The sequence below is a fragment of the Terrapene carolina genome, unplaced genomic scaffold (genome assembly GCF_002925995.2).
Source record: "Terrapene carolina triunguis isolate 2854851 unplaced genomic scaffold, T_m_triunguis-2.0 Scaffold629, whole genome shotgun sequence".
NCBI classification, from domain to species: Eukaryota; Metazoa; Chordata; order Testudines; family Emydidae; genus Terrapene; species Terrapene triunguis.
In genome coordinates this window covers 5,161,147-5,233,235 of record NW_020664980.1, presented here as the reverse complement: position 1 = coordinate 5,233,235, position 72,089 = coordinate 5,161,147, and the positions used below count along the sequence as shown (strand labels likewise).

General features: G+C 42.9%; 2 protein-coding genes across 2 annotated transcripts; one reads left to right on the top strand and one right to left on the bottom strand.

Moving 5' to 3' along the window:
- Positions 1-14,437: 14,437 nt before the first annotated feature.
- On the bottom strand, positions 14,438-50,212 carry KIF3A (kinesin family member 3A). The gene is made up of 18 exons (XM_026659424.1): positions 50,095-50,212; positions 46,433-46,715; positions 44,854-44,998; positions 44,475-44,559; positions 43,046-43,151; positions 41,760-41,899; positions 40,894-41,091; positions 38,471-38,645; positions 35,949-36,050; positions 31,729-31,737; positions 27,851-28,007; positions 26,668-26,848; positions 24,802-24,912; positions 23,553-23,678; positions 21,585-21,638; positions 20,345-20,413; positions 19,362-19,486; positions 14,438-18,023 (listed from the first exon to the last, which is right to left on the bottom strand). Exons 1-18 carry the CDS (start codon positions 50,098-50,100, stop codon positions 17,975-17,977), a joined length of 2,121 nt encoding a protein of 706 aa, XP_026515209.1. The 5' UTR covers positions 50,101-50,212; the 3' UTR covers positions 14,438-17,974.
- Positions 50,213-56,342: 6,130 nt separating this feature from the next.
- On the top strand, positions 56,343-68,183 carry CCNI2 (cyclin I family member 2). Its single transcript, XM_024213342.3, has 7 exons — positions 56,343-56,641; positions 59,755-59,911; positions 61,066-61,200; positions 62,132-62,206; positions 63,426-63,566; positions 64,615-64,845; positions 65,743-68,183. The coding sequence occupies exons 2-7, from the start codon at positions 59,798-59,800 to the stop codon at positions 66,145-66,147; spliced, it is 1,101 nt and encodes a 366-aa protein (XP_024069110.2). The 5' UTR covers positions 56,343-56,641; positions 59,755-59,797; the 3' UTR covers positions 66,148-68,183.
- Positions 68,184-72,089: the final 3,906 nt, after the last annotated feature.

The window sequence follows — 72,089 nt, the reverse complement described above, 5'->3', positions numbered from 1 at the left end:
CAGACCTACATGATTCGATGATCACAGAGTGGCTAGATTGTTTAGCTAAAATAATTAGCACTGATCAAGTTAACATTGGTGATATTTAAACTACCGTCATTAGTCTTGGCAATTAACACCACATTGAGATGCACAGAGCAACCAGCACCTCTCTTCAACCTATCCTTCAGAGATGTAGCCGTGATTCATAGTCAGGAGGTTTTCTTTGCAGTTATAGAACTACCTGTAACAATAGTTTTTTATAGCCTGATATTGCTTTTTTTTTTTTTTTGAGTCGGTGACTGAATATTTAAGATGTCTGTAGGGGCCTGATTTAGAGCCCTCCTCGTCTTTCCCTGGATTATATTTTATTATATCACATTCACTTTTTTGTTCTGATCATTTACCCCATAGAAGTAAGCAATAAAAGCATTATAAATGTGGCAGCAATTTTCATGGTACCTAGGCTGCTTCTTTCCCCATCAGAGTACCTTTAATTGACCATATCAAGATAAAAATGTAATAGTAAATGTCCTTCCTTTTCTATGTTGCCTTTTTCTATAGTGACCATTCAAGGGTCTTTTCTGCACCAGTTTAAGACACTGTAGATAGATAATGTTATGCAATGACCATTTTAAAACAAAAATGTGCTTTATAGGAATATTTGTAAATATTCACATTAAAGAGAGGGAGCAAAAGCAATGAAAGAGTAGCCAAGGTAATTAGACATCACTGCAAACCACAAAATTGGGACGAAGGCCCAGTGTTTCCGGGTGTTCAGATATGGGATGTTGGTTTGGGCTTATCTAGACTGTAACTTTGCTTAACATCAAATTATCCATCGCCTGGTGTAATGAAATTAGAAAAACTGCAATTTAGTTATTTGTATGCAATTACAGCATACAAATACCATGAAGTGACTCCTATCAGTTGTTATCGGCAGGACGGAAATTTCCTATGATCAATTCAATTGCAAGATTAGAAACAAAAGTCTAATTTTTCCCTTTTATCTATATCCTGGAAGCAGATATAAGCACATGAACAGTAATGACTTAGCCAATTGTGCACAAAATCTATTTATATTTTCAGTATTTTTCCGGCAGCTTCAGCAACTTCACGTCTATAAGTAGTGACACTTTTTCCAGAATCACACAGCAAGGTATTGTAAATAAATCCTCCTGATTCACAATTGCTACATATTTGAATAATATATAATCAGACATGGGTGTAAGGTTTCCATTTATTCTAACTTGCTTCTGCTTGTTAGCCTGCAACAATCATGTAGTCCTGGGAAGGCACAGAATCTGCTGGGTCACCTATTTAAGAGAGATCATCAAGATACTGGACAACATTACAAAGCAGAAGGTATGTGAATTCTCAAGAGTGATCCTTTCACTATTTGAAGGGAGGGACAGAAGACTTTATTCAGGTTCTGTAACTGCTGAAGTAAAGATAAGAGCTGAGCTGACAGTGGCAGCCAAAAAAATTTGTTAAGCAAACTAGACTGAAATCATCCTCCAGTGGTTCCTTGAGGAGAGCAGATAACCCCAGGATAAACCAGGGTAGCGTGTGGGTTATCGGCTTGTCTAGCCTGATGTCTCCTCTCTCTTTTTTTGCCTTGATCAAGGTTTCCTGTGGTGAGATGAACGTGACGAATATTTTTGCAAACACAGAGGTAAGAGAAAAATAAATCATCCTAAATCAGGCATAGCATATGGTCGTTATGGGCTTCACCAAGAAACCCTGTTCAAAGAATGGTAGGCAATTTGCGTAGCAGTAACAGTGCAGGTGGCACTGAAGAGTTTCCTCTCTTACCTAGGGAACTGGACAAAAATACACCCCAACATACTGATGATGAACAATTCTGTTTCTCAGTCTGCTAGAGATAAAACTGAAGAGAACTCCTGAGTTAGAGTCGAGGCCACTAGTCAGATAATAAAGGGTAGAATCCTGCAGGCCTTCTTGAGGCAAAACCCTTCCGCCTGGAGGTTTTCAGAATTTAGCAGAAAGTTTGTGAGCGTTCTGTTCAGCTGCTTTCAGCGAAGAGCAATCCCACAGAGCAGTGGTACTGACAGGATTGCTGGGGCTACAACAACTGAAAGGATTTACAGGCTCTTTACCTTTGCCGGCACAAGAGAACACACTGCAAAACTAAAAAAGAATTGAATCTTCCTTTTTCTTGGAGCTGTCTCTGTGTGTGTCTGTCTCTCATACACACATCATTCTATAGTGCTATTTCTGGTTAGGCAGAACATCCCTCTAGTCCCACTTATCTGGAGGAAGCTTGTTTAGTTAGCACATAACGATTTAATAGCAGATAATGAAGTCTCAGATGCCTTTTTTTTCCCTCTGAAAACTGCTGCCTACGTCAAGTATCTCTAGCTCTCCAGTTCCTGCATTCATAGAAGGGTGATGTTCTGTACTGCTGTGGCAATGCAGCTCATGATCCTACCTGATCTTATGGGCAATCCCCTCCACGTTGCTGAACCCCTCTTCCACTTCTGACAAGCCAGGCACTGCACACCTTGTGCCCCACTGCGCGTGGCTCTGAACTGCCTCCAGCTGGACTGGCACATAAGGGAATGTTGGGACTGAGCTGGGGGAAGAGTCGCTGGATGCTGGGAACACCAGAATAGGGGTGTGCCGTGGTGGCAGGAGGATCTGCTGTGGACAGGCTGCCATGTCACCTGCTGTCTCCCTGCAGGTTGCAGTTTGTATTGGGGAGGGGGAGGTAATGCAGGTATCAGCCTCGCAGCCCGTTTGTAAAAAGGCAGGAATGGTAATGGAGAGGCAGAAATTTCACCCAGAGCCTGTCCCCTCCCCGAGCGGCTTCACTTTTGACACACACTGTTTTATAACAGACCTTGTAAAGTTTTCATGATCGGTCAGTGGCATTGTACATTGGCCCCTTCATGGGGGATGATCACTGAAAAACCAGTGGCCTGGTGAAATTAGTCTTCAGCGGGAAACCACCGTTCACTCAATTGCTATGGAGTTTATTGATGTTGTCAATATGTTTTTCTCATAGTCATATTTATTCAGGATGATCTAACAACCAACATTCCTTTCTTTCTAATCCAGTTTATGGCATCTACAAGTTTAGTGAACATACCCCAAGGTCCAACCTGTGCACCCCTCGTCCTGGTAAGTCACATCCAAAGAGTACATTACCATGGAAGCTTTGGCATCAAAGACTAAGTTTGCTCTGGGCTATGGAAAGCAGAGTCCAACAGGACAGCCTTACAGACCAGGGTAGCAAGTGAGATCCTCAAGCGCATCAGGCTCTGGGTAGAGATGTTGCATCAACACACCTGTAATGTAAATCATCTCTTTTAAGGTGTTTCTAGCTTTGTCTGAATCTGTTCAGATGCAGCTAGCGTCGATTGGTTTTCAGCCGTGGGAGAGGATGGCTTCTAAAATTGTTTAGAAAAGTCAAGAGGACTAATAGCTGCGGACACTTCAATTACTTCTAAACTGCATCCTCCCTCCTCCCCCCCCCCCCCAAAAAAAATCTTATAGTTAACACTTAGGTAGCACTTTTCCTATTCAAAGCATTTGAGGAATGTTAACTGACTATGCACAGCCCTCCCTCTGAGTTGGGCAGTATTATGCCAATTTAACAGATGGGAAAACGGAGGGAGTGAGGTTAAAAAGTATATGCTGTCCCCATGCTTGCCTATTTTCCCCTTGGAGTCCTCAGTTCTCAATCTCACAATCAGATCTATGCATCAGTTGACATTGGGAAGTGCTCCTTGCTTATTCTTCCCTTGGAGTTGGTGCAAGACAGGAGCCCCTGAATCAGGGCTTTTACTTCAACATTCTTCATTAGAGAAAGGCAAATCTCTAACTATGTAGCGACTGATCGGCGGCATTTTATTGAGTCTGGAGTGTTGAGAACTGCCTTTTTTTCCTGAAAAGTTGGCACTTCCTTCTCTGCTGCTAGCTGAAACCAGAACTTGTAGGTACATATATACACACACAGTGGGAGTAGGAACAAGAGCAGGAAGTAACCATAACTTTTTCACATCTCATGGGTTTAGTTCAGGGTGCAGTTTTCTTCCCCCCGTCCCTTAGAATCAGAAGTGGATTGCATCTTCCTAGTGATCATCAGTCTGCTATCGCTGTGCAGTGATGTTTATCATCCAGTGGGAGTTTCTAGAAGAGGAATACACTTTTTTCTTTTTCTTTTAGAAAAAGGAGACATTTGATATTTTATGCAAAGCTGCAACGGTTGTTGAAAAGGGTCGTTGCGGCCATCCCTACAAGTTTCCCTTGGAAGCCATTTATGTTAATTTAATACAGCTAATTCAGAAGGTGAGTAATGTCCTTGCATCAGAGTCAGCCTTTTTGGCTGGAGTATATACACAGTGGCAGATTAACCACTGGGCCAAGAAGGCCTGTGCCCCGGCCAATTGGGGGGCCCCAGAAAAATGGGTGCTCCTGTGCCCTGACCCACTCCACCCAGTGCTCCTGTCAGGGAGCGGGGTCAGGGCACAGGGGCTCGCCCCATTCTGCCTGCCTGGCGCTCCTGCCAGGGAGCGGGGCAAGCGCTCGTGCCCCGACCCCACTCGCCAGGAGGGGGGGATGCAGGTAGAAGGGGTGGGAAGGGGCCTCCACTTGCTCTGGCTCAAGCCTAACTGCTTCTGTACATACCGCACCTGGCACAATTGGATTCTGGTCCATGACTAGGACTCCGAGGCACTACCCTACTAGAAATAATATGGTCCTGTGTTTTCAAATAGGATACATTTTAAAAGTACATTCATCATTTTTCACTTTTGAGGGAACCTCACACAGAGCTCAACCAAGTGTTTTTCTATTGACTGGCTGCTTGCATGACTTTTTTCACCACGTCATGGATGGTACAAGCAAATCCTGCTGAGTAATTCATACATTCACATACATTTCATAATTTTGCATCATTCAAGCCACATTTGGCTACAAACTATGTGAGAAAAGCCTTCTCAAAGCAGGTCTAACCACAAGAAAGGTGTTCGTTCTTGCCACCAGTTAGCAGCTAAAACCACCACCATAAACTAAGTACCTCAGCAATTGTACTAACGTCTCTGATGTAACATTTCCTTTATAGGTACCCTGTCCAGTGAAGGCAGACAACAATATTAAGTTGAAACATTTTCTAGAGAACCTGAAAGATTTCTCCCAAAGGATAATGAAAGAAAAGTACAGTAGAATTAGAGGATAAAATTTCCCGTTCACAAATGTACAGTGGCATTGTATTATTATTATTATTATTAAAGATTATTTATAATTAACCTTAAAATAAAGTGGTTTTGGATCAATGTTGCTGACATGTTATAGGAGACATTTGTTGGTAACCATTGGTAGAGCATCAGCAATGTACTTGGTTCTATCAGAAGACACAGATATAAAGACAGTCTCTGCCTCATGCATCGTACAATGTAAGGCAGGAATGTGAGAGCCAAAACGCGCTGGGAGAAAGACGAAGCATTTTTTCTTCTGTCCTCTTCTCTGCTCCCCATCCACACACAACATTGGAGCACAAAAGACAAGCACATGTGTGCATGTGTGTGTGTGTGTGTGTATAGGGCTTTATTAGGGATCTGAGGGAGGAGTGTGTTTCTTTCACACTGGAATTGCAAAATTATTACATGCACACTGAAGGAACGGAAGATATGAACTTGGAAGAGGGAGAAGGAAAGTAGGACAAGGTGAGGAGCAGATGTTTAATTTGGATATGGTGGACAAGGGCAAGTCTGCGAAGGGTTTGAAGGAAGGTGCGGTGTAGGAGGAGCAATGGGTGAAGATAATTTAGCGGCTGCGTTTTGTTAGGACAGGAAGGGAGTGCTGAATACCACAACGAAGGTGGTTTCAGTAATCAAGGAGCGAGGGAACCAAGGCACAGTGACTGACAAGTTGTACTGTTACACCAGAAAAGGAGGATCAGATTTTGACGATCAGTGAGAATTGGCGCTAGCCCAGATGCTTCAAAAGGAGCTATAACTCCAACGACAAGATGCGGGTGTTAGCGATAGCAAAGGAGAAAGGAGGAATTGACCTGGGAGGAAAGATAAGGAGCCTTGTTTGGTTTCAGCTGGCAAAGGGCAAGAAAGAATCCAAAGCGTGTGAGAGTCAAATGGATGGTAGGAAGCAGTCGTTAAAGCCACGAATAGAATATTCATAGAGTCTATTTTGCAAATCCAGTGTTCAGAAACGTGATCTTATGCAAGCAAGCTACAGGGATGGCATAAACCTAAGGCCAGCAATAGCAAGCCAGTGGCTCAGAAGTACATAGAAGTTGGCTACGTGCTTTAAAGGGCAATATCAATTCTAGAGCCATGAGGTGGTCACAGGTGATTTTGCAGAGTCCTTCATACAGCAGACCTCAGATTTCCTCTTTGAGTGCTCAGCTCAGTGCAGCGCCACCACCACCCCACTTTACTACGATCAACAATTCAAAGAGGAGTTTGTGACAGCAGCAGCAAAGGGCAAGAAAGGAGAAAGCCCAGAGGGCCAGAAGGGGCAAGAACAAGAAGTCTGAGCTGAACACCCCCAGACTCCTGTGGCATTCAGAGCAGGGGTTTCGTTTCAAGTCTTTCTATCAACAAAATGCCTGACGCAGCAGGTTACACTTAACTTCGGCAAAAGTGTGGGAGATTTCTGATGAAACACAGCATGCAGTAGCTTTGGAAAGTCCCTGTACTCCAGTAAGGTTCAACTGGTACATCAGCTGAGTCAGTCTTTTCTCAATGGAACTGCTCAGTTATCTATCGAAACCCTTTATCTATTGCCTGCACATAGCCCATGAAAGATGTTCTTCTGCGAAAGGAAAGCACTCTAATACACAGTATTGTGTGTGTGTGTCAATAAGTCATTCCTTACAGCAGAGGAAATGGAACTTAACTTCTAAAAACCTCAGCTAATTTTGCAGCAGCCTCGCAACACTGTTTAGAGTATGTAAGTAGGGTTATTAACACCAAGAGCACATTTTTAAAAACATGAAATCAAGAGCGGTTTCAAAATGCTCCCCAATCTATCATCTCATCTTCTACATGCAGGGACTATTTGTTGTTGTTGTGTGTACACAATGCATAGGCCAATGGCCCCCTAATCCAACCACAACACAAATGAATACTACAAACTGGGATGACCAACTCTAGCCGCTCCCCTACCCCATTCCCAGGAGAGCAGGATGGGTTGAAGGAAGAAAGGAATAATTTTCTGAGGCGAGAACACTATTCCAGAAGATGGCTGCTGGCAGTGAGGCCACTAGCAAGGGTGGGTTACCATACCAGTCAGAGAGTGGTCTCCAAGGGAGACAGCTGAATCCATTTAGAGCTTTAGGGATAGCTTTTCAGCAGTACTCAGCACCCAGCTGCTTCCCCAAAAGATTGGTGGGTAAGGATCAATTTGGAAAATCTGGTCCCTATACAGAAAATGTTGCCTTTAATCGATAAATCAAGAAACGAATGGGCAGCCAATGCAGCTGACAGAGCAGAGGTAACGTGTGCCCAGCAAGAATCACCACTTAAAAGGTGGGGGCAACTCTATTCTGCGTAAGCTAAAATCTCTAAATGGTCAAATTACTCTTTCTGCAGTCAACACAGGTGGAAGATTGCATCTGAAAACACTAGGTATTGCATTCGTGGTATGGTCAGATCTCAAAGCAAAGCAGCATGAAGCCAGCCTAGTGGTGAAATAGAAGCCTTCCCAAGAACACCAAGGGTATGTCTACACTACGAGGGTAATTCGATTTTACTTAAATCGAATATGTGGAATCGATATTGCAAAGTCGAACGTGTGTGTCCACACTAAGGACACACTAAGGACAGTAATTCGACTTTGTGAGTCCACACTAACGGGGCGAGCGTCGATATTGGAAGCGGTGCACTGTGGGCAGCTATCCCACAGTTCCCGCAGTCCCCGCTGCCCATCGGAATTCTGGGTCGAGCCGCCAATGCCTTCTGGGTAAAAAAAATTTGTCGTCATCCGTCCGTCACTAACGCCCTCCCTCCCTCCATGAAAGCGCCGGCGGGAAATCAGTTCGCGCACTTTTCTGGTCAGTGACAGCGCGGACGCCACAGCACTGCGATCATGGATCACGCTGCGACCATCGCTGCACTTGTGGCCGTTCTCAACACCTCGCAGCTTATCATACACCTTTCCCTGAGGCAGATGCAGAGAAATCGGGCGAGGAGGCTACGGCACCGCCGTGAGAGCCTGAAGTCGGAGAGTGGCACAGAGCTGTCAGAAACCACGAGCCCCAGCGCCCAGGACATGACGTTGGCAATGGGGCATGTGGATTTAGTTGAACGGCGATTCTGGGCCCGGGAAACAAGCACGGACTGGTGGGACCGTATAGTGCTTCAGGTCTGGGATGAATCCCAGTGGCTGCGAAACTTTCGCATGCGGAAGGGGACTTTCCTCGAACTTTGTGAGTTGCTGTCCCCTGCCCTGAAGCGCAAGGACACCCGCATGCGAGCAGCCCTCACTGTCCAGAAGCGAGTGGCCATAGCCCTCTGGAAGCTTGCAACGCCGGACAGCTACCGGTCAGTCGCGAACCACTTTGGTGTGGGCAAATCTACCGTGGGGGTTGTTGTCATGCAAGTAGCCAAGGCAATCGTGAAGGTACTGCTCCCAAAGGTAGTGACCCTGGGAAACGCGCAGGTCATCATAGATGGCTTTGCCGCGATGGGATTCCCAAACTGCGGTGGGGCTATCGATGGGACTCACATCCCTATCCTGGGACCGGACCACCAGGCCAGCCAGTACATCAATAGAAAGGGCTACTTTTCAATGGTGCTGCAAGCACTGGTGGACCATCGGGGACGGTTTACAAACATCTACGTCGGATGGCCGGGCAAGGTTCATGACGCTCGCGTGTTCAGGAACTCTGGTCTGTTTAGACGGCTGCAGGAAGGTATTTACTTCCCAGACCACAAAATAACTCTTGGGGATGTGGAGATGCCTACAGTCATCCTCAGGGACCCAGCCTACCCGCTAATGCCCTGGCTCATGAAGCCCTATACTGGCGCCCTGGACACAGAAAAAGAACTGTTCAACTACCGGCTGAGCAAGTGCAGAATGGTGGTGGAGTGTGCTTTTGGCCGTCTCAAAGGGAGATGGAGAAGCTTACTCACTCGCTGTGATCTCAGTGAAACCAATATCCCCATCGTTATTGCAGCTTGCTGTGTGCTCCACAACCTGTGTGAGAGCAAGGGGGAGACCTTTATGGCGGGGTGGGAGCTAGAGGCAAATAGCCTGGCTGCTGATTACGTCCAGCCAGACAGCCGGGCCATTAGAAGATCCCAGCGGGACGCCCTGTGCATCCGGGAGGCTTTGAAAGCTAGGTTCCTGAGTGAGCAGGGCAACCAGTGACTTTTCAGTTTGTGGACAGAAAAGCTGAACCTGCCCCCGTTTCTTTACCCAGTCCATTTTGACTATCCTCTCCAGTTACATACAACCTTCACCCCCTTCCCCTTCCCAAAAAATAAAATCATTTCGATTTTTTAATGAACACCGTTGTCTGTATTGCTGTTTTCGCGGGAATATTTTAAACCGGGGACGCAGACTGTGGCGGGGGGCGGGTTTAGTGTTCTGATGCAAATGATACTTCTAAACTCCCGGAATGACAGGCTCCGCACTGGTGGACTGGTTATTTCAATGGAGCCTGCCAGCACTCCTGGGGGGGACTGTGTGTATGTGTCGGCTATGTGACTTTCTGGCAGGGGGGGTAGGGTTACAGATCCCCTGCTGCGTGGATCTGTGAGCCAGGATAAGGACCGCTGCATAAGATCTGTAACTGCCCTCCCCCGCCACAAAGTCACAGAGCAACCCCCCCCCCAAAACATGAAAAGCACCTCCCAGACTGACCAGGGTAACCAGTGACTGCACTGTGTATGTGTCCTGATGCTGGACCTGACACCGCCTCTGTACCCTGCTAAAGGTGACTGTCCTGTCCAATTACCAAGCCCCTTCCCCCCCTCCAGACAGACTCTCCCTCAAAAGAACCTGACTGAAACAGTAATGAACAGAAACAAACATTTTATTGCGAACCAGACATGAAACGTGGGGGGTGAAACTTGGACGGGGGCTTGTGTGAGGTGGGTAGGAAAGGACTTATGAAATTTTGGGGAATGTCAGCCTTCTACTGCTAGAGCAGTCTGCAGGGGTTGATTGAAAGTTTTAACGGCCCTTGCCGCCCCTCCTTCTTTGGACTTTGGGTGAGGGTGGTGTGGGACTTGGTGGCGGGTGAGGGCGGTTACAGATAGACTGCAGCGGGGCTCTGTCCTCCTGCCTCCGGTCTTGCAGAACATCCACAAGGCGCCGGAGCGTGTCCGTTTGCTCCCTCATTAGTCCAAGCAGCTTTTCAGTAGCCTGTTGGTCCTCCTGACGCCACCTCTCCTCCCGTTCCATGACTGCTCGGTGCATTTGTGACAAGTTCTCCCTCCACTGTGTCTGCTGGGCTGCCTGGGCTCGGGAGCAGCCCATTAGTTCTGTGAACATGTCTTCACGCGTCTTCTTCTTCCTCCGCCTAATCTGCGCTAGCCTCTGGGAGTGTGCTGACAGGCTGGGTTGGGAGACAGTCGCAGATGTGTCTGTGTGAATTTTAAAAAGGGAGTGAATTCCTGAGACAGATAAATGAAATTGTATACAAAGAACCTAGTCTTTCTCTGTGAACAAGACCATGCACTGAACCTCTCACATGCGCACTCAGGACAAGGTCGAATTTTCGGCCGTCGCCTTCAGTGCCTGTGGACTTGCGGAGGTCTTGGAGTGTTCAGAGAACTGTGGCTGGAGACCTGAACTTCTGGAGCGGGCAATAATGGTAAGCCGCAGACTTGTGGCTGCTTAAAACTCCAGCAGTAGCACTGGCCTCCTTTCACATTGAAAGCAATGCCAGTCTCTGCTGCCAGCAATCAGGACAGCATCAACTCTGCCCCTGTCCCACCCCCTCGCGGCTGTCCCAGGGAAAGATCCCTGTATGCTGCCCCTCTCCCTCCACCGCGTGGCTGTAAAGCAGTCCCAATACTAACAGTCCCCTCCCTAATTCAAAGCAGGGCGTCATGAGCGACATCACCCTCCTGAGGATCCCGGACACCCAGAGAGAACGCATGCTGCGGGAAAGCATGCAGAAACCGGGGCCGTATGCCGCCATGCTATGTCGGGCCATGATCCCCGAGTACCTGATTGTGGCATGGAGGGGACATGTCTGCTACCACGGAGGGCCCACTAAGATCGCCCTACCCCGGAACCTGATCAACAGGCTTGAGCTCTACCTCCACGAGACCTACGAGGAGTTCTCCTACGAGGATTTCTCGTCGATCCCCGGCCACATTGACCGGATTTTCGCGTAGGTGCACTGGGACTTTGGAGTGGAGCGTCTTGGGCCTGGGAATCATGTAGTAACGGACATTGTGAAATTTTTTTAAAATACTTGGGACTAAATTGAGAAGAGCCTAAGACAGAGAAATCATGCAAAACCCATTTGTTACCTTTGTAAATATTCCTGTTTTGTACCTGATTATTTTTTTACTAGTTTACAGCACTTTTATAAATATACATTGTTAATAGTATAAATATTACCGTTCTGTTTTAAATAAATGTTTACATGTTTACAGCACTTACTGCTTGATCCGTCCCCTGATTCTGTGTCCGGGGTAAGGGATGGGGACGGTTGGTAGGGGATCTCGGTAAGGGTGATGAAGAGCTCCTGGCTGTCGGGGAAATCAGCGGTGCCAGCGCTGTCGACTGCCTCGTCCTCCTCATCTCCTTCTTCATCTTCCCCGTCCGCTGTCATGTCCGACATGATCCCATCCTCGGAGTCCACGGTCAGGGGTGGGGTAGTGGTGGCGGCCGCTCCCAGGATGGAATGCAGTGCCTCGTAGAAACGGGATGTGTGGGGCTGGGATCCGGAGCGTCCGTTAGCCTCTTTGGTTTTTTGGTAGCCTTGTCTCAGCTCCTTGATTTTCACGCGGCACTGCGTTGCATCCCGGCTGTAGCCTCTCTCTGCCATGGCTTTGGAGATCTTCTCGTAGATCTTAGCATTCCTTCTTTTGGAGCGCAGCTCTGAAAGCACGGACTCATCGCCCCACACTGCGATGAGATCCAAGACTTCCCGATCAGTCCATGCTGGGGCCCTCTTTCTATTGGATTGCACGGCCATCTCTGCTGGAGAGCTCTGCATAGTTGCCACTGCTGCTGAGCTCCCCTCGATGTCCAAAGAGGAACTGAGATTCAAACTGCCCAGACAGGAAAATGAAAATGAATTCAAATTTTCCCGGGGGTGTGGCTGGTCAGAGCATCCGAGCTCGGACTGCTGTCCAGAGCGTCAACAGAGTGGTGCACTGTGGGATAGCTCCCGGAGCTATTACCGTCGATTTCCATCCACACCTAGCCTAATTCGATATGGCCATGTCGAATTTAGCGCTACTCCTCTCGTTGGGGAGGATTACAGAAATCGATTTAAAGAGAGCTTTATGTCGAACTAAATGGCTTCCTGGTGTGGACGGGTGCAGGGTTAATTCGATATAACGGCGCTAAAGTCGACATAAAAGCCTAGTGTAGACCAGGCCCAAGATGGTGCATGAAGTTGTGGCGGGAATTCAGTAGGTAGCACTTGGCTCTGAGTCACCCCAGGGTGGAAGTAGGGGCCCTACACTGCTGCAGGAGACATCTTTTGGGCTAAAGCCTAGATAGTCTGACCACATGTTATTAAAGATTCCATGACACTTTCGCTAAAAGTAGAGGTGTTAAATGTTAGTTTCTGGACTAATTCTAGGGCAGGTAATTCTATTCTTCCTAGTTAAAAGTCCCCTGGAATTTGAATTGGACACAATCTTCACTTCTGCTCCTCAACTGCATACAACATTACACAATTTAAGAGTATCTAGGTTCCTCGCGAGAGCATGCCACATTTCAGTAGTGGGTGAGATGTCTTTAAAAAAAAAAAAAAAAAAAAAGCAGGAGTTTTAGGCTTGAAGCAAGAATAACTGGGTGAAATTTTATGTTGATCAGACCAGTGCTCATGATGATCCCTTCTGACCTTAAAAACCTATGATCCTTATTGCTCACTTCCCTCACAGGGTGACTGATTTAGTTAACACTGGGTAAAACATTTGAGATCCTTGGATGAAAGATGCTCCAGAAGTGCGATTAAATGCTATCATATTTCAAAGCTCTATTGGTGACCTTAGCTACTATCCTTCAAATGACCATTGGGAGGATCAGTCAAGGCAGAAGTTGTGTACACAGCAGAACAGCCATACCGAGTCAGACTAATGGTCCATCTAGCTCAGCATTTTGTCTTCTGATAGTGGCCAGCGTCAGATGCTTTAGAGCAGGGGTAGTCAATTATTTTTTGTCAAGGTCCAAATTTCTTCGTCAAGGTATAGTCAAGGTCCACATTCCTGAGAACGTTAAAAAAAACCTAACAATAATGATGATAAATAAAAAGATTTCAGGGTCCATTCAAAAGCATCTGGCGGTCAGGATTTGGCCGGCGGTCAGGATTTGGCCTGCGGTCCACCTATTGACTAACCCTGCTTTAGAGGAAATGAACGGAACAGGGCAATTTCCAGAGATCCACCCCATCGCCCAGTTCCAGCCAGGGCTGGCTCCAGGCACCAGCATAGGAAGCAGGTGCTTGGGGCGGCCAATACAAAGGGGCGGCACTCCGTCCGGTATCGGGGTGGCACATCCGGGTCTTCTGCCGCAGGTCCCTCATTTCCTCTCTTCCGCAGAATAGGAAGAGAGGGAGTGAAGGACCTGCCGCCGAATTGCCACCAAAGAAGTGGCGCGATTGAGCTGCCGCCGAAGTGCCGCCGCTCGTCTTTTTTTTTTTTTTTTTTTGCGCCGCTTGGGGCAGCAGAAAAGCTGGAGCCAGCCCTGGTTCCAGGGTCTACCAATTGGAGGTTTAGGGACACCTGGTGCATGGGGTTGCACCTGTGAACATCTTGACTAATAGCCATTGTTGGGCCTATCCTGCATGACCTTATCTAAATTATTTTTTGAACCCAGTTATACTTTTGGCCTTCACAACATTCCATGGCAACAATTTTTACAGGCTGACTGTGTGTTGTGTGAAGTAGTACTTCCTTATGTTTGTTTTAAACCTGATGCCTACTAATTTAATCAGGTGACTCCTGGTTCTTGTGTTATGTGAAAAAAGCCACACTGTGATAAAGAGATGAAACATTAGGAGTTCAAATTTTTATTCCTTGGCAAGAACATGCACCATGTAGACACAATACTGGTATGTACAATGTAACAAATAAAATTTATACATAAAATACAATGAATAATCAGAAACAACACTTCCAACAAAAAGTTAGCAAAACAATAAATAGGGAGTAATTGTACAACTAGAATTTCTTGCCTATATACAAATGGGTGAAACAGAACTAAAGAGAAATAGCTATAATTTAAAGTGTGCAGACTACAGTATAAGTTAGTGAAAGGCACTACGGAAGATCCCCCCCCACCCCCTCTTCTAGCAATCCCAGGACCAGGAAAAAATTAAATGCAAAATATGCTCTATTAAAAGCAGTGTTAAGAATGTAACAAACTGACAAAAGACCCAGGAAATGTCCGTGTTAAGGCCAACACTCCTGAACACAGGAAATTGGGAGGAAAACAGACAGACACGCCCACACAAAAGAGCATGAGTTAAGGGAAGACTGAACTGAGACCAGAATAGCTGTATTGGCTAAAGCATAAATAAAAAAAAAGATTTTAAAATGAGTTATGGACAGAATAAACCTGCAGATAATCCCAGAGCTGCAGGGTAAATCTGTAGTCCAGATGCATATTTAGCAACTTTAAAAATAATGCCCATACTCAGACAAACATTCAAACCTCTCAAAGATCAGTCAAGCTTGATAAATATAAACTGAACCTACTTAAAAGTATTTCATTTCAAAGTTTGTCCTTTTAAATAGCAAGGGATTTTGTTCTCCAAAGCCAAAGCTGTGACAGCAAATCACAGCCAGCAAGTCTATCATGGAGCATGCTGGTTTTATGTGCAAATTGGTATAAAAGATAGAAATGACACAAGAAGCTTCCTTTTTTAAAAACAGACAGAAAAGCTGTACAACAGTAGTTAAAGAGGACAAGTAACATTTGTTTACCAGGGACTTGTCTTTTACAGATCTGTTCCACTACAGCAAATCCACTTTTAGCGTTAATCATTTAATGTTTTGGTATGGGTAGAATGGCTCACAATGGCACCTTCAAGGTGCCATAAATGGTGTGTCAGATAGACAATTTGGTAACATCATTTTTTAAAAGCACTGATTAAGGAGGAATTGTTTATTCGCCTAGTTGCTGGATCCTACTGCAGCAAGGTCATAATGGTATTAACTTTTAACATCAAAACCGAGGAACCCCAGATCTTGTATTACTGACATTGGCCCCAGTTCTACACTGAGCACATGGCTCCAGAAGCCCACATGAAGCTTGGGCTTCCTGTGGCTGCAGAGGTTCTCTTGCATGGCCCCTGGAGCAGGCCTGGGTCCATAGCAATGACTTCTGAGCCATTATGGTCTCTCGTCAGTCTTTTTAGCGTGTATGACAGCATACAAGTAAAATAGGATGTTTAATCAAGTTTACTGCACATTCACAGTAAGATACATTTATGTACCAATACTTTAATTTTTCTTCAAGATGAGACACAAATACACCTCATTTTGGGGAAGAGCTTGATAAATTCCCTCTTATTTAAATACTGTGCTATAAAAAAAAGAAATCTGCTAGAAGTTTTACTTAAATCTTGTATAAACTTAAAAACGATAGTTCCAATTGTTTTTTAAAAAAAACCACGCAGCACAGTAAGTTTTGCTCCTGGGTGAAGACATTGAGTATGCCTACCCTGCAAATAAACACCCACAGCTAGCCCAGGTCAGCTGACTTGGTCGCACAGGGTTTGGGCTGCAGTGCTGTCAAACTGTGGAGCAGATTTTCAGGCTAGGGCTGGAGCATTCCCCCTCGCAGGGTCCCACAGCCTGGATTCCAACCCAAGCCCAAACATCTACACTGCAATTTTACAGTCCCCGAGCCGGAGTTAGCTGACACGGGCCAACCACGTGTGTTTAATCACAGTGTAGACATTTGGGCAGATTGAAAGAAATGGATTTTTAAAAAAGAAAGGACAACAGAGCTTAGCCAGAATGCTACTGAAATTCTCAGAGTTAAATATGTCCTCGTGAGACCAAATTTTAACTGCCAAACTGTGCATCTTACACTTGCATATAGATCCACAAGACACAGCTATTGGTCACAGTGCTAAGAAGGGGACATGAACACATGGTATTTTGATGCATTTTTAAATATTTTGCACACTACAGAAAGAATATTTCAACTAACTGTAAGTCTTGTTACCAGAACGAATGCATTACACCTGCAGTGGAACAGTGCTATGCTTTTGTTTAGGGATTCCATCTTTTCACATCAGCAGTCACAGCTTTTCACACTCCATGCAACATTGTAAGGTTATACTGAAGTTATAGACATTAATAATCAACGGGTTTATGAAGATTTATGACATCTGTAACTGATGTGTTCCAGCACTAGTTACATAATATGCACAAGACAAAGGAATAATAATTTCTCCTGTATCACAAAAGCAATATATTAAAATGTTAAATGATTAGTAGCAGCACAGTTTTCAGGGGGATCAACTGAACTAGTAAATCAGCAGCCACTCAATGCAAAAAAATAATGAATGATTTTAGAAGAAATTAAGCTACTGTCTCTAAGTGTAATGGAAAACAAAAGACTACTTGGGTGTAGACAGGACCGACTTTTGTGCAGATGTTACTATTACCTGGGGATGGGAAGTAAAGGAAGCACCTCTCTATTTTAAAATATAAAGGGTCCAAATCCATCACTAGTCAATAGAGCATTGCCCCCAAAATATTGGGGCCAAGGGTGAGAAAGCTAGCCACAAGCTCTGAAAACACCTAGCCTGAGCTATATTATGGGTTTGTGACACTCTCTTTAACATAGTAGGATTTTATCTTCTCCATCCATATTGAGAGTAGAGCAATTCATACAAAAAATGCAAGGCTCAGTTACAATCAGAGAGATCAGTTACACATCCTCCACCCAGTGCGAGCGCAGTGAAGGCAACCGTGCAAAGCAGCCTTTAAAAAAGTAAAATATATTCTCTTGCATTTTCTTCAGCGATGGCCACCCTCAAAAAAGTAGTCAAAGAGTTGTTGCCTAGAGACTGTGTGCATTTAAACAGTAAATAAAAGGACAACAGCACTTCAAATAAAATGAAACTAAACAGTTTTGTTTTCATTTGCACTGAAACTAAACAAAACATTGTCCCTTGCCCAGTGTTCTTGAATTTGTACAGTTTAGGTTTTCAAAACAGTCACTCTTTATGCAACAATATATAGTAAGTCTACATATGTCAGTTACTAAAGGAACAGAAAGACAATCAGTCATTTAATGTATGAAATTCAAACAACAGCTACAATTAGGGAGTATTTAAATAGCCAAGGAAGGGGGCTCAGTATTCAGATTGAGTTATATCATGGATTTATACCCACCACATGAAAACATAACAGTGCAACACAGGACAACAGTGTAAGCTGCTACTTTATGTACAAAGCAGGACATAAAACAGAGTTATCAGGATTTAAAGTTCAGGGTCTATCTACCACACTGGGCTAATATTTTTAAAATTTAAACACATCTAAAGTTCTTGCTTTCTATACATTTCATTTCGACAAAGGTTACTGCCAATGGTTTCCCTGCACAACACAAAGAGTGGTGTAATACATTGACAATTTCGCAACAACACATATATTGGTTTAACATATGTTAATATAACATACAGTATAAGGGTAATTAGAGAAACAAGTTCATTTTTGTTTACTGATGAGGCATTGTTTTGTAGCCCCTTCTGGTCAAATTGTGCCAGTTCCTCAATATTTTCTAATGAACTATGAATTTCAGCAAAGCATTACAACACACATTAATCTTTACTCTGACGCTGAATGCATAACACCTACTGAAGCAGAGAGTCGATTACAGCTCCTGGCTTTGCTGAACGTTTTCTGTTTGGAGAGGAGGGGTGGAAAAAAAGACAAAAACACATTAGTAGTCTACCAAAGAAAAGGAAGGGGTGACATTTTCCAAATCTAAATATACTATTAACACTTATACAAGTTTGGTTTCTAGCCTCTAAAAATAATATGCTAAAATCTCAACAACAGCATATTTAATATTTTAGAAGGATAACTCAAAATACAATCTATCTAGGTTTATATTTGGTCATCCATCAGCACTATCCTCATTTGGACAGGTAACTTATGTGTATTCTCGCATGTCACTTGTGAATTTGGCCCCCAAAGTGTATGCTAGAATAAAACACATCAAGTAGCCAGAGGAGAGGAATGTAGCAAGAACAACACACACACGTTTAAGAAGGCGTTAAAGTAGGCCATTTCCTAAGTCACTTAGGCTTGATTATGTGTCATTAAGAGTCAAATTTACACCGGTTTATGTCTCTTAACTTGGCCCCAAAAGTTAATGTTTCTTGCCAAAGCCAACTCTCCCATGATAAAACACTACACAGTGTGTGCAGTATGTTTTCTCTGTTGATTATAAATCTTCATGCAGTACAGTCAGTTAAACAGTATACCTTAAAATCTGCAGTATGTGTAACTTGACTGAGTAACCATAATGTATTCCATCTGCTGACGTGGTGTTACTTTCCCAATCTTAATGTTGGTGGGCTTTTTGTACAATTAACCCAAACTGGAACCAGAATTAAACTTAGCAACTCCCAAACCTTGACCCAGACTGAGTCTCTACCTCATATCACCTAAGGAATGTTCTATTCCTCTGTGTAGGCTTCACTGATTTTAGCATTGTTGAGGCATGTACTGATGTGTGTCTTCCATTTAATTCCATTCTCCATTTTATTTAAATACCACCTCAGTACCCCCACTATTTATACTATGACAAATCTTATACCCCTTTTTATAGCTCTCTGAAGATATAAGACTATTTAGTTTGAAAAGTTAGTTTTTTAAATTTCAAAATTATTTTAAAAAGGGGGGAAAAAAGAAACTCAATTTTTGAAAAAATCACAACCAGCTCTAATAATTTGATATCTTGGCAACAGAAAATTGTCCTTAAATCAATAGAGCATGCTTTCCAAGTATTATGGATTTTGATCAGCATTCACTATAGTTCAATTACTTTCTATGTGGAATGCATTACAGCACTGCTGAAAGGGCCTGGGGTCCTGCTGTAATGCATTCAAATTAAAGGGATGCCCAAATGCAGCCTACAGGACCGACCCCCAAAATAAATCTTTAGTTAGGACTTAAAACACTTCACATGGAAGTTCCCAATCACATACAAAACCATTTCACAAGAACTCTCACCTTCTATTAGTTTTAGGCCTTGATCTTCCTTTTGAAGTCCTCGGCCTCTCTAACTTCATCAAAGACTGCCTCAGGCTTTCTTCTGTGTAAGCTAGATAAACATGGGAAAGGTCCACCTCGAAGGGCTAGTGAAAGAATACACAGAATCCATTTTACAACTGTGAGTATATGTTCTTCTATAACACTTATCAAGAAGTGTGCTTCATCAAAACACCAAAGACTATAAAAATCAGAATTTGAAAGTTTTACAGCAGGAGATGCAGCACATATGGGTAGGGCCCTACCAAATTCATGGTCCATTTTGGTCAATTTCATGGTCAGAGGATTTTAAAAATTGTAAATTTCATGATTTCAGCTATTTACATCTGAAATTTCACAGTAATTGTAGGGGTTCTGACTGAAAAAAAGAGTTGTGGGGTGGTCGCAAGGTTATTGGCGGGGCATGGGGGTTGCGATACTGCTACCCTTATTTCTGCACTGTTGCTGGCAGTGGCACGGTCTTCAGAGCTGGGCAGCTGGAGAGCGGTGGCTGCTGGCAGGGAGCCCAGCTCTGAAGGCAGAGCCGCTGCCAGCAGCAGCGCAGAAGTAAGGATGGCATGGTATGGTATTGCCACCCTTACTTCTGCGCTGCTGCTGGCAGGGTGCTGCCTTCAGAGCTGGGAGCCTCACCAACAGCCACTGCTCCTTGGCCGCCCAGCTCTGAAGGCAGCACAGAAATAAGGGTGGCAATACCACGAGCCCCTTGCAACTCCCTTTCAGGTCAGGAATCCCAATTTGGACAACACTAGTCACCTCCGTGAAATCTGTATGGTAGAGGGTAAAAGCACACAAAAGACCAGATTTCATGGGGGGAGACTATATTTCATTGTCCTTGACGCGTTTTTCATGGCCGTGAATTTGGTAAGGCTCCACATATGGGTATTCATTGGCTTGTACACTATAGATCTATACAGTTTGGTCCATATTTAAGAAGAGACACTTACATCTTTTTCCTTTTTATCTGGTACTGGGGTCTGTTTTCTCATGTTGTTCCCTGTATATGCAACACATTTCTTAAAGAAAGAGAAAGATCTGTTAGCAAAGTCAACTATATTATAAGACTGATTTCACAATTGGGTAGGTTTATATTTGCTTCCAGCCTCAATTCAATTAATCTGGGAGTTTGTGAGATGAAAGACCCACTTCACACCTTTTACCCATCATGACAGTTAAGATTATCTTGGATTAGAGCGGAGTGAAGAATTTTAAAAAAAATCCATTTATTTCAAACCAATTTTTCTTTCTTTTTCTCACCAAAACAAACAAAAAAAATATTCAAAATTTTTTAATTTGGGTCAAATCAAAACATTTGACATTTTTTGTCTTGAAATGTGGATTCAAAACATTGTCAAAAAACAGTTCATTTTGACATTTCCAACATTTTTGTTGTCCAGTTTTTTGTCAAATTCAATCCCAAATTCACGAATAATCTTAGTACCCTGAAAAATGTATTTTTCTATCTTTACTTTTTTTTTTTCTGCTCAACTGCAGCTGGGATGTTCTTTATAGAAATGCCTGAAGCAGAACTTCCTAGGACTAGTGGCTAAATTGAGCATTTACAGTTCTAGAACTTTTACTCCCCTGGGCAGTTTGCCAGTCTAATGGACTTCGGGGCATGATGCAAGATAAATATATATATACACAAATATATATTTCTATAAGCTTTCACATGATCCTTTCTGTTCCAACAACATGGTTGGTAATACTTCCCTTGTTTAAAAGACCCTCTATTGTGATGATACAGTATGTTAACTGAAGTACCTCTGCCCTGTTAGAACAGGTTTCAAGCAGTCTGCAGCCAAACAATAGTTGCCACAAAGGGGACAGCTCATCCCCTCACCTACTCCGTTTATTCTGACGAGGGGTGAACTTCAAATTGGAATTTGCAGTTTAATAATATTAAGCAGAAAAAGGGTTGCATCCTGGTTTGCTTTAGGAATGCCAGAGAATTAACTGCAAGAGACATGAATGCTACATGTTTTAAAGTGCAAAAGTCAGGAAGTGAAGACATGAAGGTTATCAGAGTGACGATGTCTCTCCGTTACGGCACAATCTAACTAGCCAATGAAAACTGTATAGCTAAGGTTGGCGAGTTAGCATGAGAACCCTCACTTTCATTTAATACCCCTTGAGAACCTTTGCATTGCACTAATGAAGCTACCTGCATCTATCAACTAAGCTTACCAACTGCCATTCTCCAATGTCTTCATTCCAGTGAACATAGTTTTCAATCATTTCCTTAGAAGAAATAAGAAAAATAATTGTTTTAACTCTTCATACACTCTAAATACATCTTCCATAAGGCACACCCAAGAGATCCTGGGCAAAGTGAATTTAACAACAGCATTAAAGCCCTGTTAGACATGGCTCCTCCTCAAGTCAATTTAATCAAGGCTAGTTCACTGATGTGGATGACCATACCATGTTAAAAAACCACACACACACACACACACACACACACACACTGAAGGCCATGGCCTACGAGGATAGGTCTACATTGCCATAAAAAAAAATCTCTCTGGCAGTAAGTCTCAGAGCCTAGGTCAATTGACTGGGGCTCTGGGGCTAAAAATTGTTGCGTAGATGTTTGGGTTCAGGCTGGAGCCCAGGCTCCAAGACCCACCCTGCTTGTAGGGTTTCAGAGCCTGGGCTCCAGTTGAAGCCTGAACATCTACATTGCAATTTTTAGTCCCACAGCCCAAGCCTGAGTTAGCTGAACTGGGCCAGCCATGGCCATGCCGTGGATCTTTTATTGCAGTGTAGACATACCCTTACCCTGAATCACCTGTTCCAGTGCATGTAGGAATATTCTGCACATGTACAGGTCTCCAGTTATGGTGATATCATTAAGATAGTTGTCCAGGTGTGATATTCATAAAACCAAAGGAAAACGGCTGTGTGTGTTTTGTACTGGGTGGTGTGAGGTATTTAAAATGTCAGATACAATGAATCTCAGGGATATCATATATTGGGGAGCCAAGAGAGCACTACAAAGAAAGTGAAAGATGAAAGGTCTAGATACGGTCAAGCTGTGTGGCTTTTCACATCAAATACTGCTGCTAACCGCATCTTCATCCAACTGACCCTAGACCAAAACGGGTCCTGAAACATTCCATGAGCCATTCTGGCAAATGGATCAATTTTCATTAATATTCTTGTGGTGAACTGATAGCCCTGTTTTGGGGGATCTACACCAGTTTTAACACTTTGCCTTTGGGTAGGCTACATAATCTGGCTTTGTGCCATGTAACTCCTACTCCCTTTTGATGGGAACTGTTCATCCTGAATCAATAATGCTCTTTATAGGAGGAGGTCCAACAGGAGATCTTCATTTCTGTGAAGAGCAGAGTGAAAGATGAATATTTAGGGGATGCGTTGGCAGAGTTTGGGCCTGTAATTCCCTGTTGGAGCAGTCCATCAGCTATTTGTAACCACTGTTGTCCAAAATCTGCTTAGTCCCAGGGTGAAGCTGCCACAGTGGACAATTACAGGTATATATTTTCCTATTGTAGAGATGGCCTTCAATTTTAGAAAACACTTCAGATCTTTTAGACAGAGGATGAGGAGGAAGTGGATCCTCCTCCGATAATCAAATAATTGCTTCACTTTATCAATATACTCAACCAGGCTTTTCAAAGCATTACATAAAGACTACAGGGAGAAAGGTGATTGGTGAAGCCATTCTGCTTAGTGAACAATTGTAATGCTCACCAGAAACCTCCCTCTTGGTATTTTCAAAAGATTGATTCAGTCACATCTGGGGTCTCTGATTCTCATGGTTTTTGACAGTGATCTAAAACTAATATGGAAATGTGACAGAGCTGCACCTGGTAGCATGTTCATATAACTGCGTTGGTCTGAAACAAACCTAATAACCTTGATTTTACTTCTAATTACATTTTATTAGAGGTTTTCTGTCTTTTATAAATACTCCTTTACAAATATATATGTAAGTTAGAATCTTATGTGGCTCATTATTTTTTTGTGCGATGCTATTCAACACCTACTAGCTCTAACAAACTGGATACAGAGAGGAGGTGTGCTAAGCCACTCCCACTACTGATGGGGACAGAAGGAATGCTGGAGGAATCAATGAGTGTCTCTAACATTACTAAAAACCCCAAATCCAAGACTAGGCTTCCTTTCCTTTACCTGGTAGTCCTGAGGAATGAAGTTATCTATGATGAGCATTTGAAGACGAAGCTCCCTGCTGAGCTGCCGAATATTCTCCAGCAATCCTTCAATCTCTCTCTGATGTTCCTGTTGCAGATCTGCCATCTATGGACAATAAAGCAAGCCATCAGGAAGCTAGAAGTAGTTCAAACATGAAAGCCTTTTAAAAAGTTGTTGCTCTTCATGGAATGATAAAAGGCCATCTCCATTTAAATTCATAGGCAAAATGAATTCTTTTATTCTAAACTATCCCCAAGAATTGATAAATTAAACATACCAGCTCAGAATGGCACTTTTTGGCTACAAGACTTCTGCAAATTCCCGCTCTGCACTTGTTGGAAGGAAACAGGAGCAGAGCAGTCTAGGTACATCCTGCTCAAGGAAGGGGGCCTGCACACCCTAAAGAAAATCCCATTATCTAACATACTACTATGCACCACAGGCAGCTGCAGGAAGCAGCTCTCGGCCTGAAGACCTCCTGCAGCATGCGCTACAGGCACCAGCCAATAGACATTCTGAGTTCCCACAGGTTGGCAGGAGAGGGAAAGAATGTGGTAGCCAGGTGGCACATGATTAGGGGATCCTGGCCAGAGGGATAGGATAGGGTAAAAAAAAAACTACAGAAAGGAGAAAAATATGCTATGGAGATGAAAGGTCACAGGAGAGAAAGAGGAAAACAAACAAGAGTGAAATTTCAAGGAGCTACAACTAAGATAAATTATTAATCCCGTATTCTGTCAAGTTATTACATTACTCTGACAGAAAACATAAAGACTATTCAAGTCAAGCAGGAGCAGGGGATTGTGCAGAGTGTGTTGGCAACTGATGATTTTATAACGTTTAGCGATAACTGGTTATTTTATTAAAGCTCCAGCTCCCAGAGTCATATGAATGAGACCCTCCGCTTTCATTTCAAAGAAATCCTGATTTCATAGGGACAGTCCTGATATTTGGGGCTGTGTCTTATATAGGCGTTTATTACCCCCTGCCCTGATTTTTCACACTTGCTGTCTGGTCACCTCATCGATTCAGAGAAAAGCTTGAAGATGTAACCCCCAGAGGCTCAAATTACCAGTGTTCAGTTAGTTCTCTGAAAACATACCAACCAAGAGGTGCTTTATAAAGACACTGGCAAAGCACTTTTCCAAGGTTACACAATGTAGGCCACAGTATTTCCAAAACAGACTTGTTTAGTTATATTTATAAACTAACTCTTTTGGACACGGACCTCTGATTTTGCAGCCATTAGCATTGTCCAGACTTTCTTCAGCTTCTTGGTCTTGCCCTGTGCCTCCTCCTGCAGGCTGGTGTACTTCTCCTCAATGTCCAGGCGCTCTTGCTGTTTGCAACATTTAAAAACAAAAGACAACACAATTTACTATTGTCAGAGAAGCATTTGGCTGTGGTATAACCAGAGGAGAAACTACCTGGAGTAAGTGAAATGCCGGCTCTGCCTACACCGATCTGTCTCACACACGTCCCACTTTTACTCGCTGCTATAAATCTAATCCTTGCACAGACTTCCGTACCAGAGCACTGCCTACCCATTTCAGGTGTCAGTCTCTAGGAATGTTGGCACCAGCTCCTGCCATAGCTTCCATATCAAGTGGGCGCACAAGGCTGAGAGAGGCAGGGCCGGCTCTAGGCACCAGCACTCCAAGCATGTGCTTGGGGCGGCACTTTCCAAGGGGCGGCATTCTGGCCCTCTTTTTTTTTTTTGCTTGGGGTGGCAAAAAGCCAGGAGCCGGCCCTGGCCAGAGCCCAGCCGCTGGAGAGCCAGAGCATCTTCCCCTGGAGCCGAGCCCGGGCTGCGGTGGCGAGAGGGGCTCCCGGAGTGTGTGAGGACCCGGGGAGGGAGGGAAGCGGGGCCCGGGATGCGAGAAGGGAGGGAAGCGGGGCCCGGGATGTGAGGAGGGAGGAGGGGTCCTGCTGCCGCCACCGCTGCTGCTCTGAGTCTCCCCAGGGCGGCGCGGCGTTTTCCCGCCCGAGTGGGCTGTGCAGGACGCCACCAGGCTGGGCAGGGGGAGCGGATCCCGGCTCACGCGCTGATAGGGCGAGTGGCTGGGCAGCCGGAGCTGCCAGGGAGCTGCCCCCGAACCTCCTGCCACGCACCTCCCCTGCCTCAGCCCCGCGCTGCTTGCCCCGGGCCGCCACAGCACCAGGGGCGGGGAGAGGCAGAGCCTGGCTCTGAGCAGGGCATACTGCCCCGCTGGGGGAACCCTGCGGCTTGGGCACCTGGGGGTCAGTGTCCGTCCTCTCAGCTCTGCCTGCACGGGGCTGGGGAAGCAGCTGTCAGCGCCTGCCGCTCTCAGCCCTTGCACTCCCCATCCCGCTCGCAGCCTCTTCACTTGTACCTCCCCACATCGCTCCTTCGCCGAACCCCTTCCCCTTGTACTCTCCCTTCACCCGCATCTCTCCCCTTGTACCCTCCCCCAGCCCTCTCCTCCCACACCTCCCCCTTCCCCTGCACCTCTTCTCCCGCAACCCTCCTGATAACCCTCAAACCTTGTACCCAGAAAGGGATGGGGATCTAGTAAAGAGGGGTCAGGCAGAGGAGCGGGTGTGGGGGTGCTTGGGGGCTCTACACTGGCAGAGAAGCGGGGTGTGATGTACTCATGGAGGAGGGTGGAGGAGGAGAGGGGGTAAGTCCCTATGCCTTCCATGTGCATTTGGAGCACTAAAGAGGATGTTGCGGGGGGACGGGTGGGGGCGAGATTTATACTAAAGTGAAATAAAAATAGGAGAAACGGTTTGATCCCCACTGCAAGTGTAAACGGGGATTGCTGTGGTGAACGAGGAGGTCATGTTTGGGGGGGAGCCCAGGGCTGGGGCGGCAGGGGGTGCGGGTGGGGGTGGGGGGGGAAGAGAGAGCCCAGGGCTGGGGCGGCAGGGGGTGCAGGTGGGGAGGGCACTGGTGGGGGGGGGGGGGGGGAGGGGGGAGGAGCCGGGGGCTGGAGTGGGGAGCAGCCAAAAATTTTTTTGCTTGGGGAGGCAAAAACCCTAGAGCCGGCCCCGGAGAGAGGCAAGGGAAGGTGAGCACAATCAGTCCTGTCTGTTAAAATCATCAGCACTACAATAAGAAAGCAGATCAAACCTCTTTTTCCTCAAGCTCTTTGCGAAGCTGCTCGGCTCTTTTCCTTCGCTCTTCAAGCTCCATGTTAGATTCCTCTAGAAGTTTCTCCTGCTCCTCAGCTTTTGCCAGCAAGTCCACACCTCCCACAATCACCTTCTTCTCCAGAGCGGATAACTTCTCCAGCAGCGACTGGTGTTCCTGTCTGATGAGAGAGAGAGAGAGAGAGAGAGAGGGAGTGGAAGACCACGTATTCCAGGCTCTCTCTAGTGGTGGGGCCTGGCCTGTGGGCGGGAGGGGGCCTGAACACATCTTACTTTTGAGATTGTAAGAATAAGAAAATACAACTCACTGGAAAGAGTTGCAGCTAAAGTCAAACAGGGCAGCTGACACTGAACAGTCTCTCCTGCTGCAAATCCTCCCTTCACTAGGGGCTGCTGGGGCACCAAGATCAGGGAGACTGTCTCCTCCTCTACTTTCAGTGCTCCCTCTGCTGGGGCCCAGGCAGCATGGAGACCCAGGAGGAGAGAGAATAAGAGGTGGCAGCAGCAGCTGATTACCTCAGGGCCTTGGTGGCAGGAAGAGGAGAAAATAATCACAAATGGAGGCCAAGGGAAGACAAGCAGGGATCATGGAGGCTTAACACACAAGTCCATTACCTCTCCAGCCCTTGTTCCACCAGCCATGTGCCTCATCCACCTGCTTGCCTTATGCTCTGCCCTGAGGCCCTGTGAGAACTCACAGGTCACTTTCCAGCTCCAGCCTGGATCAATCTTTCCACATCAAGATCAGTTCTGTGCCCAGAATCAAGCCCTTCCATCTCATTAAACTGTATGGCAGTAAAGGCTGTTATGATGGTTCTTAGTATTTGACTACTTCATTAGCAGTCAATATATACAGGAGCTTGTCCAGCTTTTTCAAATTTGGATGCTTTTTTTTTTAAGCTCTCTCTATGGCTGGCGGAAATTTTGAAAAACAGTTTTAAAAAATGCAGTTTTTTTTTTTTAAATTGGATTTTCTGACCAGCTCTAATCTACACAGGAAACTCATTTGCTTTAAATGGCAGGACATGAGAGCATTCATTTTGTCCATCACTGATTTAATCAACCAATTCATTTTAATTTCCACCAGTCACACATCCCCAATTAGATCTGATTACTGAATTGTAAAAAAAAAAAAAAAAAAGTTCTTATGATGCAATACTAACTGGGCTTTGAGCAGATCTTTCTCTCTCTTCTCCAGTTCAGCCCTGGCTTTGTTTCTCTCTTCCTCTTCCATGTCAAGCTTGGTTTCAAGTGCTTTTCTCTCTTCGTCAATCTTGGCTTGCATCTCTACCATTTTATCTGGGGAAACTTTCTTCTTGCCTTTGAAAAGATTCAGATTACGTATGAATTATTTGATGGCAAAAATAAAACACTGTCTTAATACAGTGAAGATTTCTATCTTGTCATCAGATTTCAAATTAACTGATTTTCGACAAAAGTTAAATAAAAAGATTTCAATGGCAATATATAGTTCTGCTGTATCTCTGCAGCTACTGGAGTTTATAATAGTACTATTCAGTACTAATGGATATTTAATAGATGCTGGTGATGCTTCCCAATTCTGTCAGGAAACCAGCTTGTATCACATCACTGTCCAACACAGGCAACTTTTATATCAAAGGTTTTAGTGTAGCTTTGTTATTAAGACCATGACTTCAACAAAGCCATGCAGTGGCACTTCGGAAATTGGGCAAGAAGAAAAATAGTAATTGACTTATATGAAGAGTTATGTGCACACTAGACTAGTTCCATCTTGGAGATATAGTGACATTTACAAGCCACTCAAGCTCTGCTTTTGCTAATTACCACCGCTGGACACACAGAAATATTATGCTAATGTTAGTGTATTGTACTAAAATCAAATGTAAAAAAAGAATAAAACCCTTGTGAAAGACTGCCATCTTAAAAAGAGCCAGAAGTTTGAAACCTAAATTTCTTTAAAGGGATAATGAAAAGTTAGTTTGCACAGTTCAATCCAGAGTTTATTTTTTAAGCAAACTTTAGCATCTAATTATAAAGAGAAGTGATTACACTTTAATGTTTCTTTTTGCAGCCTGTTAGAAGAGTTGAGTTCTAAAGCTAAGTTCAAAATTCCACTTTCCAAAAATTCACACGAAAAAATTTTCTCCAAGGTACTCTTCTGTATTGCATTCCCTATGGAGTGTCACTGCGAATGTTAGCAGTAAGATCTTATAAGACTGTATTGTCCACAATGAAGAACTACAATGTGCAGAGAAATGCAGAAGAGCCTATTAGATAACAGCAGATAAGGGATGGACAACAGCTTATGGACTCAGATTGCCTTTGTAGCAGTGTCTATTCAGAGATTCTGGGGTGGTGGGATTTGTGATGGTCTATAAGGTAGTACTTTCAAGATCTGACCACTGGTAAAAAGTAAAAACCAAACCAATTTTTTTACACCTACACCTCTGTGATTACAATGGAGGTAACTTGAGCAGCTAACTGGTATTCAGACTGAGTTCCGTAACCCTAAAAGGTCATCTGCAAATAATTCAGAATTCTAGAAGAAGGAGAATGGCTCCTATAAATCATCCTCCAAATCTCAGAAATCAACATTAGTTGAAAAATAACTTTGGATTGCGAAGATCTTAATTCCAATACTGCACAATATATCAATGCATGTGAACATGAACAGGTTTCAGATTAATTGCACAAGGGTGGCAGAGAGGATAGCAAGATACCAAGCTAATTTAGATTTCTAGAACTTTTATTGTGTGGAAAATACAATTTACCCTGTTTTGATCTTTCCCAGCCACATTCTAACAAAATCTAGACAAAAAAAACCCTAACTTAAATGTATGAAAATCCAATAGCAACAATTTACCACCACTGCAGGGGGGAAAAAAAAACAAGAAAAACCCCCATAAAATACCCTGCCAAACATTATTGTTCAGTAAAAGGCTCTCCCCTGCGCACGCACACACAACTTTTGTAAAGACACTGAAACATCACCTTATTTATTTTTAAATTAGGGCTGTCAAGCGATTAAAAAAATTAATCTTTTAAACAATAATAGAATACCATTTATTTAAATATTTTTGGATGTTTTCTACATTTTCAAATATATTGATTTCAATTACACAGAATAAAAAGTGTACAGTGCTCACTTTATATTTATTTTTGATTACAAGTATTTGCATCGTAAAAAAACAAAATAAATAGTATTTTTCAATTCCCCCAATACAAGTACTGTAGTGCAATCTCTATCATTAAAGTTGAAGTTACAAATGTAGAACTATGTCCATAAAACTGCATTCAAAAATAAAAATGTAAAATTTTAGACCGGCAAGTCCACTCAGTCCTACTTCTTATTTAGCCAATCGCTAAGACAAAGAAGTTTGTTTACATTTGCAGGAGATAATGCTGCCCGCTTCTTGTTTACAATATCACCTGAAAGTGAGAACAGACATTTGCATGGCACTGTTGTAGCTGGCGCTGCAAGGTAATTACGTGCTAGATACGCTAAAGATTCATATGTCCCTTCATGCTTCAATCACCATTCCACTGGACATACGTCCATGCTGAGGACAGGTTCTGCTCAATACCAATCCAAAGCAGTGCAGACCAATGCATGTTCATTTTCATCATCTGAGTCAGATCTCACCAGCAGAAGGTTGATTTTCTTTTTTGGTGGTTCGGGTTCTCTAGTTTCCGCATCGGAGTGTTGCTCTTTTAAGACTTCTGAAAGCATGCTCCACGCCTCGTCCCTCTAAGATTTTGGAAAGCACTTCAGATTCTTAAACCGTGGGTCAGTTAGAAATCTCACATTGGTACCTTCTTTGCATTTTGTGAAATCTACAGTGAAAGTGTTCTTAAAATGAACATGTGCTGGGTCATCATTCGAGACGGCTATAACATGAAATATATGGCAGAATGCGGGTAAAACAGAGCAGAGGACATACAATTCTCCCCCAAGGAGTTCAGTCACAAATTTAATTAATGTCTTTTTTTTTTTTTTTTAAACAAGCGTCATCAGCATGGAAGCATGTCCTCTGGAATGGTGGCCGAAGCATGAAGGGCCATACGATTGTTTAGCATATCTGGCACGTAAATACCTTGCAACGCCAGCTACAAAAAAGTGCCATGCAAATGCCTATTCTCACTTTCTGGTGAAGAAAGAAAGAAGAGGGCAGCATTATTGCTTGTAAATGTAAGCAAACTTGTTTGTCTTAGCGATTGGCTGAACAAGTAGGACTGAGAGGACTTGTAGGCTCTGAAGTTTTACACTGTTTTGTTTTTGAGTGCAGTTATGTAACAAAAAAAAAAAATCTACATTTGTAAATTGCACTTTCACGACAGAGATTGCATTACAGTATTTGTATGAGGTGAATTGAAAAATACTATTTCTTTTATCATTTTTACAGTGCAAATATTTGTAATCCAAAAATAATATACACTTTGATTTCAATTACAACAAGAATACAATGTATTTGAAAATGTAGAAAAACATCCAAAATATTTAATAAATTTCAATTGGTATTCTATTGTTTAACAGTGCAATTAAAACTGCGATTAATCGCGATTTTTTTTAATCACGATTAATTTTTTTGAGTTAATCGCGTGAGTTAACTGCAATTAATCGACAGCCCTATTTTAAATATACACACACACCAGAAATGGGGGGGGAAATTATGTAGGTATCTGGGTGTAGTATATAATTTCGTGGCAGGATATGTGACAGTAATTCAGGAATACGACAATTAAAATAATTTGGTTTAGATTCCATTTGCTTCTCCTGTTGGCCAGATGGTAAGAAGCAGTAACATGTAGGTTCACAGCCCCAGTATTTTGGTTGACCAAGCTTTGGGCAATATGCTTTAGAAGTTTGAGCTTTCTGTGAAATTCTATATAGAGAAATCTTTAAGCAAAAAGGTCAGGGACAGGCGAATGAAGGATCCTTACCTGTCAAAACACATTCTTAGGTCTTCTCAATTTTAAAGAGTGAAAGTTAGATTGAGCAGCAAGACCCTTTACAAGCTCTGTATCTGTACTATATCAATCACAAAGCAATCACACCAACCTGCTTGATCTTGCATTAAGAGGAAGTAGTAAGCAAATCGCAGATAGGCAGCATATGCATAAAAAAGGGAGGAAAAAGAAAAACATTACTGCTTGATTGTTTTGTGATAAAGATCATCAGTATCAGTAAAAGGATTAATGTAAATCTGCATCTACAGACAGAAAAAAATCAGCAGAATAATCATTGAGAAATAAGAAACCATTAAAGCAAATATTTGCGTTATGATTTTATGGTTGGCCAGAGTACATTTTCTGAACCAAAGGATTTTTTTTTTTTTTTTTGAGTATTCAGATTAATCTTCAACCCATTCTTGCATTCTCCTATTCAGTTCAATATAATGTAGATTCTATATATGAGATTACGAGCCTGCCGCAAAGATCATGCCCTAAGAAACATCCAAGAGGGCATCTACCACCCTAAAGTAAGACAGAGTTATGTTTTCAAGGTAGCCAATTTTTTTTACATTACCTGTAAAACCTTAGCACACAGAAAGAAAGCTTGCTTTGCATTTTAGTGAGATTTCCAAGTCAATTATTTGTTTTATATGACCAACTGCACATACGGGATTTCAACACAAGATTTCTATGTTCAATTAAACAGTATATTAGTAGGTTAATTTGCAGTAACTGATGCTTCCATGGAGGTATATGGCCAATTTTGGTTATTCAAGCAGGTATGATCAGAATGAAACAGGAAAAAAAAAAAAAAAAAAGGATAATGCAGAAGGAAGACAACATGCAAAAGATCGACACAACATATGAGGACAACTACTATTTTGACTGTAGAACAAGTAGTGTTCATTCTACCACTGACGGCCTGAGCCAACTTCCACCATAGTAAATCGGAGTCTCTTCACCTACTGATAGGAGGTGGAGTGGTCCCCAAGTAAGTATTTCAGTGGACAACTTGCCATTAAGTGAATTGCCCACATCCAAATATTCTGGTTAAAAGCAAGTTTGGAAAAGCAAATGCACTTCAATGCCTCCAATAAAGTAAACCACTAGAGGGTTTGTACATTTCAAGCCTTCTTGACTGTGACAAGTAAATGGGATTTTGTATTTTACTGTTGGTGGAAAAATGTTAATACCACCAATAAATGAACAGTTTAGAAACTAAGGAGCTCTCCCTTTTAGATATAACTAGATATCAACACCTTGAACTATCAGCCTCTCTCTGCATAAGAAAGGGGAAAAGTGTGACTCAGGCTTGCAGAAGTAAGCTACAAACTAATATTAGAAAGTTCCACCAACCTGGCATTAGGGCTTTTAAAAAGAGTATTTTGAGTAAAACAGCCATCACAAATTAATTAATTAATTCTAGTGTTTATAAGGGGACCAAAAGCCCTGCCTAGAGCCAGGGGCAACTAAGCTAATAGTTTCTTCATCCAGATCATTGGCCCCTTCTCTGAACAAAGAATGACAATGATGCCCAAGCAAATGATGATTTATAGAGACATGGATATCTTTCCACAATAGACAAGTCACTTTTACTTGCCACCCTTAAAGATCTGAATCCAGATCTCTTCAGATCAAAGGACTGTGAATTAATCAAATACTATCTAGCCCCCTTTCCAGATTATAAATCTAAAGTAGGATTTTGATTGTTCCACTGATTTGTTCTCTGCCAACGTCTTAATAGAGAAGGAAGCCAATGAAACAAAAACTGGAATTGGATTTTCCATCCTATTTCCCCCTCTCTTTACAGTTAGCTCGAACAAAGCACTAACTTGCCTTACATCGTCTCAAACATTAAGCTAAGTTGCACGTTGAACAATTGTTTAAAGCTTGGAAGCAGCAAAAGAAAAGCATGCTTTAGCCAATTTATAAATCCACATTTTTCTCTTAAATAAAAAAGTGGCAGGGAGCAGTGTGGCATTTACAAAATGGAGTGCACAGGTTATGGAAAGGCCAAAGCTTTGTTAAATGACTTAAGAGCTCCCACTCACTAGTGAAGGACTTATCCAGAGGTTTCTCTATGACAGAGCATGTGGAGTCTGAACTACTGCTGCTGCTACTGCCTGGAAAACAAAGAAGTAAGACCCACGGAAAACCCAGGAAAGAAGAAACAAGAATATGAAGAAACACGCAGCTAAAAATTAGTTCCAAAGGAAAGAAATCCAAAGAAACCCAGAAGAACCAGCAAATTGGTTTGAAAAGGCAAAGTAATACTTATGTTTGGAAGCATTTGCTTGGATCCCTCTTAGATTCAGTCCTGTAGAGCCACCATTTCATACTCTAAAATGTATGCTACAGAACAACCATATTTCAGCAAAAATCCATCCTGACCATGTCTAGTATGAAACCCAATATGCCTAGTTATTTTATTTGTTGTAATTGCTCAAAAGGGAAAGTGACCCACATGCCTATTTTCACTTTAATTCTACAGACTATGAAAATTATGCACCATTCATTATGTTATCAGATACGTGAATCCAAACAGGATTTGTCCTATAAAGGGTCATAATACCTGCCTGCAAAGGGGCAGTTACTAAAAAGAAGCCTGTTGCTCAGTTCACTAAGGTAACCAAATCACAAGAGAACACTTGAATCTACTAGTTTAAAGCACCAACATAAGTAGTGGTGGTCAGCTTTTTTGCCACAAGAAATGACCCTAGCTCAAGAGAAAAGTGCTAGGCTATAGACCTATTGAACAATGGTATATGCAATGAATTTCTAGAATCAATTAATCTTAATTGACAGGAGATTCTCAGCACCATACAATCCTCTGAACTGGCATATGCTGAAGATTTATAATGCTTAGCAATGAAGGGCATATTACTTCACTTTGAGCTAAATTCTGAACTCAGATAACCTTCTGGATTTGCACCAGTTAACTTGAGAGCAGAACTTCAGTATAATTACAGAAATATATCTGGGGGTGAAGACCAATTATAACAATTCTACTTTTTGCCCTTGTGGGCTAACAATCCACTATGAACATCAAGTAGAGTACATGTAAATAGAATATCATCCAACCAATTGAAAACATGTGAACAAAACAGAAAGGCAACTTGTGGATTTTTAAAAACACACCAGGTAAACATGCTCAGAGCACTAGCAGCAATTTGATCGAACACGACGAACAGCTATAACATGAACATTACCCATCAAAAACAATCCCACATAAGCTTGAAAGGACTTGTTTAAACCAGACATCATATTGTAGATTTAATATAATTATGTTGCAATACTGATAATCAATAATGTGACCGAGGCCTCATTAAACATCAACAATGAAACAGATTGTAGAGAAAGCTGCAGAATTTAGGCTCAGGACAGAGTTCTGGGAGTTCACTGTGGCAAGATGCACTTTTTACATCTGTGTAAACCTTTAACATAAAAAGGTTAGTTAAAACTGGCATTTGAGCTTGGGGCCCCTCTGAAGAAAACAGACAATTTGTGACACCAATGAGAGTGAAGTCAAATGTAACAGATTCCTTCCAGCGTTAAGTCTGGAATTCTGTTTAAACACATTCTACTCTTCGGACAGGAAAGAAGTCTGGGCACTAAAATAGTTTAACAAACAGGATGAATTTAGCTTGTAATATTAGAGCCCAGGAGTCTCTTCTCCCAGCAAAGAGAAGTCAATGGAAGTTCCTTCATCTCTTCCAAATACACAGCAGGCTTTTATTAGACAAGGCCACTAAGTTTCCCGGGTTTTTTTTTAGAAACTGATCTGTCTCCCTGCAGCAGATTGTTGGACTCTCCCTCCTAGGATTGCCAACCCTCCAGGATTGTCCTGGAGTCTCCAGGATTCAAAGATTAATCTTTAATTAAAGATTATGTCACGTGATGAAACCTTCAGGATACGTCCAAGCAAAATTGGCAACCCTACTCCCTCCCCACAACTCCATATCCCAGAGGCAGTTCTGTTGTGTGTGTTTGCTATCAATCTCATAGACATACACACAGTAACAAACCATACGCAGCCACCCTGCTGTAATCAGGGAACCACCACGTAAGAGAAAGTTACTACAAGCAAAACTACCCAAGTGGAAGCAGATGCTATATAAAGGTATAGCAGTCTAGCTAGATTGACTGCTTCAAATGGCTTAGTTTCTACAGGAGGCATGATAATTGCAGCGGCCACTACAACTTTACTACAGTCTCAGTTAAGTTCATACTTATGCAAAGTTGCAAACTGATTCCTTTATGCAAAGATATTTCTGGATACTTCTCGACGACAAAGGAAGAGAGAATTGGAGCATGCTGACACCTTACCCCTTCGTTTTTTACGCTTTTCCCCATCCTCTCCAAGCTCCCCATCTTCTTCTTCATCTTCATCTTCAGAACCACTGATATCAGAGCCAGATATCTCTTCCCCTAAAACACAAATATATGTTTCCAAGGCATTCTCTTTCACAGCAGATCACATAATTAATTGTAACAGCAGCATTTTATCAACCTTCAATTTTATCTGAACAGTGTCTTGGCAGTAGGGACTAAATGACTGTACAGGCAATGCAGATTTGGGGGTGATCTAGGTTTTTCCATTTGTTTACTTATGTAATAGGTACATGTTTCTTTTTCCGTGTATAAAAACAGATAAATATGAAACCAGCAATCTCAGTAAGGCTGAGAGTCCAGTTCCAAAATACGCTGACATACCAAAATTCTACCTGTAATTATGTATTTCAGAAAGTTTGCGATTGGAGTCTAATATTGCAGTGTTTGTAAAGCACGAGTGCTAAGCATTATTACGCTACGATTCTTCAACGAGGTATTATTTTACTTCTAAACACTTTAGATGAAATTTGAAATACAGAGAAAAATGGCTACTGTTAGGATATAGATATTCACGCCTGTCTGTAAAGGCCTATACTTTAAGAATTTAGGTATATGTTTATTACTTAGCTAGTTATAGAGGTATAAAAGAAAGAATCTGTGTAAGGGCCTTCTCTCACTGTGACAGTCTGAGGCACTGTTTAGTCATACTGAAATAAGGCAATCCGGGGCTGTTAGGAAGGTGGTCCGATCTATCACCTCCAGAGAAAGGGAAAAGCCTAGAAGATGTAAAAGGAAATTTAGTTTGATAGTTTTCTGTCTGGTAAGAACTCACTTATTAATAGACACAGCTGGGAAACCCTTATGTCTTTATAGCTGTAGTTGTGAAATCCTCACTTCTGTATTGTTTTGTATGTTTATTTGCATGGTCTCTGTCTGGTTCTGTGATTGTTTCTGTCTGCTGTATAATTAATTTTGCAGGGTGTAAACGAATTAAGGTGGTGAGATCTAATTGGTTAGCTAATCATGTTACACTATGTTAGGATTGGTTAGGTAAATTTTAGTAGAATGATTGGTTAAGGTATAGCTATGAATATTACTATATAAATTAGGGGCAAACAGGAAGTAAGTTGGGATTCGAAAATAAAGAAAAAGGAACTTGGATTTAAGCTTGCTGGAAGTTCACCCCAATAAACATCGAATTGTTTGCACCTTCGGACTTCGGGTATTGTTGCTCTCTGTTCATGCGAGAAGGACCAGGGAAGTGGGAGAGTGAAGGAATAAGCTCTCTAACAGCTACTGTGTTCATTAGGAATAAATATTTACACTTTTAAGCATTATGCCATATAAATGTTTTTCTTAAAATGTCCAGAGTATCTCAATTGTTTTCTGAAAAGATGGCTCTCTGCTGTAATCACAGTATGCTTTTGTGTTTTTAATTATTCAACTTGAATTTGAAAACAAAGTCTGTCAGAACTCTTGCACTTAATTACATTTTAAAGTTCAGAAGAGTAGCACAGCTGCATCCTTACATCCATGAGTTTCAGTTTCTCAGCTGTATGCTTTAATCAGACTTTCATTTGCAAGGCATTTATTCTGCAGTGCGGGGCCCAAAATTAGCAAAGGGACTCAACAGGGATTGAAATAATGAGTTAAGAACAGGGGGTGGGAACACTGCTGTACTTTCCATGTCTCTCTCAGATTGAAAAGATTCCCAAGTGGAAATCTCCTTCTCTGTGCCTTCTTCCTTATCCGCAGTCGGTAGGATACTCATGTCGCCGTATAAACCAATGGAATCATAGCCTGAGGGAGCAGAGCTATATGCAGCCAAGGACCCCACCTAGAAAGAGGCTGATTCTCATTTGTGGGATGTGCAGGGTTCAGTTGCTCACAGAGCCTGTGGAACCATATGGTTTTGTAGCTTTACACCCTTGATCTTTATAAAGAGACTTAAAAGCCACCTTCACAAGTTCAGTTTGAGAGTTTCAGAGGCACTTGTTTCCTTCCCACGCACTTTTTTCGGCTAGAAGGAGAAGATTTAACCCTTTGTTGTTATGCTTTTTAAAACCCCAATTTGCACTTGTCCCCAGCCTGACACCTATTTGTCATTAACATAACATGAATGAGACTTTTAAAATTAGTACATTTCAATTATATATAGGTCACATCCAAACCTAAACCAAAGAGAAAAGAAATGATGAAGTCTGCTATCTTATGTTAGCTCTAAATACCATCTAGTGGACAAATCCAATACTTAACTGAAGAAAAGCTCTAACTTGCATTCAGCATAGAATTACATGCATGCCATCTATTTCTATTTATGGGTGATCTTTGGGTTTCTTTTCTTTACTTGAGACTAATATAACTAAAACTCATATTTAAAAAGCATGGGAACTTCAGATGTTATTACAAAACTCCTGAAAAGCATACCATGGTATGTCTTTAAAAAGGAGACATGTCATACAGGAGCAGAACAACCTAAAGATACAGAGAACATTATTAGGAACAAGGGAAGTTACCTTCCTCCAGCTTTTTTTTAAGTTCTTCAATTTCTTTTTGAAACTGACGGAGCAAGGCATCCTTGGGATCTTCATTAATTCTGGCTTTATTCTTGATGTTTTTGGCACGGTTGGCATATCTTAGTGTGCTGATAGTCTCATCATAATTATAGTCTGCCGGACCAATATTTGCACACTGTTACATACAAAAAAAGGAGTTACTTGTGTATATGGGATTTAGCAGCATGTAAAAGCTTGAATGACACAAATACAAGTAATTGCAAGACCAGGAAATGTAAAAGCAGACCCACGCCCTGTTCTGCAAATCCCTTACTGTAGTTTTCTGCCTGAAAACTGTACTTTTTTGCTGCCTCCAGAGCATGAACTAAGCCCTGCCTTGGGATGCACAAGCACAGCTTCCATTTGACCCCATATGTCTGGGTACTCTTGTGCTGGTCTATAGCCTCCCATGTCCATGAAGTGATAATTTTATATTCAGATAAAGGTAAAGCTAAAAGCTGTACAGGATGCGAGTATGTTAACAAGATTGTTGTATATGAGAGACACAGGAGGTAATTGTACAGCTTTATGAGGCACTGATGAGGCCTCAGCTGGAATACTGGATCCAGTTTGGGTGCCATATTTTCAGAAAGATGTGCCAAATTGGAGAAATTCCAGAGAAGAGGTACAGAAAATGACAAAAGATTTAGAAAACCTGACCTATGAGTAGGGCCCTACCAAATTCACAGCCATGAAAAATGCGTCATGGACCGTGAAATCTGGTCTTTTGTGTGCTTTTACCCTATACTATACAGATTTCATGGGGGAGACCAGCAGCGTTCCCTCTAATTTTTCCCACGCATAGGAGGAATGAATTTTATGTGCATGAATATGGAGGTGATGTGTGACACATCACCTCCATATTGGTGCATATAACAAAATTAATGTGGGGGGGGGGGGCGAAAGGTTCGGAGTGTGGGAGGGGGCTCAGAGTGCGGGCTCAGGACTGGGGCAGGGAATGATGGGCTCAGGGCTGGGACAGAGGGTTGCGGTACGAGGGGGGGAGGTGAGGGCTCTGGGGTGGGGCCAGTGATGAGGGATTTGGGGTGCAGGCTGCCCTGGGGCTACAGCAGGGAGAGAGGACTCCCCCCAGCCCTCTCTTGCCACAGCAGCACCTGGGCTTGAGAGGAGAGACACCTCTCCCCATGGCAGCTCTGAGGCTAGGGCAACGGGATAGGCACTTCTGCCCTAGCCGCAACATGTCCGGGGCTGGGCCCGAGGCATCTCTCCCCGCCGCAACCCTGAGCACCTGTGCAGCGTTTAATAGGCTGCTGTGTGGGTTAGTGGGAACTTAGGAGACCAGCATTTCTCAAATTGGAGGTCCTGACCCAAAAGGGAGTTGCGGGAGGGTCACAAGGTTATTTTAGGGAGAGGTCGCAGTATTGAAACCTTTACTTCTGGCACTGCCTTCAGAGCTGGGCAGCCGGAGAGCGGCGGCTGTTGGCCGGGCACCCAGTTCTGAAGGCAGCACCCTGCCAGCAGCAGCGCAGAAGTAAGGGTGGCAATGCCATCCCATGCCATCCTTAATTCTGCACTGCTGGCAGTGGCTCTGCTTTCAGAACTAGGCTCCTAGCCAGCAGCTGCCTCTCTCCAGTTGCCCAGCTCTGAAGGCAGCGCCGCTGCCAGCAGTGGCACAGAAGTCAGGGTAGCAGTACTGCAACCCCCCCCTATAGTAACCTTGCAACCCTCCCCTCTCCCCCCCAACTCCTTTTTGGGTCAGGACACCTACCCTCTCAACACCCTAAAATTTCAGATTTAAATAGCTGAAATCATGAAATTTATAATTTTTAAAATCCTATGACCGTGAAATTGACCAAAATGGACCATGAATTTGGTAGGGCCCTACCTATGAGGAAAAGTTAAAACTGGGCACGTTTAGTCTTGAGAAAAGAAAACGAGGGTGGAGGGAGCGCGAAAGAAGTCTCAAATATGTGAAGGGCTGTTATGAAGAGGATGGTAAGCAATCATTCTCCATGTCCACTAAAAGTAGAACAAGAAGTAATGGGCTAAACCTGCAGCAAGGGAGATTTAGATTAGATATTACGGAAAACTTTCTAACTATAAGAATAGTAAGCACCAGAGCAGGCTTCCAAGGAAGCTTGTTGAAGCACCATCATTGGAGGATTTTAAGAACAGGTTGCCCAAACACGTATCAGGGATGCTCTAGGTTCTTTGTCCTGCCTCAGCATAGGGGTTGGACTAAATGACCTCTCAAGATCCCTTCCTGCCCTACATTTCTATGCATCGATGAAAGAGCACAGTCCTGAAATAAGAGAGATAAATACCAATGTCAGACTATTCCCATGAGAATTTTACTTCAATTCCACCTTAAAGATATAAGCCAGGTTACTGGGACATTGAACTTTGGTGTATCCCATTCTTACCATCATGGTTTTTGAGTTGCCCCCCAGGGAATCCTGAAGAAGTCGAGTCAATTTAGAGTTACGATAGGGCACATGAGTACTCTTGCCATCAACCAGTGCAGAAATAACATTCCCAAGAGTGGAAAGAGAAAGGTTAATTTTTGTGGCTTCCTTTAGTCGTTGCCCAGTGGCTCCAGTTTTTGTCTGCCTTTCTGACCCCTGGCAAAAGGAATACACAGGCATTTAGAGGATGAAAGAACAGGGTCAAGCAGATCTTAATAGAATCTTCAGACTCATGGTAGCACTGAACAGTGCACAGCAAAACAACATAGCTGGAAAAAATGGAACATACCATTCTCATATACAAAAATGTATTTTAGAAAAACAAACTGTAGCTAATACACAACACTGCATAACACCCCAATGGTAAGTTTTTAAATATGATCTCCTGCTTCCCCCAATCAATGGATATGAGGGAAAAGAAACATCTAGTAACTTATAAACAATCACACTTTCACAAGAATGAATGTAATGGAACCATCTAGATGCACATAACACACTTGAGTAACCTCAAAAATCTGATTATTGTACCCTTGTCCTCCCTCGGCCATCCCCTCCACTGGGAAAATTATGCATGTCTAAGGAAGTCCCCAATCCTGCAATTTATTTCACATAGGCTGACCTTTGCATTCAGGCAGAATTGCATTGATTTAAGTGGGGTTTCACAGCAGTCTGTCCCCACAGAAACTCTTACTAGATCTGGGCCTTACGTTGTAAGCTCTTTGAAGGAGGGGCAGTGCCTTTCACCTGTCTTGTTAAGGGTCCAGCATAACAATCAGTAACCATCCACAACTAGCATTTTGTTAGATCTGTACGTTACTACTTACAGCTAGATCTACAAGGTGCAGCTTGCCCATACGAACATGCATGTTTCCATCAACACCCTTCTCGCTGCACTCAATGGTAATAGTGAAGATCGCATGGGAACGGGAGCTGTGCTCATTCATATTAGTGGCACCAACAGAACCTTTAGTTAAGAGACCCAAAAACATCAGAATTAACAATGAACTGTATGGTAAAACAGTCCCTACTCTGAAAACAAAGACACCACAAAACAGTTATAATTTACAGAGATTGTAATCTTACTTAAAACAGTTGAATACATTTGTTGTTTAACTTCTGAAAATGATACTACTTAATAATTAGTGTGGAATAATTATCTCAGCTATAACACCCAACATTTTGCAGGGTTTCTGATGCTGCTAATAAATGTGATTCATCTCCCCCTCAGACCCTGTGGTGAAGGATTGTTTTCTGGAGCTTGAAATTGCAGCATTCATCTTCAGTCTGGACATGCAATCATTTGAAAGACAAGCAGAGGTTTTGCTTCTAGTTATATCCCTGCATATGCCTTTCAAGGCCCAATCCCAAAAGGCACTAGGCAGCCTCACACCCATTCATCTACTTTGGAAAATACAACTGACTCAGCAAAGACTGCACCAAGACAGATGATGCTCAGTACCCAATAGGGTCAGACCATTAATCCTTGCTGATTGAGTTGTATTTTAAGAGTAGTAAAAATATTGCAGTTTTCAATGTAGTGGCAGTGACAGTCATTAACTCTTGCTTGATTTGTATATTAACCTATAAAACTTCATTCAGAAAGTGTCCTAGATGTTGAAATGAACTGTTTGTTGCTCCAAGAAAACATGCAATTGCATCACCAGTTTACAACACTACAGAGCACAACACTGGTCTAATGCTTGTTCACCTTGGCAAAGGTGAGAGGAAGAAAAGGAGAACGAATGGGCAAGTTCAAGACCAACTAGGAGCCCCAGTGGTTCCCTCTTTTGCTTTGCTGTATTCTCACCACCTCAGTTACAGCACTTTCAAGCCCCACTCTCACACCCTCAACCATAGCACCATCAAGACTCCACATTGAAACAAACCTTCCAGCCAAGAAAAGCTGCTGTATAGGGTCTGTCCTACCTTGTTGGCTGCTCCTGAATCACAGGACTTAGCAAGGAGACACCCCTCTCTGCTCAGCTGAGAGTGCTATTGCTGAAGATTGCACTCAGGTCTCAAAGTCAGCTGTCTACATGGCAAGGCCTAGTGCTACACTAAACTGTGCTCTGGACAAGAGTTTAAAACCCGAAGAATGAGTACTACTTACGGTTTTTGTGGCCTAGTGTCATGATTCTGTCCATATCATCTGCATTGTTTACAACATAAGCTGAAAGATCTTTAATATAAACTCCCACATCAGGTCTCTCTTTAACCTAAACAAGAAACAGATTTGCTTGAGCACTTCCAGGAGGTGCACAGAGATTATTTTTGGAAGTTGTTCTCTGTAGTATTCGCATATACCAGTTATCATAACATAATGCACTAGTGTACTTCTATTTCTAGAAGCATAGTTTCAGGACTTATCAGAACCATACAAGCCTATGGATCAAGAGTGTTGTAGCCTTTACTGACCCTTCTGCCAAGGCAAATAAAATGGAGGGAACACCAATCAGGAGGAAGCCTCAAATCTCCAGAGAGATCGTAAAGAGGGGTTCAGAGAGGGGAGTAGGCAATAGCACATTCAGAGGCAGAGAAAGCACTCGGTCTAAGCAACTGTTTCCTGGCCCCAGGAACCACTGGGAATTTCTGATGTATTTAACAAATAAAAAGCTGGCTTATCCATCTCTTTTTTCTTCTCTCAAGAGAAGTACTTCAAACAGACAAAGGTTTTAAAGCATTGCTACAATATCTGAAGAGTGCACCCCACATGCCACACTCCTATTCTGTACAGATGTCCACATCTTTTCCTCTAGCCCTGGGAAGAGTTGTTACAAAGTCAGCTAAAGAGCCATGGTTTAGTGCCCAGGGGTCCACAGACTATATTGAAGGGGGCTGCGAAAGGTTGTCGTTACCACAGAACAGTGGTTTTCAAACCATGGTTGCTGGACCCCTTGGGATCCGAAGACTGTCTAAGATTTCCAAAGGTGTCCACACCTCCATTCGAAATTTTTTAGGGGCTGCAAATGAAAAAAAGGTTGAAAACCACTGGTCTAGAACCAGAGAGTAAATATACCACCCCGCAAACTGTTGCTCTTATAACAGGTTCATAACTCACTGCGCGTTTTACAGTCTGTCAGGGAGCTCCCAAAAGTCTTTGGGACGATCATAAGATTGTGAGAAAGCTTGCCATAAAAGTAGGAGAAGTTCCCTGAAGGAATCCTAGCAAAAGCACCAGCGTAAAGGACAAAGGCGCTTCAGCCACTGAGTTCATTTGACAGCAATACAGGTGCTGAATAGAATATGGTTTTGTATCCTATTTTGAATATTTTCAGCTATTCTTCCCCAGATTCTCCTAAGGGGAATTAGTCCAGAGTGTGAGGGAAATAAGGTTACATTATTAGACTAAAGGTTAAGTGAGAAGGAAAAATGAGAAAAGGCAAAATATTGATAGTGGCAAAAGGTCACCTTTGATGCTAAGGAAAACTTTTCTTCCCCTCCAAGGTCTGTCTGTTCTTTTAATACTCAGTTCTTCTTGAAGAGACAATTTGTTCCTTTAAAATGCAAAATGTCAGTAATTCAAAACACTCCATCCTCACCTCTAGCCTCTGTGTCTGGTCTTTTCCAAGCAGGTCACGCACTTCTTCATTGTAAATTTCCAAGTAAGACACTCGAACCAAAAATCTAAGATTAAAAATGACATTTGTAAACTGAAATATTTGTTAAATGTAACTGTTTTGATCTCAGTGTACAAAGAAAATATGCAGAGTACTAATATAAACTGACAGCTTACTGATCCATAAACAAAGATGTGCTTAAGCACAAGAGGTGAAATCCTGGCCCACAATGAAGTCAATGGCAAAACTCCCATTGACTTTAATGGGGTCAGGATTTTACCCAAGATCTTTGAAAGCTTGTGCTTCAATCTATTGCTTGTCTCAAGGATGGGGATGGTGCAAAGGAAGAAAATTAGTTCACCTTGTGTCCCCCTCTGCCTTTGCAATGTGACCAAATATATGGGCAAATGAATTGGGGATGATTCCTCTAAGTTCAGGAACAGCTCGTACACCTTCCATGGTAAAAGTTTTGCCTGTGCCAGTCTGTCCATATGCAAATATGGTGCCTGCAGTACAAGAAAAATATATATAATGAATCGTGATACCAAAGGTGGGAGTTTTTAATCATTACCTTGGCACTACCAAAACCACCAGCAACAATGAGTTAGAACTGACCAGCTTTTCCAATACATTTCCTCTAGGCTTGTATACTGTGCAAGTGTTGTACAGTCTTTGCAAACAGGGCTGAACTCCCACAAATGACTAATGTGTTATTTCAATCAAGCACAATTGCTCTAGGAATATGTCTCACACAAGCCATCAGAGCTAGGCCAATCAATAATGTATTCTATTAACAGGGAGAACAAATATGCAAATGTAGAATGCATGACTCTTCGTTCAGACACATTTACTCATTTCCTTTCAATTTAAAAAGTAGAATATTTCAATCTTTGTCTTGTACAAAGGCAAAGAAGAGTAATTAACTAGACAAGCATAGCTCATGTTCCAGAATATGTACAAACCTGTTAAGACAAGCATAAGGCAGAAACATAAGTTTCTTTTTAAAAGAGTAACTGGCTATAAAGTGGTGTCAGCCTGCCTCAGGGCCACTCCCCATGGGTGGGTATCAGCATTCCCTCAACCACAGTTGTAGTAGCCTCAGATTGATTCAGCATAGGCCACATATGGGCATAGCACAAACCAGGATACAGATTTTCAGACTCTGTTACAATTTGGATTACATTACCAATCTGTGAGGCATGGAACTTCCTCCTTCACTTGTATCAGAAAGACTTACCAGAATCATGGACCCAAGTACTGCAAAAATAAGTTTGGCTCCTAAGTCAGGTTTATGCTTTGTTGCAGCTACAAAAAAACCCTGGCCAAAAACAGATAATTAATTCTGTTCTAATATCTGGATACACTTTACACACAGCCTTAAAGCTTTTGCTTTAGCATTTAAACTTCAGGGAACCTCCTATATTTTACATCTACATTTACCCCAATACAAATTAAGTATTTCACCTAGATCTTTAAAATCTTTGCAACTTACTATTATTTATAACATTTTTCTTCCATTATACATACATGCCAAGTTGTTACTGCAGAGTTGCTGACACATGCAGGCAACTGATATTTTACAAGAAGAAAAGCACTCAAGAATCCGGGTAGGTTAAAAAGATAAATAAAATGCAAATCCTTTACAAATAGAAAGTAGTTGAGAAGTTTGGCCCACTAACCTTGCCAATACCTGATGCTCACAATGTAACTGATAATTATCTGTTACCAATTATAAAAGCACAACCACTGGCAACAGGGAACTCAGAATTGTGAATACCCTTATTGGACATTCTATTTTAAGTAAAACGAGGTTACAATTAACTATATGAATAATATGGTGCTAGTACCAGTAGTCTTTCTTCAGATAAACTCCTACTAAAATCAGATGGAATTTTGACAGCATAAGGGATCCTTAATTTTTAGGACAATAAGGGACTTACCATTGTATCCTTCCAGAACAGAGTCAATAATTGGTCTCGCAGTTAAGTTATAGACATCAAGCTGTTTACTCTCTGGTCCAAAAACTGTATCAAATGTAAATGTCTTTGGAGGTTCATTAGAAGAGTCTGTTTTATGAACAGTAATGGTTCCCCTCATTTCATCAACATTAACTGCCATCTTGTAGCACATTACTTTCTCTCTTTCATTGAAAGGTCGGCATCGGACGACAACCTTGACATTATCACAGCTCTCAGGCTTGTCCGGCTTCTCAGATTTGTTGATCTACATACATGAAAAACAAAATAAACATCTTCATGTGTTACAGTGTAAGACTTACAGATGTGCTTAAGTGTACACACTGAATAATTCCATTGCATATATTTAAGTATGTGCAAGTCTTTGCAGGATCAGGGGCCTAAGTGTTCAGAACAGGACTGATTTACAACTGGGGCTAAGAAAATAAAGTGCAATAAAGAACTAATTTGATTAAATTAACCTTTTTCTGTTCACAAATTGTACATGGGTTGTGAAATTCAAATTTATTAGTCATTCAAGATTTGTGAATGTCAAGTGATTCTTTGTTTGCACACTTTGTTGAAAATATTTGTTATTTGAAAACGTGCACTGTACTGCTTAGTTACATTGATATTGTTTTTATTCCCTGATTGAAAGATGTAAGTAAGTAATGAACACAAACTGCAGATTTTACAATCAAATATACTGTTAAACATTTGATTTTGAACAGTCAAGCTAAAATTCACATTTTGCAACTATGTACGCTAATGACACATGTAAGCTTGAACATTCCTAGAATTCAAATACAGAAGGGTCATGAACACAATCAAACAGAAATTTCTTTTGAAGTGAATATTTGCAAAAAGTCCATATACACATTTCATCAGTTCTACTTCAAGTGCAACTTGGGGGACCATATTAGGGGTGCTGTGTCTTTTAGATACTCTTAAAATACATGCAAGTTTTCTATTCTGCCATCAAGAATTTCAAAATATGAATTGTAAGCCAACAGTTACACACTTCGAGATTGAACATTGCTGATGAAAGACATCTATCACTTATCTTAACACTTACAGTTTCCCAGTCAGTACTAAAAACCCTATCACTGGATACTACAGAGGTTGCTAACTACCAGCCTGCACCTAACTTTTGCTAAGCAAGCTAATCAGGATGTTAGCATTTGGAGAGTGGGGTTTGTTTGTTTTTTTGCTACCAGTCAGCAGCCAATATTCTGGATTGCTGTCAAGCTTTAGGCCAAAGCACTACTGAGGCAGCATTTGTTCCGCTGGTAGATGAGCTCCTCTAGCCCCCAGACAAGAGAAGTACATATACTCATCCTGTTGAATGGGTGATCAGTTATTGTTCCATCATAGAACCAGCACCACAAACCTAGGGGCCCCAGAAGTAAGAGACACTCCCTGATATGGCCTACAAAGTAAGTGGGTCATAACAGGCAACAGTTTCTCCATCTCCAAAGACCTCACCTGCATCACTCCACAAGACCCTGTCCCTTCTCCCATTACTCTTTATGAAGCCATTAGGAGAACTAGTTAAATAACGCTGGCGATCAGCACCCAGATGTAGAACTGGCTAAAGCTGAACCCGGTAAGACTGAGGAAAAGGAAATAGCTTTAAAAGAACTTTCTTCTTGTATAACACTCCCCACTCAGCCAAGGGCATCTGCCCACAGATTGTTAAATTGGTTACTGTTATATTCCACTGGAACAATGAAATCACTAACCAATAAGGGAACGGTGAGAGAGACGGCTTTCCCAGCAGTTGAACTTAGCCTACGGAGATCACTTCCACAAGAGATAAGAATGATGAATAAACTCAGCATTCTGAATTAAGCATACTCACATCAGAACACAACATGTAGCCAGGGCATTAAAAAAAAATCCCTATATATTAATCGTGCTATTTCTCCTATAAGTTGGGAAGAGAAAGATTTCTATTTCTACTCTGAAATACTTATAACAAGCTCACATGCCAAGGTGATAGAGGCCTTATAAGTAAATTAGACACACTAAAAATCTTATCACCAAAGACTAAACCTAGTAAGAGCCACAGGGTGAGCAAATGTAACAGTTATTTTATATTATATTTGGCAGTTCAGAGTCAGCAGAGGAGTCTAAAAGTAAAGGCTTTGAGCATAGACAGAATCAACAAGGCTAAAAAATTGCAGGTCCTCTGTCTGCAATCCAGTCACAAGGAGAAACCTCATTATTTAAGTGACCCTTTACTATTAGACAATGGTAAGGACTGCAGATCAGTAGTTCTCTGCTACACTGAATATCATGTACTTTGAAATTCCTTGAACTCTCTAGTTCCTTAACATTAAAAAAAAAAAAAATTCCGTGACTAGCTGAGATTTCACCATATGAAAAAAAATAAGTTGCGGGGCATGCATCAGACAGTACATGGGGCACCAATTCCAATACTCATTGACAGGTGCTTTTGGTAAGGCAGGTATTTTGGACCTAGGAAGCATATTACCTTAAAAAAAATAGCCTTATCACCATTACAAGCTCAGGCTGATCGTAATAAATATGCACAATCCTCAGGATGACTTAATGAATAATGTAGAGACCACAGGAGGCACAGCAGCGTGTTATTATCTATAATAAATTGAAATATGCATGTTCTGCAATCCAGTAATAGGAATATAGTATTTGCGATACTAGATACAAACCACTCACTCAAGAAACCTAGTATCTAGCACTACCCAATGCTTCAGAAGAAGGTGTGAAAAATCTCTACACTTTCATTGTACAATAATCTATTTGAGGTGTGGAAGAAATTCTCTTTCTGAACCCTGCAATGACCAGTTTATGCATTGACTTGTGAGATTTGTTTGCATACAGAAGTATTGGTCAAAACCATAAAATATACTAAACAGCAGTTGGCATGGAGGAAATAGGATATTATTTTAAGCAATAGTAGGCTATTGCCCAGATCTTCCACCACCCACCAGGCGTATCCATTATAAGAGCATCTTGCCTGCTTATAAATGCACATGATTCAAGCTTCCCTGTGTCAAATTGCAACCACCAACTTTGTCTAGCACTTCTCTGCCCCTCCCTTCTCTCAGATCCCAGTACTCAGCAACACCCCAGGCCAGCACCATCCCTGCTACACCTGACCAGCACCTGCCTACACCGTGAACCCTAGGCCTAGTACCCCAACCTAAGGGCTCCAGAGCCTTCCTGCACTGTGAGCCTAGGGCATCCTACACATGCTACCCAGAGCCAAGCACTTTACCAGGGCCCCTCTGCATCCTTCACTTCCGAGTGGGCACCACTCTTAGCCTAGGCCCTCCCGTACCCTGCACTCCATCTCTCAATGCAAGGCCCATGATCTCAGATCCGCTCCTGTACTCCATGCTCCAATGCCAAGCCCCTCACCTCAGACCCCTCCTCCCCGGCCCAAGGCCCCCGTTTACCCCACACTCCACCCCCCATGCCAAGCCCCTCACCTCAGACCCCCCCTCCCCGGCCCAAGGCCCCCCTGTACCCCGCACTCCACACCCCCCTCCATCGCCGGCCCAGGCTCCCCGCTGCTCCCAGGCCCAGCGCCACCCTAGCAACGGCACAACGCTCCGTAGCGATGGGGAAGGCGGGACCGCGGGCCGGCTCTGGATCCTCACCGGCATCCTGAGCGAGTCCCTGCGGGGCGGCTCCGGTCCGCACCCAGCTTCTCCGCCCGAGGGGGAAGGGCGGGCTCAGTGTAACCCCGAACCCGATACAGTGTAACAATAACAGGGGCGCTAGAGCCGCGACGCCTGCTCCTCCTGGCCCCACCTCCACGCGCGAGTGACGGGGCGCTCAGCTAACCCCTGCGCCATGCGGAGGCCGCTCAACCAATGGGCTTGGGGACGAGGAGGGGCACATCTACTCCCCGCGCAGCCATTGGTGCAGGGCTCCAGCCAATGAGAGGTGAGGCAGGGGCTGGGCGAAGCGGCCTCACTGCAGCAGCCGCGCCCGATGCTCCGCGGGGTTTGGTGCTGTTGAGGTTGCGGGCTGGGCCGGGCCGGGCTGGACGGCCACGCGTAGCCCAGAGTGGAAGCTGGTCCCAAAAGCAGCATCATGGAACAGCTCGTGTTGTCACCATATTGCATCATTAATAATAATTAATGCTAATTAACTAATCATTAGCACTGATCTAGGGCTTCTCCTCCAGAGAGCTCAACGTGCTCTGGCCAGTTTAGGAGCTGATCCTGCAGTCTGATCAGTTCAGGTGTTCGCCATACACCCGCACAGACTCCAGCAAAGGGGCCGGAATCTGGTATTATCTGGCCATCTGAGGATTCACTGGTCTATACAACTAGCTTCTACCTCAGCCTCCTGACCCAGAGACAGGCCTGGTTGGAGAAGTGCTAGATTCTGGCTATTCTGACCTGACAGGTGGCCTCTTTGCCGGACTTTTGCCAGCTGGCCCTGGTCAGAGCAAGATCCCAAGTTGCTCTAACCAGGGTGGTGGCATGACAATAACCAATTCTCTGATGGCCTCCTCTCCGCTGCAAGGTGCTGATCTCTGCTACAGCAGAGAACCTGGCCCAGTGACTGTAGATGTTAGTATTCACCATAGTCGAGCTATTAGTTTATTTGGTAGAAGGCTCTGTTGTAATGATGGTGACACTATGACATGTACCGATGGGAAGCAGTTATTACGCAACACAGTGAAAGGGTCTGGTCCTGCAAGGTGCTGAGTGCCTTCTTGTTTGCTCAGCACAAAATCAAGCCTGGTCTCCTTCCTCACAGAAATACTCTCATTGACTTTAGTGGGGGCTTACTCACATGAGTAAGGTGAGCAAACATTGAGACCAATTTTCGCTTAAGGGGGCCATTGTGAAAAATGAGAACACAGTATTTTTATACTGAGGACCAAATCCTGGTTTTAGCATGTACATCCTGAGTACTGGGGGCTGGGAAGAAATTATTCCCTCATAAGCTGCATAGTAACTGTAAAACAGCAAAACCCTGTTGTGGTTTTACCCCACAGCTCCTAATTCCACATAAAGAAATGGATCTGATTCTTCTCCAGTCTCCTCCCATCCTTCCCCCAAAATCCATAGGGAGTTTTTCCCACATTCCCTGCAAAGCAAATCGCCTGTGTAAGGTCTTGGAGTCCTGTATCATCTGCTGAGTACTAGTAGAACTGCACCAGATATAACTACAGGGATCACCATTTACAGTTACAATGGGCAGCCACGGAGAGGGGAAAAAGTATAGATGGGGAGACTCGGCCTCTGATTGCATACAGCTACAAAAAACATCAATATCAGAAGAAAGAAGGTGAGGTCTGTAACGTTTAGCAACTGTGCACATTTGCCTTCCGGTTATAAGAGAAAGTGGAAATATGGCAGGAGTCAAGACTAAGTTTTTATAAGAGGATGGGTTAGACACCTAATATAGTATTATACAACTAGCAATTATCATGTGGCCTATGCATGGGAACTTACACATAACTACAGGTATGTGTACCATTTCCTCAGACCTATAGGCGGTGTCAAAAGTGAGTCAAAAAGGTGAGAACAAGTAAAACATAATCTCTTCACAGCTATTTTTCATTATGTACATAGTGCCACAATGGTACATAGCACTTTACAGTGTGCAAAGAATCCTAATGGAGACATTTAGCCCTCCCCTCCAAGAGTTTATAACATAAAGGCAAGAAGAGGTTCAAATACAGTAAAACAGACAGAATGGTGTGTGGATGTCTCCACAGAGCAGCTGGGGCTTTGAAAGGGCATGGCGTATATTAGCTGGGGGTCTACTCCATATGAAAGTGCTGCATGAAAGAATCCAAAATTAGGCGTGGAGGAAAAAGACAGGGGAAGCACTCAGGGAAGAAGCTTGGGTGGAACAAAAGGAGCAGGAGGGAGTGTAGGAGGAGAGAAAGGCAATAGCAGTTATATAGAGCTACGAAAGTGAAGAAGAGATGCTTGGATTGTCTTATGAGAAGCCAGGGCAAAGATCCAATTCCTATAATCCTTGAGTAGCAGGTAGGGAAACTGCCCCAAGCAGCTGCATTTTGGCTGGAGCTATAGGAGAAATTGCACAGGGGTACACCAGAGAAGGACTCTGAAGGAAGTTGTTGTAGTCAAGGCAGTATTCAATGCGAGGAAGGGACAGATTCTGGAGATACTCTAAAGGAAGAAAAGATAGGAATTGTAGCCCAGTCTTGCATTTCTTCCTCTGCCAAAACTTCAACTGGCTTCAATGAAAGCAAGATCTGGCCCTATGGTAGCTAATGGACAGATTCAACCACCCTTACTCATACTGAGTGGAACTTTGAAATCAGCTGGTCTACTTGTGGAATGAGGTACTACCCAATTCAAGTAAAAGTAACACAATTTGCCCCTGAATGTGTAGGAATTAATTTAAAATATTTATTATGATATAGGTCTTAGCTTTTCTTTCTTTTTTGCTGAACATATTTTCCATTCGTATAACACAACATTTTAGTCACTACCACAATAGTTTTCAATCTATGGTCCCATGGGGGTCTGAAGACTATGTCTAAGGGGTCCATGAAAGGTTGTCGTTACCATAGAACAGTGATTTTCAACCTGTGGTCCACGGACCCCTGGGGGTCTGCAGACTAAGATTTCCAAAGGGGTCCACATCTCCATTAGAAAATTTTTAGGGATCTGCAAATGAAAAAAGGTTGAAAACCATTGGTCTACACCATGAGTTTACTGGAATTTATTTTGGGGTGGGATTTGTAATATATGGCCATCAAAGGCTTCGGCTGCATGTACATTGAGAATGACTCATAGACTTTAAGGTCAGAAGGGACCATCATGATCATCTAGCTTGACCTCCTGCACATTGCAGGCCACAGAACTTCACCCACCCACTCCTGAAATAGACCCCCAAACTCTGGCTGAGTTACTGAAATCCTCAAATCATGGTTTAAAGACACCTTACAGAGAATTCAACATTTACACTAGTTTAAACCTGCCAATGACCTGTGCCCCATTCTGCAGAGGAAGGCAAAAAAAACCCCATGGTCTTTGCCAATCTGACCTGAGGGGAAATTCCTTCCTGACCCCAAATATGGCTATCTGTTAGATCCTGAGCATGTGGGCAAGACCCTCCAGGCAGATACCTGGGAAAGAATTATCTGTAGTAACTCAGAGCCCACCCCATCTAATGTTCCATCTCCAGCTCTTGGAGATTTTTGCTTCTGGCAGTCGCCAATGAGTCACATGCCATTGTAGGCAGTTCCATCATACCACCCTCTCCATAAACTTATCAAGCTCAGTCCTGGAAGCCAGTTAGATTTTTTGCCCCACTGCTCCCCTTGGAAGGCTGTTGGTTAGAAACGTTCACCTAATTTCAAATCTAACAAAAAAACAATACCTAGCTCTTCACCTCCCTTGAACTCATCTGCACCCTCATAATCCTTCCCCCTTTTTAAAAGCCTGGGAAAACAGGCAAGCCTTGCAGTGCATTCAGAAGGGCATTTCAATTGATACTATTGTATTTTCATGATAAAATGTCATTGACAAATCTTGCTTAATGAAGTTCTTTGTACAACTTCTCAGATGAACTTAGTGTGGGCCAATTTTTGCCCAATTCCTATTAAATCCATGAATTGTTTGGCCCCACCAGTCAAATCCTGGCCTTTCGAAGTTAATATCAAGACTTCCATTGGCTTCGATGGAAGCAGGTTTTGGCACTGATTTTGTTAATTCTGTGTGTGTTTGAGAATCGATCTTGAGGTAGTGACGGAGGCCAAATGTTCCAGGCCAGGTGTCTATGATTATAATGGTATCAAAGAAGTGTTCCAATTTTTAAGGTGTTGCAGCCCAGTGATACTTGAGCTGTGATATTCTACAACTGCATGACACTCTTTATGGGGCCTGATCCAAAGCCCACTGAAGTAAAAGGAAAGTTTCCCTTTGGGTCGGTCTACACTCGCGGCAGTTGTAGAGTATGGACATTGTATGTCCAGTTAGCACGGGTATAAATAGCAATGTAGACAGTGAGGCAGTCCTTAGGTGAGTAGACATGCCAGAACCCATGGGTATGTACCCTACATGGCTCTCTAAGTGCCCAGCCAGTGTATCCCACATCTACACTGCGACCTTTAGCAGTGTAGTGTCCCGCTGTCCCTCCACTGCCAGAGCCTTTCCTCGCTGCAGTGAAAGACTCTGGCAGCAGAGAAAGGCTCTTGCAGGAGGAAGGCACCAGGGAAAGTTTCCAGCAGCTCCCCACTGCCAGAGCCTTTCCCGGCTGCTTCTTCTCTACCAGAGCCTTTCCCTGCAGCTTGTAGCTACACATCACAGTGCAATTAACTCATCTTAATTAATTAGCCTCTTAGAGTTGGTAGGGCAACTTCCACCTTTTTCTTGTTCTCTGTATGTGTATATATATATCTCCTTACCATATGTTCCATTCTCTGCATCTGATGAAGTGGGCTGTAGCCCACGAAAGCTTATGCTCAAATAAATGTGTTAGTCTCTAAGGTGCCACAAGTACTCCTGTTCTTATCACAGTGAGTGTGGATGCAACCAGCCTTTCAGTGTGGTGTGTACCCTACACGGTGCCACAAGTGTAGATAAGGCCTTTGACTTCAGTGGGAATCGGCTCAAGCCCCCGTGTAGACTCCTCTTCCGTGTAAGCTCCTTAAAGTGTCATGTCACTCTATGATCAGCTGTGATCACAATATGGTGGCTGCCCTAGGAAAAACAATGACAATTTGAAACAGGTAGAAGGAGGCAGAAAGAAATACATACATACGGGTGGCAGGGAACTGACAGAGGCAGAGTTCTCATGCTTGATGTGTCAAGCAGCCCTAGATAATACAGTTCATATCACAACCTTTATTCGGCTCTTTTAGTGGCTATATATTGAAGTGGATTGTCTTAGTGATTGGAGCAGGACCCTGGCTGCTACACTGGATAACTCAGGTTGTGAACAGCTACAACAGGATTTTGTCTTCCTCTCTGGATATTTATGGTATAACCAAGTTAAGGAATTACATAGCCTAAATATCCACCAGGTTTAAAACAAAACACCCACCAACATATAACTCCTATTTTGTCAAGAAAGACATCTGCACCTGATTACAGTTCTGAACTGCAGATAGAGGCTGGAGCCTGCTATGCTAGTGGATGAGATTGAGAACCAGAAACTATTAACAAAAGTGGAAGTGAGGAGTCTGTTTTTAATTTTCCAGACTGAGTAAAACACAAAACACAAAGACCATAAATAGTGAGAATAAAATGCCAGTTTAACATAACAGAAGGTATGGTTAGTAACAGAATAACAGTTATTAAATATGTAACACATAACATTAAATATAGACACTCACTTAGGTCCCCAATCCGGCAAACACTTCCACATGTGCTTCATTTTTATTACCCATCCCCGAGTATCAGTGGCACGACTCAGATCACGCTCCAGACTGCAAACGCGTTTTCTTGTTGCTAGTCTTGCCCGCTAGTTTTTCAGAAATGTGTACCCGGGCTTCAGCAGAGGAATCCTTGCCACTGCAACTCTCGAGAGCCCAACCAAAGGCTTGTGAGTGGCAGACGGACACGCTGGCCTGGATACAGCGGGGGCAGAAAGCCCCCAGGGTACCCAGGGCGGCTGGGACAGTCCGAGAAGCAGAGGCTGCCGCCAGGCTGACACCGGGTCCCGCCTCCAGCCGGGCGGGCTTGTTCTCCGGGCTGCAGGGCCGGAGGAGTTGCGGGCGGGAGGGCGGGGAGCTGCTAGCTGCTCCATGCTGATGCTCACGTAGCCCCCGGGAGGGGGAGCTGTCCTCCTGCTGCTGGGCTCGGCACCCCCGGGACCCGGCAGGGGAGAGGCGGAGCCTGGCGCGATCAGAGCCAGCCCCAAAGGGACTGTCCCGGGCGCTGCGCAGACTCCGGAGCCTGTCAACAGAGCGATTCTCCCCTCTAGGTATCCCTGCCAGCGCCTCGTCCTCCGGGGCAGGGCAGGGCTGTCTTCCCCGCTGGCTGGGCGGGGGTCAGCAGCCCCCTCTAGCATGGTCCGGGGAGACCCCCTCTGCCTGCGCAGGCTGAGCCATTTCCTGGAGCTGAGGCTGCCGCAGCCGCGGCCGGGACGGGACACAATGGGAGGGGAAGCGGCGGAGTGAGGGGCTGAACCCCACCGTGCAGGCGGCTCCCCCAATGCCCTGCCAGCGCGATCCAGGAGACCCGCAGCGGCCGATCCAGGGAGGTGAGAACCGGGGAAGGGACGGGCACGGGCGTAGCTCTCGGCGGGACTCCCCCCCCACCCCGCACGGGTACCCACCCAGCGCTGGTACCCTGACTCTGAGCCCAGCCCCCACCTCGGTCCCCGAGATTTCTGACGGGGGGCAGCCGCACCCCGGCTCCCAGAGCCGGTGATTTGGTTACTTGTGCAGTTCGTTGCCAGCCCATCACATGATCGCCCTCCCTTTTGTTTCCGAAATGAAAACGAAAGAGGGATGGTGGAGTCGCCGCCTGCCTTGCTCCTGCCCTCTGCCCCTCAAGCCTGGTTATTTTGTGGGTGCTGAATCCAGCATCCAGACAGAAGTTACCCAGCGGGAGCTCAGATTCTTCTCCCAACATAAGGGCCTGGGAACCGGGGGAGGGGAGGGGAGGGGGGGAAGAGGAAACCCTGGCCCAGCTGTGTTCACACTGGGATCTACCTTCTGGTGCCTTTACAGCATTACAAAAAAGAGAGAGAGAGAAACAAACAACTCAAGGGAACCAGGAGTTTTTGCTCCCATCAGCTCTACAAGGGAGATAAAGCACAATGAGAAGTCAAGTGAAGAAAGGGCCTAAGGGCATCCCTGGCACCAGGTCAAAATCATGGACAGTCCACGGGTTTCACCCAGTTACAGGGAGACCCCCTCCACCCTACACCATAACACTCTGTGACAACCAGCCCCCCTGAGTGGGTTGTCATATAAATGGGGCTTCGGGCCAATATGTGACGAAGGGGGGGAAATGGGCAGGGGCGAGCGAACGGACGCGCTTTGTGGTGTGTACTCCCACCCTTCGCATGGACTGATATCCAAGTTAAAACTGGGAGAGTTGTTAATGCTGCTCTAAAGCTATCCCTGCTCTGAGTGTTTTCGGAGGGAGGAGGTAGCACAGTACAGGCAGTGGTTGCTAGCCATGGCAACACTACGTGAGGCCCACAGCTGGAGACTGGTATCTCCCTCCAGACCCTGGCTAGGCTCACAAATGTTTAGAGAGGTGAGAATTTCCTAGGGGTGCTAATTTCTTCAATCTTCACCCCTGTCACCCACCCTTCCCCCTGCCATGTCAATCTCCCACTGCTTCCGTCTTCTTTCTGTTTAAAAAAGAAATAAGTAAAACTTACCTTATTGCTGCTGCTTCGAGATCCAAGGTTTAGTCCACTCAGGGAATGGGGCACCAGGTGCGACAGCATGTCCCTGTGATTGGCTCTGCCTCATCAGGGTGCCTGGGGATCCACAGTTGTGGCCAGGGATTCCTGACCTATATGGCCTACCCTGGCCCCATCATCCTGCTGTCAGCCCTGTGCAGAGGATGGTGTGCCTGAAATGTAGCTCCCTTATTCTCATGCACCAGTTGGGTAAATGTTGCCAGCTGCACCTCTTTGTGGGAACAAAGGAGCCAGAGACAAGAGAAGGAAATGAACTGTTGAATCATTTGATCCATTCCCCTGCTGTGGCAGAATTACTCTGTAATATAATTTTAAAGAATGTGGTGCTTCAAGAAAAACAGAAGATTGCAAATGGATTTCAATAAGAATCATTTGTAAATGTAATACGTGAGAGATCCGTTCTGTTAATCACTTGGAGGGCCAAGTTTGCACATACAGTATTTTGGGAAGTATAGTTACTTATATTGCCAATATTCATTTTTCTGTATTAAGAATTGCTTCTATTTAATTTTAAATTGTTTTTATTTTATTTTTTAAACCAGGAACAGGGATATGTCAGCGTGTATCAGAAAGTGGCCTGACAGTTTCCCTTTGGTTACATTGGCTTCAGTTCTTGTTTCAAACTCTCCCTTTGGTTAACTTTTGGGGCTTTCAGTTCTGATGCTCTTTTACACCCAGTACCAATTAAAGCCAAAGTCATGTGCATTATTTTTGCCTTTAGCGGGGGAGGGGAAAAACATTTCATGGCGTTTCAGCTTTGGAAATGTAGAGTAGTTTCCAGAAGATTCATGGAGGCTTTGAATACTTAACTGAGCTGCTGAAAATAGTGATAAGAGCTTCTGGGAAGCAAAGAGGAGGAAGGCAGAGTCCACAGGTCTTTATAATAAAGAAAAGAAGTAGAGAACTTAAAATTAGTAAAAATCAATTTTTTTGGGTCCTGTTTCACAGGTGAAACACTATGTCCATGCTCATGCTCTTTTCTTTCAGCTTCTCAAGTGGCACTGAAATGTAAGCATTAAAATCTTTAATTTCAGCTTGTCAATGAAGTTCACATTGCTTGATACCCAAGTGTAACTGTTTTGATTGGTTAGAGGTGGTGAGTTTTCTAAAGCGATGCTATTAGTTTAAAATTTTATTTTTAACAATCAAATTTCCTTACCTGTGTTACTAATAACATCCAAGATTAAAACAACAAATGGAATTTTTAAAATCTAGTTTATTTTTCATCAGCCTGGCTGTTTGTTTGCATCTTTGCATTGCTTTCTGTTTGACTAATGGAAACAGACTCACCAGTGTCATTTCTGATTCTCAGTCACTAGCACTAGACTGTAAAGTTTAGATTCCAAACACTGCAATCAAAGTTTTATCTTGTTTTAAGCATAACTTTTCCCCCTGGAATTATAAAACCCCATTGAAAACAATTTTGTTCATCTTAGGTTTTGTGTGAAAAAAGCAAAAAAGAATGTTGAACCTGTTTACCTTAAACTAGAACTCTAGGCCTCTGTTTTCCAAAACCTTTAATGTAGCAGTTCATAGATTTTTTTTTTTTTAAAGCTAGTTAGGAACCCAATTTTATTTACAGAGTGTGTGAGCCCAGTAGTAGGTAGTTCTCCATTAGAAGGCTACTGCAAGTACTGTATTTATGCAGCCCGTGAAGAAAAACTCTTGGCTGCATAATTGTTCAGTTGTCTGAGGTTCTTTCATCATGGATCTGCTTCTGCTTCCATGGAAGTTAATGACAAAATTGTCATGAACTGGCATGAAAGCAAGACTGGGTCCTACCTCTTAACATCTTTGGGCAACAGACAAGTAGCAGGGACATTCTTTAGTTAGTTCTCAACATTTTAAAGTTGAAGAAGCCACTATGAAAAAAATCCTCATATAGTTTTAAGGAGTTGTGATGTTTTATAATGCTTCAGTTTTCCTTGGTTTAGATAACTGTGCCTACCTGGGAAACTGGCCCACCCACTCGTTGCTATGAAGTGTACCGGATCTTCTGAGAGTCAGAGATTTCTGTTCCTACTAGAGAATGCCCTAACAAGAGAGGCCAGGAATTGGAAGGTGCCAGTTTTTTGGAATTTCACACTGAAGGTATTCTTTCCTCTTCTCTTTGGAAATGCATTAGTGTTCCAGAAGGTTTTCTGCAAAATACAGCCCCAATTCTGCTATCTGATCCACATATCTATATCACCTATGGACTAGATACCAGGATTGGGATGTGTGTCTGTCCAGGTTTCAATTTAGTATAACAAGATGCACAATGTCTAAAACACAGTTGATCCAAAATAAAATCCAGAGAATATCCTTTCATAAATGGGAACCTGGGAGTGGCAATCGGATGACAGGGGAGTGTGTTTATTTGGGTTAAATCAACGGTCCTATACGTAAGTAATCCTAAAATCTACAGTGCTTGGTCACTTTTTATTCCCCACCCCCCCAATTTCACTCAGATGAGAGTAAGAGGGGATGATCTGCGATCTAATGGTTAGGAGTCAGGAAACTAAATTCTGTTCTTGGCTCTGCCATTGGCTCACTCTGTTACCTTGGGAAGCCACTTAACCTTGCTCAGTTTTTCTGTCTGTCATATGGGGATAATAATGCTTACCACATTTGTAAAGTGCTTTGAGATCAAAGTGCAAAATTGCCCTTGAAAAGCATTTCAGGCTATGTCCCTTCTCTTCACAATCTAATGGAAGTGCTATATAAGTGCAAGGTATTATTATTTATTTTATTAATGAACCGGGCACTATCATCTGATGGATAATTTGAGATCAATATAATACAAGTTAATGGTGGACATTATTATCTGAATCATCCCCTAATTTATACTGTGTGCCTATCACACAGCTCTAGTTGCTTTTACATTAACATTTAAATGCATCCCATAAATCACTTACAATAATCCGTCAACAAGACTTATACTCTGTCCTCCCCTCGGAACACGTCCTCACAAGAAAAGCCTGAGTAGGTAGATAGGTTTTGAAGCATGTGCTGTATGGTAGCAAACTTGGCTTCTATCCAGTCCAGGGGTGGAGCAAATTTGAGACAAGGAGCTGCACAAAGAACCCGTAGATGTAAAAAATCAGCTCAAGCCCTCAAGATGATCTCTACTGTTGGACTAAGAGTATAACTGAGCTGTTGATTAGAGCATTTAAACAGATGGATTTTTAAATTCTATTCCTCCAAAGTAAGTGTGTTGTTTAACAAACCACCAATTGTGTTTTAACTTTCTTCTTCCATTTCAGGGCACAGATATCTCTCCATCACATTATGAGAAAGCAGTTCTCTGGATTGCAGAATTAAGCTCCCAGTTCCAATTTTACTCTGAAACATTTGCCTTGGCTATCAACATTCTTAACCGGTTATTGGCATCAGTAAAGGTAGAGATTCTCTTTGGAAGCTTTCTTTTATGATTTTATTATTAACTAGGGCTGCCGCAAATATCTAATTAGGATTCAGTTACAAATCTAGCTGGACTGGAGGTATTTGGAATCACTCCGATAGTGAACCTCTAGAAAGCACAGAACTCAGATAGCAATCAAGGCCCTGGCACGTGCTAAACTTTAAGTCAGTAGGACATAAGCAGGAGCTTCATTTAAGCACATACTTGAGTGCTGTCCTAAATAGGGATTTCCCCTGAATTATAGTCCAAATGTAGTTATAAACATGAAGCCTTTGGGTTTGTGCAACTACTTTTCACTGCTATTTTACACAAACTACGGGCCCGATCGCTCTGCCCTTGAAATCAATGGCAAATTTCCCATTGAATCATAGAATATCAGGGTTGGAAGGGACCTCAGGAGGTCATCTAGTCCAACCCCCTGCTCAAAGCAGGACCAGTCCCCAGACAGATCTTTGCCCCAGATCTCTAAATGGCCCCCTCAAGGATTGAGCTCATGACCCTGGGTTTAGCAGGCCAATGCTCAAACCACTGAGCTATCCCTGCCCCAATGAGTATCAGCCAAAAGTTCAAGCCTAGTATTCAGTACCCATCAATTTACAATAAATAAATGGAATCATCACATTGTGACTGGTAGCACTGCAGCTTAGGGCTGACTGTATTGCATGATCTAAGTACGGAATGCCGTGATACCTGCGCTCAGGAGGGGATTCCTTCCATGGTAATTTTTCATGTCTTTGCTTTGTTTGAGCATAAAATTATCTTTTACTAATAGAAACTACAATTTAGGTCAAAGCAGGTTTAATGCAAACTAAAGGTGAAGATTTGGGCCTCTCTCTCTGAATGACCATTGTTTATTTTCATCTAGAACGTTGTCTTCTATGCTCAGTGTTTTGCTCTTTCCCCTTCAGGCACAAGTAAAATACCTTCGGTGCATAGCAATTACCTGCCTCGTCCTTGCAGCAAAAACCAACGAAGAAGATGAGGTCTGTATGTTTTATTTAAATACAGTAAATCAACTTCTGGTCATTCTTGAGTCATTCACGTTTCCAGGCTTTTACCAATTTATCCTCTCTGTCCTTTGGTTAGCTAATAACAATAACACTTGTCTTGTCTTGATATTGCTTAACCATCATTTGGAAAGTTTCATGAGTCCCTTGAATGAAAGATGTATATTATTAAAGCTCTGTCCTTCACTTGTTCTGCTGTGATGGGAAATTGGGAGATTAAAGAAGCCAAGACAGGGTAATAGTTCTTCAAAGGAAGGTTAGAAGGTATGTATTTTCCTGAGGGTAGAAGATGTGGCTCGACTTCCATCCAATTAAGTCCCTGTGGTTTGGGGCAGATAACTCAAACATGGGTTGGTTCCCAGTCCGTTCATTAAACATTTAAATCAGCAATTGCTCACCTGGATATGAGAGAATCTCTGAGAGATAATTACCTAGTTATAATCATGTGGCTAAAACCTCTTGCAGCATTTTGAAAGTACACCTCAAAAATCATGTAAACCATTTTGAACTAGTTGCATTTCAAATTTAGAGTTTAAAAAAAAATCGAAGGCTTGTAATAATAGCTCAAAATTGCCTTTGAAGAACATAGACTGCATCCTCCCCTCTTCGTTATCTAAATGTGGCCAAAGCTTTTCTTTTTCAAACTGTAATGAAAGGAGAAGAGCTCTGGGCTCAAGGCCTTTCTAAAGGTCATGAAATAGAAGAACTCGGTATTGTAAATGCTAGAGTCAGAAGTGTGTTTCTCCTTGAACATGTCAGCATCCTTGAAATGCTCTGCAGAGATGCACATAAGCCTTCACACAGTACATACTGTAAGGCTGTGCTTTGCAATATTTTCCCAGTAGACAGGAGAAGTTGAGTCATTGGCCACAGGAAATAAGAGAACCACAAATAAAGAAAAAGCACCGAGAAACAGGCTAGCAGGAGGCTTCAGAGAGACCGTCACAACAGCAAAATAATAAGGCTGGGGAAGCAGTGCACTTGAATTTCATATTCAACAGGGTCACATTCCCTCTTGGTGTTGTCAGGAGGTATTTAGAAATCAGGTAACCTGAATTTAAACAATTCTTGGCTCCTCAAGGCACCTGTGTGTTAATCAGATCCCTGTGCACGCACAGACAAAAAAGGTCGCACACAACGTTGTGTAGTAAGGTGGCTTCTTTATTATTATTATTATTATTTTCAATTTTCACAGATAATACCATCAGTGAAGAAGCTTGCAGTGCGGAGTGGTTGTAAATGCTCTCCAGCTGAGATTTTGAGAATGGAAAGAATTATACTAGATAAGCTTCACTGGGATCTTTACACAGCGACACCTATGGATTTCTTAAACATTGTAAGCACTAAGAATTTTGCAAAACTCTAAACTAGTTTTGTTTCTCGTTTAAGGAAACAGCTCTTTTACCAAATAAGACTAGAAAACACATATGCACGTGCGCTCACACACACCCCTTCCACAGTGACTTTTAAGCCACACATTCTTAGCTATCTGCAAGTCTTTTGAAGAATGTTACAGTGAAAAATGTCAATTTCTTTTAAACATACTGCTATTCAAAACCTTTAATTTTTGTTTAAAAATTATTCAACCAGACCCCTATTTTTAAAGGACAACTAAAATGGACTTTAAAAAGTTTCCTGTACTGCACAACTACACTCCATTTTTATTTTTTTAAATACACACTGCAAAAATATTTCTAACTATTTCCATTCTATTAATACTGTACATAGAAAGCTGTCGGAATTTTTGCTACATTTCACACACAGGTCCTCTCAAACCATCTCTTGCCCCCACTGAAACTTGACCCCAGTTTTGGGCAATTAGACCATACTGATCTGGCACTTAGTCACATTATTTGCTAAACACTTCATAGAAACAATTACACTTTTCTTAAATAAATGATCATGTGTTTATAAGGCAAAAATCACGTGATATGAACATACCCTGGGCTCTCTTTTTATGGTAATGGATGGATATTTAAACCATATTAAGCTGCTGATTGTTTGAAAACCACCTATCATAGCCAGGTGCTTGGACTGTGAATTTACTGAGGAAACAAAAGCATTACAACTGAATTTACTCCTATCTGCTGGCCTGAATACCACTTGTCTTTTGTTGGCAGTCAGGATAATGCAGTGACTTCAGAATTTGTTAGAAAACACAGACCTTTTACATTCATTATAAGCTTTAAAACAGTTTGATGGTTGGCAAGTACAACACAAACCAAGTAACACATGGTAACAGGGAAAATATTTCTACACTTCCTGATGTGGATTGAAATTAGTTTGCACTTCTGGTCAATAACATATGAAACGTACAAAGTTCACTGTTGACCTCTGCTATTTTTGTTTATATATATGTATGTATATATTTATCTTCTCTCCAGTTCCATGCCATGGTGATGTCCAACTGGCCCCATCTACTAAATGGGCTGCCTCAGATGAATCCTTCCCGCCATGTTGCGTTCTTGACCAAACAGCTACAGCACTGTATGGCATGCCACCAACTACTGCAGTTTAAGGGCTCCACATTGGCTTTGGTGATCATCACCTTAGAGTTGGAGAGGCTGACTCCTGACTGGTTTCCTGTTATTACTGATCTGCTAAAAAAAGCACAGGTAGGAGTCAAAATGGCCTCAAACCACAAATTTGAGGCCAGCGCACAGATAAATGAATAAAGCTTGCGGTGTATTTACAACCAACATTGCACGTTTTTAATGTACTTCTCAGGAGTGCATGTATATGTCAGGGTCTGTTCTCCCTTTGATACCAACCCCCTTAATGTTAATGGGAGTTAGGTACTCCTGGAGGAGAGAGCACACTGCATTTTGTTACGGGGGTCTTTTATTGTGAAAGGTGGGTTGATCACATTAGACCCAATTTTCGAGACATCTCAGTGCTCATTTGCTCTCAGAGAGGAGGAGGTTCTCCACAGTTCTCAATGGGAACTGCTGGATGCTGAGCAGGATTGAAAATCTGTCCGTTTATATGATTTAGGAATGCCAGGATCTGTCAGTGCGTTTACTTCAGCTAAAAACAGTCTTTTGAAGATATGGATAGATGAAGGCCACACCCTACCTCCTGGGCATTTCGGTTTGTCCTGAAATGGAGACATTTTCTCTGATTTACAGGACACACATGTGCTCATTAAGAACATGTGCAGTGAGTAGGGAGGTAGTCTGGGAGTCAAAAAACCTAGAATCTGTTTTTAACTTTGCCATTTGCTCATCATGTGACCTTGGGCTCATCAGTGACTGAACCCCCTACATCCTAGTTTCCTCATCAGTAACATTGGGATAATAATTTTCACCCACCTTTTGTAAAATGTTTTGAGAGCTACTGATGAGAAGCTCTATAAATGCTAAGCTATTATTATAAGCCTTGTATACTGGAAAATTATGGGTTTTTTTCCTTTCACTGAGCTTCCTTAGAATTGCACATCAATTAAAGCTTTGACCAGAGGACAGAATCATTTAACAAACTAGAGAAAAACAGTTCTGTATCTTTCATTACAGGTTAGTAGCACCAAATTCATCCATTGTAAAGAGCTTGTGGATCAGCAGCTAATACATTTACAACCATCCAATGCTGTTTATATCTTTAATCCTGCCAACCAAGCCATCCGAGCTCATCCCGAGGAAAAGTTACCCTACTATTATTCTGAATGGAAGAATTCAAGTCAAATTAGTTCAAGGGTCATTGTGAGTCAGCCAGTTCCAGCAACTTTCACACCTACTTCCGTCAAAATTCATGAAGACAGCATGGAGACAGATGAATTCTATGATGGATTCAGGCACCTATACAATGAGGATGGTGTCCCAGAAGGTGGAAGGGTCAGCATCACTGGCTCATGCAATAATCTGAGGCAAGGACAAAGTAGTTCCCCTTGTCCTCCATTACAGCCACCTGAAATTAACTAGAGGAGGCCATAATTGTGTAGGAACTAGCAAATGCAGTTGCCAATAGGTCAGATGACTGGAATGCTAGATGCTGTCAAATGAAAGCATTCCTTGTTTTGGATAGAGCAATGCCAAAAACATTAACTTGCCGCCTTTTAAGTGTGTCCTAAAACAATGTTTGCTACTTCCCCACCATTTTTGTATGATCTGAGCATAAAGCTGGGTAAAAACCTCAACAGCTATGAATAGCTGAAGTCATACAACTCAGGGATCTAAATTCAGCAGATGGGGCTTCACACTGCACATGGAGGAACTGATGGAACCAACATTCCTTGGGCAGCTATTATTTAGGCTCTCTCCCAGCATGCATTGTGACTTCAGCCCTTCCAGACTATAACATTGTTCTCCTCTACAAGCGGTTTCCATAATATGAACAGCTGTAGGTGAGTTGCCTTGTGGGGAAGGGAGCACTCATTGCATGGACCATTAGGTCTACTGAAATATTCCTAGGTGGGACCAAACTTCTGATTTAACAGTGAACAAAAATGTGTCATGAGAACAGCCTAAGCCTCTATGTAGGAAATTTTACTTAAGGGCTGATCTTGAACTCAAAAAATGCTCTGAGTGCCCTGGCACCTTTCAGAATCAAGCTTTTAGGGACTGATCCAGATTCCATTGCAACCAATGGGAAGACTCCAGTGGGTTTTGCATCAGACCTTCACAGATTATGTGGTGCAATTGAATTTTGTTCATATTGTAGCATGCAAACTGTCTTTTTTTTTTTTTTAAACTTTTCTTTTACAATTTATATATTTTTAAAAACATTTGGTTCTTTGCCTTAACTACTAATTTCCACAGTGAGGCAGTTAAACTGACTTCTGTAGTTTGTAACAGTTTTAAAGCAGCCTGGCAAATGTTTTAAAGGATGAGTCCTGAAAGGGTGATTGTTACTTTTTTTTATTTAAAATGGGGGCCAGCACTTTTAAGTGAATTTTTTTTTGTATACTAATGTGAAAGTGTAATCAGAACAATACTGTAGGGAAAACAGATTAGGCCTTGATCCTGCAAGTTGTGGCCCAGTATGAACGCTAGTTGCGTGCCTTTGTCTGAGCGCAGGTAGGGCTAAGCATCAGGCATAACTCATCAGAGCAAGGGCCCCGGAGTTGCTTGAGGGTAAAAATGGGGTGGGGCTAAGCAGAGACCTGGATGTAAGTGCCATCCTCATACTACTAGAAGGTTTACCCAAGCCTCATTCAAGCCTTGCAGCAGCATTCTCCTTAATGAAGGATGAGGTTTCCTGGCAATCCTTGTCCTGCTCATCTCTTTTTACCTTGTGCTTATGTGAAGCATCTCCCGCAGCTATGCTGTGCAGGCTCAAAGCTGTTAGTGGCTGAATTAACAGATTTAGTTTTAGAAATGTTCTGTTAAAATGTTGACTGCGTAAGCACCGTGGTAAGGTCAGCTTTGTGTGTGTGTGTGTGTGCGCGTATGCGCGGGTGTGTAAGCTAAATTTCTTTTAAACTGCAAAAATATGGTGCTAAATGTACCAAAAAAATATTATAGCAAGTTGATGAATAAATGCAAGTGAGAGATGTGAGTCTGAGTGCATTTGGACAACCATTGGAACACATGATGGAGTTGTACGGCAAGGCAAGGGCTACCACAAACTGTGAATGCTGCGCTTTATACTAGTTTAAACCACAGCCCTCCTTACAGATTGAGCAAGGTGGTTTGCAAGTCTGTCTGATTGCAAGGATGTAGTAAATAAGTGTTGAAATGGGAATTTAAAAACGATGCACTGTACGAGAAGAGAAAACCGTTTACAAGCCTTTCCACGCATCTCGAGGGCTAGTTTATGGAGGGATTTGGAATGTTATTTATTAATCCTGCCTAAGTAGCATAAGGAAGGTTTTCATTTTGTGGTAGGACCAAAAAAAGAAAAAGAAAACAAAAAGCAGCACCTTCCTTTTCTATCACAAACTGTGACTTGACTGCCTGGCTTTTAAAGAGGCAAGTTATCTTTTGTAGTTTTCATTAAATAAACTGTAATCTACGTTCTGGTTTTCTGAGTGTGTTCCTTAAGGTTAAGAATGTACTAAAATTGAAATAGGGCCAGAATCTGCCTTGATGCGACTCCATGCAATCCCCTTAAAGGCAACAGGGTTGAGGGGGTGTTTGTCAAGGGACAGTTTGGTCCCAAGGCCATTTCATTTTCTATGCTGTTTGTTATGCATCCTCAGTAGCAGTGGCACAGCTGTAACTGGGCTTAAAACACTCAGACACATTGCACATCTTCCCTCCTGTCTAGCTTTGAGCTTGTGGGTAGTTTCTTGACTCTCAGCTGGACAATTCATCCTACACTACTGAACACAGCCAAATTTTAACCTCTCTGTATTCTGGTCCATGGCACTTATCCCACTTTGTATACGGTTTCTTCATTCTAAAAGGCAAACTCACACTGAAAAGCCTATTCATAGATGTCACCATTTCCCAAATTAGGAGCGTGACTTGACACTAAAAGTGAACAGCAAAATCTACAACGAGTGCCCATTGCAACAAAGGTATTCTGGCAGCTCTGTACCTTTAGGAGCATGCATCATCTCCCAGACACGTATTCTAATGTTACAGCTGTATCATAAATGTACTTGTTAGACTTCTGCACAGCCTCAACAGACAAACAAAATGTCACTTGTCAGCTAGCCATGGCTATGTTATCTATGTAAAGATCATCCATTAGAACTTATAAAACCCCACGCTATATCGCTCAGACATACTTGCTGTTCTTTTAAGAACAGAAGAGCTGCTGCAATGGTCTGACCCGAGCTCTAAGGAAGACAGTATTATCTTTGGTGTTATGCGATGCATGTAAATTTCCACACCTGTAAGAGAATACAGTCTGGGCTTGTTAGCACCTCTTCCCTTATTGACTGAGCAACTAATCCGCACGGGAAGGTTGTGTATACTGTTTAGTCAAGCATCCTAAGGATCAGTAATACCAGAATTTAGGATCATGTTGCCAAGTTCAATTTCATGGATCAGTATTTTTCCTTTTGCCGCCCCCCCCCCCCTTTTTTTTTTGGTACAAGTCCACATCAAGCACAGATTACACTCATTCCAAGCCAGATTTGCACTGGTCTCTCTTCACGGTATTATGAAGGACATCAGTGTACTCCGCTGCCAAATCATTGCGGCAATAGCAGCTTTGGCTAAACTGTTGTGTATCATTATCAGATTAAAGAACCACTTTATTAGAGAGGTTATACCTGCCATTGCTCCTGGGCAGAAGTGTACTGATGCAGCCAGCTTTGCACTGGCTTGTGAAGGTCTGGTGTGGTTAGAGCTGATTTTGGCAGCACCACTATGTTGCCAGAGGCTTGGCGTGTGCATATTTATACCTGTGTAAAGCCAGGCATGGGTCTCTCATAACCTATGGGGAAAATGTATATTCAGTGGTGTTTACCCAAGAGTATCAAAGCTTCCGCTAACCCAAAACAGCCAGTAACACGTTTCTAGCAGAGAAGCAGCTTGGGCTGTCAGACTGAGCATAGGACAGAGAATCAGGAACGCCTCATGTCTAATTCTGGCTCTGCTACTGACTGACTGACGTCCATGTGATCTTGGGAAAGTTGCTGAACTTTTGTGTCTGTTTCCTTATTTGGGAGATGGGGATAAAATACTGATTTCTCTATCTCATGGAGCGCTGTGAGGATCATAATTAATGACACTCGTTTGTGGAGGGAGTGGTTTGTTCTTTAGTAGAATGTTCTCCTATGCCAATGTGTCACACCAGGAGAGATCTGGATGCAGAATATTATTGCAACATACCATATGAGAGAAGGGCCTGGTTTTCTTCTCTCCTACCCCACTGCAGCAGCTCTATTGACTTCAGCAGAATTACTCCTGATTTACACTGGGATAACTGAGAGCAGAACCTGGCTTCAAGAGTATTTTCTCTCTATTTTAATACAGGGTGAAGTTTTGGTGGTGGAAAAAAACTCTTCCTGAGCCCTTAGGTATGTTATTACCACTTAATTCTGTAATTAGGGAAACAGAGAATTTGGGGGGAAGACTGTGGGGGAAGTATACCACGGTTGATTCTGGATCCCTTTGCTGATTGTATGGATGGCCTAGCCTGGGTTTCCACATCGACAGTCCTTGTAAAGAAATGCCAGAGACTAATTATAGAATATTCCCAAAGAGCAACATAGCTCAGCAGGACAGAGCACCTTGTCCAGTAAGGTGGAAAGGCGTGGATCTGCTCTCACCCCTCAAGTCTGAGCAAAACACAAATTGTTTCGGATTTAGCCTCCTTCAAACGTTCAAACCAAGGCTCGGCAGCTTTATCCTGCCCTGGACAAGGGAAAGGCAGTTTGGGATTTTGGAAATTGAGCTGCTTTCCATTCACTCCCAGACATTAATGCATCATTGTGGGATGAGCTTGGCCACTGGTCGTTCACATTAAGGTTCAATCCCTCAGCTAACATCAAACCACAACAATTGAGTCATATGGGAAAATGAGCCAAAACACTTTCACTATGTGATCAGAAAGGTCCTGTTTCCAACTGGTCTTGGGAGAGAGACAGAATGGAGTTTTTCAGTCCTGTGGGCACACCCTCTTCTTTTGAATGGTGTATTTAGCAGGCAATTTTTCCTGGTGTAAAACAGCATTTAATGGCACACTAAGGGCTTGTCTACACTACGCAGCTTTTAGCGACGAGGCTGTGTCGACACAGCTTTGTCACTAAAAGTCAGCATGTGTAAACGCTCTGTCAGTATTTTGTCGGCACTTTTGCTGACAAAATACTTCCACCCCATGAGCAGCGCTCCTGCCAACAAAGCCGCCTTCACACTACCACTTACGTCGGCAAAACTTTTGTCTTTCGCGGGGGGGCTTTTTTAAGTACCCGTGAAAGACAAAATTTTGGTCGACAATGTTGCAGTGTAGACAAGCCCTAAGAACTAAACCATGGCTGTTCTCCAGCAGATTGAGAGAGCAGAAAAGCACAACAAGGATAGCATTCAACTGGAGGGGTGAGGTTTGTTTTTGTTGTAAGCCTTCAATGCACAACTAATGACACGTCCCAACTTCTGCACACTGCAAAATAGGTCAATGTCTGAAGGTATGATAAATGCCTAACGCAAACCTTTCTAAGCTGATTTTTGCATTAGGTATCTAATTTAATGCATCCGAAGAAGTGGACTGTAGCCCACGAAAGCTTATGCTCAAATAAATTTGTTAGTCTCTAAGGCGCCACAAGTACTCCTGTTCTTTCATTTAATTCTGAAATTTCTTGTATTAGGAAAAGGTTTTTTTTAATACTAAAATATTCAAATAGGCACATCTCCACACCAGTTAAAAACAAAACTGTCCAAAGTGCATCTGGACAGTTCTAAGTGAGCTCCATAATGATGGATATGGGCAGTACCTATGCCAAGGCAGCCTGGTGGTTAATTAAAATCCTGGATAATGAACATCAACTATCAAAGATGGGGTCATCTTTGCCTCTTGCCTTACCCTGGTTAGACCTCCCACACACCAAAACATACAGTAACAAGTACCTTTTACACAGACGTGCCATAACATAGGAAATCATCTACTATAAGTAATTTGTGGGACTGGTTAGCCTGTAAGCCGTTTCCTGATAAATCCTTCAGATACTGTTGCCTTCCAAGCAGTTTGAGATTCAGAATCAGAATCAAAACTTGAACATGCACTGAACGTAGAAGCACATGCATACAGAGTGAAATAGTTTCCCATCAATGTGGTCACGTTTCTCCTTCATTAAATGTGTGCCACAGAGATTGGCTATATACCACAGTTAATAAAGCATATTACAAACAATCAGATCTAAATGTAAAGATGCTTTGCTATGGACCTGTATCCACTAGCATCAGGGCATTTCATATAATATTCCAACCTTTGATCACTACTTGCTGCAAGTTAATCTAAAAGAGAAGGTAAT

Bases quoted from the DNA above. Each gene is read 5' to 3' on its own strand.
- KIF3A (XM_026659424.1), bottom strand. The intron at 41,092-41,759 runs GTAAGTAGTAAC...TCCTTTTGCCAG, and splicing joins TGCACCTTGTAGATCTAGCT to GGGTCAGAAAGGCAGACAAA. The intron at 26,849-27,850 runs GTTAGTATTGCA...CTCTCTCATCAG, and splicing joins AAAGATCTGCTCAAAGCCCA to ACAGGAACACCAGTCGCTGC.
- CCNI2 (XM_024213342.3), top strand. From the start codon at position 59,798: ATGAAGTGTACCGGATCTTCTGAGAGTCAGAGATTTCTGTTCCTACTA. The intron at 62,207-63,425 runs GTCTGTATGTTT...CAATTTTCACAG, and splicing joins AAACCAACGAAGAAGATGAG to ATAATACCATCAGTGAAGAA. The intron at 63,567-64,614 runs GTAAGCACTAAG...TCTTCTCTCCAG, and splicing joins CTATGGATTTCTTAAACATT to TTCCATGCCATGGTGATGTC.